This window comes from Harmonia axyridis, chromosome X (genome assembly GCF_914767665.1).
Source record: "Harmonia axyridis chromosome X, icHarAxyr1.1, whole genome shotgun sequence".
NCBI classification, from domain to species: Eukaryota; Metazoa; Arthropoda; class Insecta; order Coleoptera; family Coccinellidae; genus Harmonia; species Harmonia axyridis.
In genome coordinates, this window is record NC_059508.1 from 7,152,985 (window position 1) to 7,225,073 (window position 72,089).

The following is a 72,089-nucleotide window of genomic DNA, read 5'->3' on the forward strand; positions in this document are numbered from 1 at the left end:
ATGACATAATTTACTTTTCTTATGATATTTCAATAACCGGCCCTGATAATCTCGATTTGTTTGAACTGCTTGATAATGCTTCTATGCATGCAACTTTTTGTCCATTTGACCGACCTTCTAACTCTTATGGTTTAAAAGTTACCAATACAATCCCATTGAAAAAGTGGCCACCCTGTATAGATATTAACGATGCATTGATCCCATGTTTATATATATATAGGAAAATACAATTATTTGTTCAAAGTGTTTTATCTTTTAATAAGTTACTCATATTATTTCGATGAAATATGTTACCTGATGAGCAAGTGGTGCACATCTTTCTTGAGATTTGATACCTACATTCTATTATATTCTCTATATCGATGAAAGCAATATCACCTGCTTATATATACAGGGTGGCCATTTGAAAACGAAACAGACGAGATTACAGACGAAATAAAGTTTTTCGATAGAAATGCTCGGACAGGTCGATTTCTGTTTCAAGGGGGACAACTTAAGATGTAGGTTACGGACGCATAGCGCTTCAACCCTTGCTACTACAACCCTCAACCCCAAATTTTGAATAGAGAAGATGGGGTGAGTGATACCTCAATTTGAAGGTATTTTTATACTGATTTCAGCACAGTAATTGTTTTTTCATTTTATGCATTAGTTCTCGAAGAAAATACTGGTAAATAGCAACAAATAGGTATTCTGAAGGATCTACGAAATATCAAATATTTGGTACTTGGGTATTTAAATAAATTTTGTGAAGTTATTGAAAGTAATAAGGCGCTTATTTAGCTCTTACTAGATTGAATTATTTAGGTCCAGTGGTGTCTCAGTGGACACAACAATATTGAGGACAAAGAGTGCGCAACTGACTCGTTTGTGGTTTTTAATAAATTTTCAAAGATTGAACAACTAATAATATAGGTACAACTTTTTCGTCACATGTATTTCCGTCATATCTAGCTTCGTTTTCGAGAAAAAAAAATTGAAGCCGCTCTATTGAATCATAAACACCATGTTCGATATTGAATCGAATTTTCGCGGGTTGTTTTTGAATTGACGGAGTGCGAGGATTTGAGAGGAATTATCTCCATATTGAAATCCTTTCTCAGATCCGGACTTTCCCATCCCCTCCACAATTTTAACACACTTGGTTTTCCGCATCCACAACGGACGTTACGCACTGTTATTTTCAATGGTTTTTCGGTAATCCTGAATAAGAAAAAAATCGCAGTTTCGCACATTAACTCAGTTAGTTTTTAAGTTAGTTAACAGCTTCGTGAGAGGACACATCATAGTTAAGTGAAGAATATTGTTTAGTTCAAGTTTTCAAGGTGGAAAGTCAGATAATCAACGGAGACCAGGTGAGTCCCTTTCCTGTTAGAATTTTCCTTCTTATTGCTGACTGTTCCGGGTTGTATTTCCTCTCAAATCTCATAAATAAAGCGCATTCCATTTCTTTTATATCGGATAATTCACAAACTTGTGTGGCGGAGCAATCCAATTAACAATTACATAAATAATACAGTCCACTAGAATAACTTTTAAATGTAATTTGGATTGATCCGTAACATAATTGATCCATTCGGGCCGGATTTATATTCAGGGGTCTTTAGAAAAGGGTTTAATTGTTTTTTTTTTGTTTTTGTTTTTTTCTTATCTCACGGGCGGCATGAGATAAGTCCGTCAGATTTTATCAATCGGTGGGCGCGCAGGTTCGATATAGCAATCGACGTATTGTATCGATTCACTTGCCTACTTGTAGCGGAGACTGTTTATAAACAAACATAAAGAGGTTAGAGTTTCTTTTAGTTGTTTTCAATAATTTCAACAATGGGAAAAGAAACAGGAGAGAAATCACATTCTAAGGCACCGGCACCAAGCGCGGAGGATATTCTTGTTTTCACGCAGGCAAAAGGGCGTTTGGAATTTTGGATAGAATGTGGGTAAGGGTACAACAAACGTACGATTTAATTGGGGAACTTCCTTCTTCTCTGAATTCGTTTATGATTCGTTCCGAAAAGATCGAACAAACAGCTGAGGAATATGAAAGTTGTCTTTCCGAGTTAGACGCGATCGGTATACGTCATCGAGACTTAAGGTTGTAGACTACTTTGCGCTGAAACTGCAATTCCGCTAGATGGAGAAAATTTTTGGTAGATTTGTACCTGACACACCCATTCAACTTGAAGAACCGCCTGTTTGGTATTTATTGCCCCTAATAAAATCTCAACTCTCGATGAAGCCCAGCAAGGAGTAAATTTGTGTTTCTGTAAACTTTAGAAATTCAGTTCAGTTTAGATACAGTGGCGTATCCTAGGGGGGATAAGGGGGATATATACCCCCAGGAGGAATATCCATTTTATGTAACAACCTTATAAATCACAAGCTTTTGAGTTCTCATTTTATGCGCCTTTGGAGGCCACAACACTGTGTATAGGAATATAAGATATGCGATTTATTAGGTTATTGTTGTCGGTCTCTTTATCTAGATGAGAATTTTTGATATTCTCCTGAAATTCAGAATGATTATTCAAATGATTATTTGACATTTGACACGTATTATAAGTCGTGAAAAAAAATTAGTGAGGGCAATAAGAAAAGAGTAACAGAATAGGAATGAAAAGTTGTATTTTGTTCTATCTATCGGGTGTCACTTTGGGTTTTTACAGATATATTCAGCTCATCTAAGTTCAATATTCAAGCTTTGTTTCATCGAAATCGGATGAAAAGGGTTATTGCCAATGTAGATATTAGATGAGAACATCCATACATAAATTGGACTGTTAGGTGCTGGGTTGTTGAAGTTCGAAGGACCATGAAATTTTCCACACTATTTATTGAAGTAGGTTTATATATACAATTACACAATGTACACTTTACAAGATTCGCTTAACTAGTTATCGAAAACTATGAATCAGTTCCACGCACTTATCCAATAACAATTTACCGACTAGGGTACTAACGATGACCGACTGTAGGATCTTTTTTAACCACGTGGCGACTAGGCCAATATTTAACTAACTTGAAATGTGCAAGCTGAACACTGTGTCTCAAGGGGTGAGAGCAACGACGAACTATACTAAACTGTACTTGACTTGTACTTACTAGACTGTGTGTAGAATATATCGAATTGACTTGAGCTCGAACTAATTGAAGTGACGGTTCGATCTCTTACCCCACCTCGACCTTTTTGTCGAACCATCGAAAAGGGTTAAGAACATAGAAGTGCTACAGATAAAACGGACATAGTTAAAATATCATTATAGCCAGCCGTCATTATAAGGACGACTGCGCACAGCGCACTCATAAAGTGCGCGGAATTATCTATAACCAACTTCAGGGGTGAATCTTTGGACAATGGCGGCGCTGAGTTCTACGAACCTTGATCAAAACTTAACATACTCCCCGGGTTGAACCGTCCAGGTTAAGGATAAAAGTGAAAATGAATAGAAAAAAAAATGATGTGATGATAAAGAAAATAATTTCTTGGAACAAATAAAATAAACAAAAAATAAAATAAAAAATAAAAGAAGTAAAGAAAGAAAGAGTAATATTGATAATAATACTTGATTGTCAATGTTTTTCGTGCTGAATGGAAGTGGACATATCTTAGTGATTGTTCTAGTGAATGTTCCTCCTTCAGTTTTAACACGAACAATGCGAACGCGTGAATGTTTCCCGGGTACTACTTCAGTTACACGGGCTAGAAGCCATCTAAGCGGGGGGGTTAGATCTAGATTTGATTGAAGAAGAAAATCGGGACCCTGCCACCATAAATCTGAGACAAGTAATTGTGATGGCAATGACTCTCTCGAAAATATATTTGCAGGATTCAGGTGCGATCGAATATGTCGCCAAGTAGCATCTTTGGAATTGTCCTGAATTTGCACAATTCGATTTGACACAAATACAGACCAACGTGATGGATGTGATCGAATCCATGCTAATACTATTTCCGAATCAGACCATAGATTTATAGAATGTATATTTCGTAAGTGAATTGGTACTAAAGTTGATATTTTTGAAACAAGGGTAGACAGAAGTAGTGGACTTATTAGTTCGAGCTTGGGTATAGTAAAAATTTTCAAAGGTAACGTACGAAACCGATATAAATCGAAAAAGTCGGGTCGTACTATATAACCTTTGATAGAAAAGACAGATGAAGATTTCATTGAACCGTCGAAAACTACTCGAAGTTGAGTTGTGAGGCTTTGCTCACGCATTATACAATGATGAGGGAAGAAATATTTTGCATGCCCTAGGGATATATAATTCTTTATGAATTCCGAATGCTGATGTTTCAGTTCCTGATTATTTTGTAGTCTTCTTTCGAGATTCAAGAATCTTTTCTTCGCTTGCGAATATGAATCACCTAATTTAAATGGTTCATTTGGAGTTTTGAATGGCAGGTCAACTTGAAACCTACCCGATGGTAACCGAATGGTTTTGTTTTTGAATATCCGTTCAGCATTCTCTTCTGCTGAAGGTAAAATGTGTTTAGATTGATTAGATATCTCTTCAATTTCCCAGAACTTAGTCAGAATATTATTGAGTGTATCTTCTTGATTTACAATTGACTTTGAAGATTCAATTGAATTTTGGGAAGATTGTGCCAATGCTAAGTGAGTAGCGCGAGACATGTGAGCCGACTGTGGGACTTTTCCTGCAATTAGATATCCTAAGTGGGAATTTTGAAGAACAGGTCGACCAGGACCTAATTTGATAATGCCATCCGTAATAATTTCAAAATAGATATCTGCACCTAAGAGAATATCAATATTGGAAGGAATATTGAATTTGATATCCGCTAATTTAATGCCAGTAGGAATGGGGAGAGAACACGAGTTGATATATCACTGCGGTTGTTGGCATGTTATATTTTTGAGGATAGCACAGGAAACCTTAAACTTTCGATGAGGGTATACTAATGAATGAATTGTAAGATCTATCATTCTATTTGACATAGAACAACTTTGTGAGATGCCAGAAATTTGAATTGTTTGATTATAAGGCTCGAGATGAAGTCTGTTGACCAGATTTTCAGTTATGAAAGATGTTTGACTTGCGGAGTCAGTCAAACAACGAACAATAACTTGCTTGTGGTATGAATCATACAATTTTACACAGGCAGTAGCTAAAAGGACTTGATTATTAGAAGATAGAGATGAAAGACTAGACACGTTTCTACCTGGACTAATATTTTCATTACGAGTTGTAATGGTTGGTTGAGCACAAGTGGACAAATGAGAAACTGCTTGAGATTCATTCTGAATTTGTGACAGATTAATTGATCTGGATACTTCTTTGTTGGATCTTTGACTAGGAACTTCATTAGAATAATGGCGAGTTGAAGTACTATTGACATGGAGCAAACTATGATGCCTTTTATGGCAATTGAAACATGTGTGTTGACTAGAACACGATTGTACACTATGACCCAACATAAGACAATTCAGACAAGCATTCTTTTCTTTCACTAGACTGTGACGATCGTTAGGAGACAAATTCATGAATTTCCTACACGAATATATCTTATGTTCATCCGTATTACACATAAGACATTTGAAAAATTTATTTTTGTTCGTTCTGTTCGACGTGTTAGCATGATAAGAATTAGTATGGGCATATTTAGGGGAAGTTTTGAATTTTGAATGACCTGTTTGTTCGGTTGAACCTAAATTTTCGAGTACCTTATATTTCTTTTCTAAGAAACCAATAAATTCTGGGAGCGTTGGAAAATCTGAAGTATTCTTTTCTTCTTCAAATTCTTTTTTCAGAGTGAAATCCAATTTCTGGGTGAAAATTTGTATGAGAATCAAATCCGTTAATTTCTCCGATAAATTATAAGTTTTCAAGGCAGCGATATTTGTCTTGATTTGCGTAATAAAATCTCTTAACGCGTGTTCATTACTTTTCGTCAAGGAGGGAACATTCAATAGTTTACGAATATAAGAGTTGACAATAAGATATGGATTATCATATCTGTCTTTCAAAGTGTTAATAGCTATGTTGAAATTCAAACCTACAACTTCCAAGTTTTCAATAAGTTGTAACGGTTCTTTTGATAATGCTGATTTTAAGTACATCAACCGTTGGATGTCAGACAAATTTTCGTTGTCTGTAATGAGGGCGTTGAATAGTTCGAAGAAACTCGGCCATTGTTTAATATCACCCGAGAAGTTAGGAATCGAAATTTCCGGTAACTTTATGCTAGAATGAGTAGTGGGCTTATTAGGTTTTTCACTTGGCGAGTTTTTGAACTGATTCATAGTTCTCGTTGCCATAGATATAACCTTAAAATACTTAGTTTCTACAATATCTCTGTCCTCTTCATATGAGGCAGAGTCAATTAACTCCAACTGAGTTTGAACATGTTCATAGTCTTTGAAGATTTGCTCTAATTGACATTTTCGAGCACTACATTCTTCTCTATCTTTATTATTATCTTGGCCGAACCAATTGGCCATTCTAGTTAGTTTACTCTTAAGTATGGTTCTTTGTTTAATCAGATTATCGATATTAGACATTTTGAACAAAAGAAATAATTAAGGAAATATATAAAATAAATAAGAATTATATATGAAATGAATAAAAATTCTAAAATTAACTTATCACTCTCCAAAACTGCTTGCACTGGAACCAAAATGGATTTTGGACAGGAACGATACGTCGTAGACAGCGACCTCTTGTTGCGAAAGAATTCACCACACTTTGCGCATGCGTTGATTAAGTTAACCTCTAAGTTAACCAATATGTCTGCTTCAGGCACGTGGGTGATACTTCGATTGTGGAAGTTGATAATTTCTTCAGGGATATCTCCAATTTATATACGGCTCCAAGGATCAAATTTATATCCGGCTCGAAGGACCAAATTATGTAGCTATTAGATGAGAACATCCATACATAAATTGGACTGTTAGGTGCTGGGTTGTTGAAGTTCGAAGGACCATGAAATTTTCCACACTATTTATTGAAGTAGGTTTATATATACAATTACACAATGTACACTTTACAAGATTCGCTTAACTAGTTATCGAAAACTATGAATCAGTTCCACGCACTTATCCAATAACAATTTACCGACTAGGGTACTAACGATGACCGACTGTAGGATCTTTTTTAACCACGTGGCGACTAGGCCAATATTTAACTAACTTGAAATGTGCAAGCTGAACACTGTGTCTCAAGGGGTGAGAGCAACGACGAACTATACTAAACTGTACTTGACTTGTACTTACTAGACTGTGTGTAGAATATATCGAACTGACTTGAGCTCGAACTAATTGAAGTGACGGTTCGATCTCTTACCCCACCTCGACGTTTTTGTCGAACCATCGAAAAGGGTTAAGAACATAGAAGTGCTACAGATAAAACGGACATAGTTAAAATATCATTATAGCCAGCCGCCATTATAAGGACGACTGCGCACAGCGCACTCATAAAGTGCGCGGAATTATCTATAACCAACTTCAGGGGTGAATCTTTGGACAATGGCGGCGCTGAGTTCTACGAACCTTGATCAAAACTTAACAGCCAAATAAAATTCACACAATAATTTGTTTTACTAGGCGACAAAGTAGTGATTGACTACCTTAGCTGAATTCCCAGCCACGCTACGCACAGCCATGTACAGTATAACTTCAGTAGTCCGGGCAGATTTCGTTCCGGTACCTGCCCGGATTATGGAGGCGTCCGGATTACTGGAGTGATTTTAATTTATGAAATGAATCAACTTATAAATTATCAAAATAAGGTTTATTAATCAAGTCACAAAAAAATATTATTTTCTCATAAAATAAAACAAAACTGAACAAAACACTCAAGTACATGTAACACGTTATGTAAATATGTACATGTAGGTATTTATAATATTGTATACATACATATTATGTATGTATGCAAAATGAAATATCTTCTACTTTCTTGAAAAATACATATCAATTTTAGGTTGGATCTTTTTGGATGCATCTATATCAATTGCGTTGTCTTTAAGCCTTTTCAAAAGCTATAAATGTTCAAGGGGAAGGTTATTCTCCTTTGTCCACCTGATAGCTAGACTTTTCTGTGAGTGTAAGTGTCTTATGTGATCGTTTGACTGCAACCATTGCGTTCGGCACGCTCAAAAACAAAGTGCAGAATGAAAGATGCTGCCGCCACGCTGTTTCCAACCGACATGTTACCATTTTTCACATGTATAGACAGGAAAATGCTATTATTTTGCATAATGAATATTTTCGCACCCGGATTTCAGAGGCAAAAATTTCAAAATGCCCAAATCCCAGCAGTGTCCGGAATACTGGAGTGTCCGGGCTAGCGACTATCCGAACTATCGAAGTTGTACTGTATTAGTATTTTTTATAATATGACTCGGCTTTGAACTATCAGCCACGGCATTCTATCTACTACTTTGCTACCTATAGTAAAATAAATAACTATTGAAAGTATTTTTTATTTGACAATAACTATTTTCATCCGATTTCTATGAAACGAAGCTTCATTTATTTTGTAGTGATAAATTAAAATAAAATTTGATACAAATTGCAATTGTTGGTATGGTTGGTTGCTATGGAAATGTATATGTCCATAATAATTATAGTTTGACAACTTTTTGGAATGTTTTATTTCCATTAATCATTTCTGATGATGCCTATTCATGAAACTACTTACTTTGCTGCCTAGGCAGGAAAAATAATACTTTACTGATTGATATGTGTCTGCAAAATTAATATTTGTTGTCAATCGGAGGAAAAATATTTTACAAATTTCAAGAACTTTTTTGGTGTGCAAGGGAAAGCCCTACTCATTATGCAATCTTGATGAATTAGGGCGCTTCGCCATAATTGAGGTACAAAATAATAATAATATAAAAAATATCACAAATAAATGCACTGTTATTCACATATTTTCAGAATAGCTTAAACTAATATTTTTTGTATCATCCATTCGAATATATAGGTACTCATCATATAGAAAATATACTAATTACACAGTTCCTTTTCATAAATGGAATAAGTTATGCCTTCAAAATTGAATTATCTACAAATATCTTTTCTTATATATTCTAAGAAATAACGATTCATAAAGTTCTAGTTTGATTTATAAATTCATTGAAATTGAATATATAGATAGTGAGAAATGGCTGCATATCATATATTTGTCACGTATAGGACGGCCTGACGGACTGACCAGAATCGAATTTGAGGACGGATTCGTCATCGGTGAGTCAAACACTATCGATGGAGACCATTCCCGTCACAAAATTCGAAAAGTACGGCCATTGTGGCGAAGTGATATCTCGGAAACTATCAACATTTAAGAAATCTAAAGGAACGAAAAATGTAATGTGTGAATTTTTTTCAATTCAATATGTTATGATCCTTCCTTCATCAACGAAGGCATCTATTAACTCGAGAAAAGTTAGAATTTCATATTATTGAAATTCAATTACACAAATGGCGGATTTTTTTTGGATTAAAAGATGGCACATCACTTTACATTGCATTACATAATTTTTTCATTTTTTGTTAACGAAAAAAATTATTTATAAAAAAATTTTGCAATTTCTTAAACTTTTATGACATGAAATTTTCAAGGAGGTATGTATACAAGAATGGCTTCACGAAGCGAAAAATGTTTACTATAAATTTTTTCAAGTTAATTAATCAAGTATTAATGAAGGAAGTACGAGAAAATTTTCTTAATCAAGAATTGCCTATTTTTAGGGTTAAATTGAATGACAAATATTGTAGATAGAGTTTCGGGAATAGGGAGTTTTTCAAAAGAAATTTTTTTTTTTTTGAGAATTTTTTTTCAGATTTCTCAAATATTAATAATTTTCCATATTTCGGCAAAAATCCAGATACCTTCTTTTCATCTTAATTTCTTTATGACTTTTGAAATTTTCTTTATGATACTAAGCGCTCAAAATGTACTTCTCCAGACATCATTACGAATAAAATCAGCTAGCATATATATTTTAGGAACAGTATCGTTTGTAATTCTAACAATGATTTCATAACAAGTTTTCTACCTATCCCTATTCTTCAGTGCAATATTGTCATAAACTAGTAATGTACACAATTTTAGCCAATCGGAGAAACCCTACCCTCGGAAATCATAAGAGTGTCATTCATCTCGAGCCATAAAATACAGTCCAAGATTCTATTGGCGTTCATGTTGCAAAAAGGCGTAAACCTTTGGGAGGCGTTCCAAAAAGCATAATTCTATTTGAAAAACATCTACAATCAGAGCAAATCAAGCAATTTTAAAAAAATGCTTGCACCAATTCAAAACTCATAATATCACTGAACATTTGTGGATGAGTTACTTGAAATGAGAAGTCTCTCTAAAGCTGAATAGTCATTTAAAGAAAGTGTTCAATTTCAAAGTTCAATTTTCGGAATACTATCGATTTTTTTTTGAAAATCGAGAGGAGACCTTCAAGTTCACTATCACGTCATTGTTCACTCAAAAAATGAAATGAATCCCACCTGTACTTTGGAATTGGAATGCACAGAAATTAGCACTGAAATAGCAGTGGTATGAACAGGGTATTGAACACCCTTAAGGAAGGATACGAGCGGATTATCAAAGGCATTCGATGACTTATATTACACAATATTAGAGGTTAGAGCTGCTCATCAAATTCAATATTCAACTGCTCAGGGTTCGGATGAAAAACCGGCGTCCAAATCCTTACCAAATTATATGCCGCAAATTCAGTTACCACGATTCAATGGTGAACTCGAAAGTTTTCCGGGTTTTATTGCACTTTGTGATAAAGTGATCCATACCAACAAGGATTTGTCTGACATAGAAAAATTTGCATTTTTACTTTCGTATTTAGATGGAAGAGCCTTAACTCTTGCACAAACGGTAGTTTTTGATCCGAATAACTACGAAACCGTATATGATCTCCTTAAAAACGAGTTTTCAAATGTTAGAGTTGTGGCATCTCACTACTTGAATCAGGTATTTTCATTGCAACCAATCAAATCGGGCAATCAGAATTCCTTGAAAGAGTTTTGTGACACTTTACAAGCTAATGTCAATTGTTTGAGTAAACTCGAAATTCCAGATTTGGGACAGTTTATGCTGTTATTTTGGAGTTTGAAACTTCTTGATCCCCATACACGTCGGGACTTTGAAACAAGGTTTCTGAATACGGATTTTCCAAAATTTACTGATTTGATTAAGTTTCTTAGAGATCGTTGCGCGGTCAATGACTTGAGTTCAGATACACTCAAAGCCAAAATTCAAGCTAACTCTCCGTTTACAATAAAAAATATGAGGGTTCTAGTTACGACACGGGAAAAATCCACTTCTATACCGAATGAACAAAATGATTCATTGTGTCCGTGTTATGAGGGTCGACATAAATTTGCGCAGTGTCCTGAATTTTTGCAATCTTCGCTTGATACACGGAAAAGGCTCATACAACTACATAGAAGATGTTATGCATGTTTGGGTCGGCATTCAATTTCGAATTGTAATTCTAAAAATTGTTGTCGCAAGTGCGGAAGTAGAAAACATAATACGTTGATATGTTTTCAGAAATCGAAGATCGAGGGTGTTTCATTTTCCGGAGTTAGTTCACGAGGGAAGGTGCAAGTTGACCCGGTTCAAAAAATTGATGCACCTTCCACTTCGAAAGGTTTGAAAATTGTAAATACTTGTTCTTATTCGATTATGGATACAACTTGTCTTCATGGAACGGCTCGCGCTAGGGTTCGAGAAATAAACGGAATATGGCAAACCACAAAACCTGTAGGTTGGTCTTAGATCCTGGTAGTCAGATGAATTTCATCACCTCAAATTTTGCATTGAAGATTGGAATTGCGAGAAAAAAGTGTAAACTTCAGATTTCCGGGGTTGGTAATAACCCGCTCTTTTCGGTACGCGGTTTGATTTCTTGTTCACTCACTTCGATGTTCAATGATGATACATTAGTCTGTTTTGAAGCGGCTATTGTGGATAAGATAACTTCGGATCTTCCGACAGGGAATCTCCCACCTACAATGAGAGATCGCTTTTCTAATCTACGACTCGCCGATCCTGAATTTTGTTACCCTGCTCCGGTTGATATCTTATTAGGGGTTCAATCATATTTCGATATTTTGACGGACGAACCGAAGTATATAATCGGTAAACCAAGTGCGATATACACGAGATTAGGCTGGGTTATAATGGGAGGTGTGTCGTCAGCGATTTCCCAAATTGTTCAGTCATTGTTTGTGATATCCGAGGAAGAGTCACTCAATGACTCCTTGAAAATGTTCTGGGAATCGGAAGATATATCAAATCCGGGCGCGAATCTCTCCCCAGAAGATACCTTTTGCAAGGAATATTTCTCTTCTACGGTATCACGAGACTTGACGGGACGGTACATAACTAGACTCCCCTTCAAAAATAATTCTCGTCCTAAGTTAGGCACAAATGGACAGCGATCATTGGCGCGGTTTCATAAGCTGGAGTGTAGGTTCAAACGCGATCCGGAGTATTACAGATTATATAAAGAAAATTTGAGGGAATATGTAGAAAAGGGACATATGGTCCCAGCTCCTCGAAGTTCCGACTATGTGATGACACATCATGTTCTGAAATCGTCGGCGGGTAAATCTAAATTGAGGGTGGTGTTTTCTCCAGCAGAGAAGACTTCATTGGGTGTGAGTCTAAATGAAAAATTGTGTACAGGCCCGAAATTGCAAAGCGACATTGGGCAAATAGTTACCTAATTTCGCCTTTTTCCATTCGCTGTGACTTGTGATATCAAGCAAATGTATCGAGCTATTTGGCTGCATCCGGAAGATTGCGAGTACCAGCACATTTTTTGGCGGTTTTCTTTCGATGATCCTCTCACCGAGTGGGAATTGCGCACGGTAACATTTGGCATTTCAAGTAGTCCGTTTTTGGCACAGCGAACCCTCAAACAACTCATATTGGATGAGGGTGCGAGATTTCCGCGAGCGGCTCAAATACTGGAATCCTACCGGTTTATGGATGATATTCTCTTTGGTGCCTTCAGCACAACCGCGGCTAGCGAATTGTGTCAGGAGTTGGTCGCGCTGCTTCGGCTCGGCGGTTTTGAACTGCGAAAGTGGGCAAGTTCTTGTACTTCAATTCGCGAAGATTGTTCGATCGAATTCAAGGATCTTTCTATTGCCGGCACTTCTTCAATTAAAGTTTTAGGTTTGATATGGGATCCGATAAGAGATGAGTTTCGCTTCAAGGTGGATGATTCTCAGACCATTCTGACAAAACGCGGTATTTTATCACGAGTCGCACGAATTTATGATTATAATGGGTATCTATCTCCGGTTACCTTCGCTATGAAGGTTATTCTTCAAAGGCTTTGGCTGCTGAAGACAGAATGGGATGATCCCTCACCTCCTGAAATTATTGAACTATGGAATCCTCTCGAAAAGGAATTCAAGATGTTGGAGGGCATTTCTATTCCTCGGTGTGTGGTTCCTAGTACTCCGTTGAGGGCACAAATCATTGGGTTTTGCGATGCTAGTATTCTGGGAATGGCAGCGGTGGTATACTTGCGTGTTGAAAATGAGCAGGGAATTTTTTGCAATTTACTTTGTTCAAAAACTAAGGTTGCCCCACTTAAAAGCTAGACTATAAATCGTCTCGAGTTAGGATCCGCTGTCCTAATGAGTAAACTTCTTCGTTCGCTACTGCCACTCCCCCCACCTCTGTCCGAATTAGAAATAATTTGTTTTTCGGATTCCACAACCACTTTGGCTTGGATTCGAACTCCTCCTTATAAGTTGAAGACATTTGTATCAAATCGAGTCATTCAGATTTCCGAAGCATGTCCGAGTGCGATCTGGAGGCATATTCCCGGAGAACACAATGCGGCGGACTCAGCGAGCAGGGGATTAAAACCATCTCAGCTTTTCTCTAACCGGATATGGTGGACCGGTCCATCCTTTCTTGAAACTCCGATTAATACGTGGCCTGAAGGGACCACTATTGTAGATCAGGATCTGCCGGAAACTAAGGTCATACCTCCAGTTTCATACGTGGCTGCGGTCGAAAGAGATTATTTACTGACCTTTTTCGAACGGTTTTCTTCATTATTACGGGCACAAAGAGTGTTTTCGTATGTATACCGATTTTTCAATAGGTTGAAAACCAGGATTTATAAGTCTTCTGTCCCTTCGGAAATGACAGGGAGTATTTCGGCATCAGAATATCGGAATACCTTAAAGCTTTTCATTCGTCTCACGTACTGACGGAATTGAATGAATGAAGTAGTGGAACTCATGAGATCTCGGTGATCTGAGGAGCAAAAAATTTCGGAATAGGGTAATTAATTAGTTTGAATAGAGCCTAAAATTATGCCGTACTAATTTTTTCCAAATTCATATGAGATTTGCATTTTTCACGTACTGACGGAATTGAATGAATGAAGTAGTGGAACTCATGAGATCTCGGTAATCTGAGGAGCAAAAAATTTCGGAATGGGGTAATTAATTAGTTTGAATACAGCCTAAAATTATGCAGTAATAATTGTTTCTATATTCATATGAGATTTGCATTTTTCACGTACTGACGGAATTGGATGAATGCAGTAGAAGTTCTCATGAGTTCTCGGTAATTTGAAGAGCAAAAAATTTCGGAATAGGGTAATTAATTAATTTGAATAGAGCCTAAAACTATTATGATATTCAAATTATTCTGAGGTCTTCATTTACGATTGAGTTCTGCTAGCTTAACCGTAAAGCTAGCAGAACCCAGGGTTTTTTTAAAAAAACGTATATTCAGAAATTTGTTAATGGGTTCAAACGTGAGTCTAAAAAGAGCCTAAAATTATGGTGTTATCTTATTTTCCATAAGATATCGATTAGCTTGGTGGTTCTGCTAGCTTAACGTTAAGCTAGCAGAACCCGCGAATTCTCCGACAATTAAGGAGCAAAAAATTTTTGAATAGGGTAATAAATTAGCCTAAAATGAGCCTAAAATTATGGCCAAAAAAAAAATCGAAAATTCTAAAGTGGTTCTGATAGCTTAACCGGGGTCTCGTAAGGGTATTGTAACAAGACCCACTAACAAGGTTATTCTACCCCCATATTTTTCATTTTTCAATGTAAGAAGATACTTTTTTTATTTTTTGTTCACAAAATAACTATTTTGGGTGGGGGGTAAGTTCGATATTGAATCGAATTTTCGCGGGTTGTTTTTGAATTGACGGAGTGCGAGGATTTGAGAGGAATTATCTCCATATTGAAATCCTTTCTCAGATCCGGACTTTCCCATCCCCTCCACAATTTTAACACACTTGGTTTTCCGCATCCACAACGGACGTTACGCACTGTTATTTTCAATGGTTTTTCGGTAATCCTGAATAAGAAAAAAATCGCAGTTTCGCACATTAACTCAGTTAGTTTTTAAGTTAGTTAACAGCTTCGTGAGAGGACACATCATAGTTAAGTGAAGAATATTGTTTAGTTCAAGTTTTCAAGGTGGAAAGTCAGATAATCAACGGAGACCAGGTGAGTCCCTTTCCTGTTAGAATTTTCCTTCTTATTGCTGACTGTTCCGGGTTGTATTTCCTCTCAAATCTCATAAATAAAGCGCATTCCATTTCTTTTATATCGGATAATTCACAAACTTGTGTGGCGGAGCAATCCAATTAACAATTACATAAATAATACAGTCCACTAGAATAACTTTTAAATGTAATTTGGATTGATCCGTAACACACCATGTGGATCCTAAACACCATGAATAGTTTTCAGAATGAGTTGAGCTAATTTCTTTTCTCGATAACAAAGCTTAATATGAAGATAATACAGGAGACCGAAAAGTTCCATTTTTAGTTATTCAATCTAAAAAATAAAAAACTACAGAAAAATATTTAGGATAATTCATAAATAACTAGGTACCGTTTTTTCGAAACTTCTTCGCTCGTCATATCTCGGAAACGAAGCAACTCCGGTTCGTAGACCATTTTTATGACCAAACGAACCAATATCTGAAGCTTCGTACCAGTGTAACCAGATTTAGTAGAAATCAACTTTTTTAGATTTTTCGCATTTGCATGAAATTTCTAGTAGGAAGAAATCAGTTGGTAGATTTTATAAGATTCAGACATCTCAACGAGATGGTTGGGAATTGGGATACCTAGACTGTTCCGATGAATCAATTCTCTGTTCATCGAGGTTCTATGCGGTTCTAGAAGACCGTTCATAAACATAATAAAATCATAAAACTTCTTTGGTGGCTGTCGATTGAGAATAACTACGAAATGTGATGGAATTTTCGAAGGGTACATCATTTAAAACAGATGGTAAAACGAGTTCGAAAATCTACCTACCATTATCTCACATCAGTTATTCTATTAAGTGGAAAGAAATATGTCTAACTGGAATTTCATTGATAAATTAAAGTGGCTGATTATTTCAGATTTATAGATATTCATGCATATTACAGAATCGTTTTTTATGAACTTTATTTTATAAAGAATTTTTACGTATCTTTGTATTCTCAATCTCAATCAATTTAATCATTCGGTTTTATTTTGTAATAAGAGACTATGGAAGCATATGTTCAATTGTTGAAAGGAAATTAAAAAAAACATCCAAAAATTTGATTATCTTGAATCGAATTGATTTATTCTAATTCTGAAAGTTACGATTGGAATTGAATATAATTATTATAATAATTTTTGTAACTTGAAATCGTACTTATAAACTTCAACCTTATATATCATGTATATCATTCTTTCAGATTCAATTTCGAAACGTAGGTATCTTGTATCTAGTGCCTCGAACACTGATGTTGAAATAATTTTGTATTTGGTTATATTTCATTGGGTATCTTGTACATCATTGTCAGTGATTGCAAGATTTTGGCAATATTTGAAGTTATTTGGGAGAAGAACTCTTATGATAATGAGGAATTTCTGAAAAAGAAACACAAATCGGTAAAATATTTTCTGATCGGACAAAAAATCTTATGTATCCACTTATGTGACAGTTAGTTCTTCATTTTATACTATAGTTGCATTAATGAAGTATTTGTTTGAACATTGGCATAACTGCAAATTTCTATGAAATTTTTAGTAGGAAGAAGTCATTTGCAGATTTTAGTAGTTCTAGAAATCTAACCGAGACGATTGGGATTTGGGATGCCTAGACTGTTTCAATGAATCAATTCATTGTCCATTGAGGTTCTACGTTCTACAGGGTTCTAGAAGAACGTACTCAAACATAATAAAATCATAAAACTTCTTTGGTGACTGTCGGCTGAGAATAACTACAAAGGACAGTGAAAGTTCCGAAGGTTACCTCATTAAGAACATATGGTGAATAAACCTAAGTTGAGGATTTTTACATATCTTTGTATTCCCAATCAATTCAATCATTTAAAATATTTAGATTCATATCATTCGGTAATATGAGACTATGGGAGTATTATGTTCAATTGTTGAAAGCAAATGAAAAAAACCATAAAAAATATTGATAATCGAGAATCAAATTCTGAAAGATACTACTGTGAAATCAAATATAATTATAATAATAATCTTTGTTACTTGAAATCGTACTCTATATCTAAATCTTATTATACACTGTGTCCGTAAAGTATGGAACAAATTCATTTTTAGCTAAACAGATCATTTTAAGAAATAATCCTGAAACACGTCGATTTTTGATTTTAATATTAATAATATATTAATTTAATAATTTGAAGTTTTCATCATGTGATATCCTAATTTTGAATGCAAATCTACAGGGTGAATTTTTTCTGGTAGTTTAGAAAAATTTAAAAAGAAACTCTCATTTTACTTCGTAACTCCAATTCAGGAACACCCAGTATAAGTATAAGATAGAAATAATCCAATTATCAATAAAAAAAAATTATTTCGAGTAATTTGGTTCGAACTTCATCATCAAACCTCTTTTTCCCACATTATAGATATGAGTAAACAATGCCGTTAAAATTTTTTTTCGATTACCCTCCCCCAGGAAAAAAAAAGATCGACGCCCTTGAAAGTAATATATCTGATTTTCACATTCCCAAGACTCAAGAAATATCAACTGCGTTCGATCGCACGCGAAGATTCGAAAACTAAATGGGAAAACATATTTTCCGCCGAAAACATTTGGCATGTAATAGTTACTAGTTTCGAATGCAGAATTGTAGGAGTTTTCAATATGTTGAATGTGTGAACAACTTCCACATAATTCGAAAGCGAAGATAGTGTTGTTTTTCGTCTTTGTGAAATACATTTCATCCCTCTTTCAATTAGGGTAATAGTCAATGCTGCGTATATTGGTTGGGTTGCCATGTGTTATTTATTGAACAGGCGGCTTGATAAAGACGGTCTGGAGATTTTTATTGCAGGGAATGTCGATGAACGCAGCGGAGCGGACCAACCTCATGTTGTTTTTAAGAATCAAGACGATATTTTTTCAGAATAATGAAAGGGCGACCACACTCTGAGCTAAATTGTTTAGTAGTTTTTTCGCATTTCCATGAAATTTCTAGAAGGAAGAAATCAGTTCGTAGATTTTCGTAGTTTTATGAATCTGACCGAGACGGTTAGGAATTGGAATGCTTGACTGTTTCAATGAATCAATTCATTGTTCATTGAGATTCGCCGCGATTCTAGAAGAAAGTACGTAAACATAATAAAATCATAAAACTTCTTTGGTAGCTGTTGGCCGAGAACAACTACCTACAAAGAGTGAATCTACAAAGGGTATCTCATTAAAAACAGATGGTTTATAATATTCAATTGAAAATATACCATTATCTCACATCTCGTATTTTATTCGGCGGAAAAAAAAATGATATATGTAACTGAAATTTCATAGACAAATTGAAGTGGCTGAATATTCTGGTTCGATTCACGGAAAAAACTTCATATAGGTAGAAGAAATCCTCAAAAAATGTGTTCACCCGGGTCTACCCTCGGGTCTACCAGCAACAAAAATGGGTAATTAAATCATCAAACGGGCCGACAGTAACAGTAACAGCGGACAGCCGTAATCACTTCTGAAATTCGGTTGAAATATTCTTACTTATACCTACTGAAGAAACTCTCCCAGATGGAAATTTTTCGAAGTGATAAAATAATAAAACGAAGTAATATCCACAAATCTCTTACTGTCTGTGACACTGTGACATAATCAGGGTACATACATTTCGATTGACAAAACAGAGCTCATATAAGTGACAAAAATATGAGCATTGCCTGAATAATAAATAATAAATAGGTCCTAATAAATTTTGAATTGTGTGAATGTGTGTGAATGGTGAATTGGACGTTCACCACGCCTGGGATTTCCAAACTATTGAAGAAATACTATAATGAACAAACAGATGTAAACTCATTCCCATTATTGAATTTCTTCGAATAGTTTGGAAATTCCAGGCGGCAAATGTCCAATATAAATGTAAAGTTTATTATGTCCAATTTAGTATTTCATTAAGGTTGTTCGAAATATCATGTCAAACACTGTAAAAAATAATTCAGATTATATATTTATTTTTATAGAAACACATCACAGAAATTTTTTGGGACTTCATTTCGTGAAATAACAATATACTAGCAAGAGGTTATTATCTTGCATCCATATACATACAGAGAGGGCCGCTGTTTCGTTTTCAATGACCCACTCTGTATAATCGAATATATCATTTTTGGAATCACAAAATCGGAAGTTTAGAAAAAGTCTCATTTCACGAGATCAAAATAGCTTCATAAAAATATGAAAATATTCATATTGAAAACTAAAAAGCAAGATATGGAAACTAAATTTACTTATAGAATACAACGCAAGCTTGATTAAAAAAAAAATAGAGATATGATTAAGAAAAAGGAATTGTGATTTGATACAATTGTCGACACAAAGCATTCATATTTTCAGAAAATTATTCAATTTTATCGTTTACATTCTGGCTAACTACTATTGATCGAACTTAGTTCCTTCAATCATGCAAATATTGAAATTCATATTGTTGAAAAACTTTGGTCAATTTTTTAGCTTGGCGCCAAACCGATAAATACGGTCGTATCAAGAAAGCGATAATTAGTGGAAAAGTGAGTAAATTTGAAAAGAATTGTGTGGAGAAGTGAGAGAAAGCTGTAATTCTCAGGTGGTGATAAAGGCAGTTGATGAGATACTTCATAGTAAGAATATAAAGAAGGAAAATATAGGCTTAAAAGATTGAGGTTAAAATAAACTGAACAATAACAGAGATTGAAATCATAGGTTTTCTGCAACTGAAGCGCTAGCGAGAGTATCGGGTCGGGCGAGACCTGAATCGAGTAGGGGACCGGCGGCGGCGCAACCGTGCTCTCGACGCACAGAAGTTGCGGAACGAGATTTGGGAATTCTGAAGAGAGTGTTGTAACTCGACATCTCTAATGAACAAGGGCGATTACAAAAGAAGTAGAAGTGAAGAAGAAGAGGAAGATATTTTCGCAAAGTCAAAAAAGATAATTAGGTCACCCAATATCAAAAATAAGGGAAAAGATATGGAAGTCGAGAGTTTGAAGGCAATGTTTGAGAATATGATGGAGCAGAATAAATTGGAGATGCGAAGAAATACGGAGGAAGTGAAATTGGAGATGAATAAATTGAGGAAGGAAATGCAGGTAAGGGAAAGTCAGTGGGAAAATGAAAAGAGAGAACTAGAAAGTAGAATAAGGAATTTGGAGGATAAAGTAGACCGAGAAGGAAGATTGAAAAGGAAGAATAATATAGTTGTGAAAAAATTCAAAACAAGTGATGGAAATGAAAGGGAAATGATCGAAAAATTCATCATGAGGAACTGAAGATAAAGGTAAACATAGCTAAGGCATACAAAATAAATCGAGGAAAGGAAAATGAAATGATAGTTGCTGAAGTTGAAAGCTGGGAACAGAAACAGAATATAATGAGAAAGAAACAAATGTTAAAGGGAAAAGATATCTTTATTGATAACGATCTGACATCTGACAGCGAAGGAGAGGCAGATACGAAATCAGATTGTGGAAATAAGCAAGGTGGAGAAGAAAAGGGGAAAGAACGTGAGGGTTGGATACAGAAAATTGTTCATAGAAGAGAAGGTTTTTGTATGGGATGAAAGATAACAAGGTGTAAAGGAACAAGAAGTTCTGAAGAAATCTGACCTGGGTCAGAATTCAAAAAACCAATAGGGATAGATAAAGGACGGCTGATTATTAAGATGAAGACAAAACGAGGAAAGGAATCTGAGTATAGGAAAACACAAATGGAAGAAATTAGTAAGGAAACTAGAGAAGTAAAAGAGAAAAAAGGGAGAGATAACTGGAAGTTGGCAACCTGGAATGTGAGAGGTATAAAAGGCAGAGAAGACGAGCTGATACAGGAATTGGAGAGGTACGAGATAAAAATATTAACGGTGACAGAAACAAAGAAGAAAGGAATAGGAGAGCAAGTGATGAGGGGTGATCAAATAATGATTTACGGAGGAGTGAAATATGAACAACATGGAGCGGCAGGCGTGGGATGCATAATTGACAAGAATTGGAGAAAATATGTGGAAAACTGGCAGGTATATTCGGAGAGACTATAGAGGGTACGTCTGAGGAGAGAAAAATCCGAGTTGTGGAACATAAAAGTAGCATACGGACCAAATGAAGACGCAAAGGTGGAGGATAAGAACAAATTTTGGGAAGAATTGAACATGGTAACAGAGGAATGCAGGGGAAAAATCGTGGTGTGTGGAGATTTTAATAGCAGGGTTGGTATTGGAGGAGAAAGAAATGGGATCATGGGTAAATATAGAGAAACAAAGAAAACGAACAACGGAGAAAGACTCACAGAGTACTGCAGGATGAATAATATGATAGTTTCGAATACATTCTTTGAGCATAAAGATGTACATAGGTACACAAGGCATGGACATAACGTTGACGATAGATCAATAATAGATTACTTCTTAGAAGAAAGAGATAATAGAAGGGACATCGCAGATGTAAGAGTGCACAGGGGAGCAGAAATAGGAAGTGACCATTATATGCTTGTAGCAAAGATAATGGGTGAAGTAAAAGAGAAGGTCGAACATAGGCAACTTAATGAAGGATATGAAAATATAAAAAGTTATAAACTGAGAGAAATGAGTGTAGCAGAAGAATACAGGAAAGATGTAGAAGAGAATATGACTAGGGTGGAAATAGGAGTTGAGGCGGGAGTGGAGGAAGTATGGGGAAGGTTAAAGAATATACTAATGGAATCAGCAAAAAGAGTGTGTGGTAGTGTTAAAATTGGGAGAAACAGAAGGGGCACAGCCTGGTGGAGTGACAACTTGAAGAGACAAATTAAAATGAAGAAAATATTATATAAGGAATATCTGAAGAATGGAAATGCATGTAATTATCGGAAATATAAGGAACAAAGGAAGAGAGTTAAACAAGTAACATTGGAAGAAAAGGAGAGAAGTTGGAGAGATTTTGGAAAGAGAATGGAGAAAAATTACACGGAAAATAGAAAGCTTTTTTACAGAGTCATGAAAAATATGAAGAAGGGGGAGAAGGTTGACAATACATCGATAAAGTGTAAAAGAAACAGATTGCTTGTGGGAGAGAAGGAAATAATGGAGAGATGGAAGGAACAATTCATTGAATTACTGAACGGAAATGAAGTCAAAAAAGAAGATACACAAAAAAAAGATTAGCGATGGGAGGACGACGGGGAAGACTTGATAAGCATTGAAGAGGTTAAGGTAGCTCTCAGAAGAGTCAAGAATGGAAAAGCTGCAGGATACGATAGAATTACACCGGAAATGATGAAGAACATGGTATAAATAAATAAAAAAGGTATAAATGTATTCAGGGAAATATGTCAGAAAGCATAGAATTCAAAGGAAATACCACAAGATTGGAAAATGGCGATGATAGTACCAGCCTACAAGAATGGGGATAGAAAGAAATGTGGTAACTATAGAGGTATAAACTTGCTAAGTACAGCTCTCAAAGTATACGAAGCGATATTGGAAGCTTGAACTGTGTTATTGTCAGAAATATGAAATCGGAATTATTTGAGACAAAGGAGGGACTGAAGCAGGGTGGAGTGCTGAGTCCGACATTGTTTATAGTGTTTTTGGATGAGATAATCAGGGAGGCAAAGGAGAGAACAGAGAAGCTTACAATTGGTTTTAAGAACTTAAGAAGAGTTGTAATATCAGAATGTGCCTTTGCGGATGACATCGTATTGATGGCGGGAACAAGGAGGAGTATACAGGGAAATTTGGATATATGGAATGGAATACTGAGAAAATATGGGATGAAAATAAATAGAAGAAAGACAAAAGTGATGGAAGTGAACGATGAACGGGAGGATGATTGGAGATTGGAAATTGAGGGAGAGGAAGTTGAAAAGGTGGAATGTTTCAGATATTTAGGAGTGAACACAGAAAATACGGGAAGCCGAGAAAGGGAGATTAACGAGAGAATTGAAAAAGCCGGCAGATTATACCACACAATTAATAAGAAATTCCTAAGAAGAACTGAAGTCGAAGAGAAAACTAAAATGACCGTGTTTAAGTCGATATTAAGACCTGTTCTGTCGTACGGATGTGAAACTTGGAACACAACAAAGAGAATGAGGAGTAAACTACAGGCAGTGGAAATGAATTAAATTTTTGAGAGGAGTGAAGGGGGTTACAAGGATGGACAGAAGGAGAAATGAGGACATAAGAGGTGAATTGGGGATAAAATCATTGGAAAGGTTTGTGGGTGAGAGGCAGTTGGGATGGTGGGGATACTTACATCGTATGGAGGAGGAGAGACCAATCAAACAAATATGGGAGGCAAAAGTCGAGAAAAGGGCAAAAAGGGGAAGACCGCAACAAACATGGGAGGATATGGTAGAAGAGGAAATAAAAAAGAGATGGAAAAGCGTCAGGGAAGCTGAGATGATGACATCAAATAGGACAGAATGGAAGAAATTTATTGAATCAAATTAAAATTATTCTTAAGTTAGAAAATGTAGATAATGAAACCCATACACCGAAAGGTAACAAATGGGATACAGATTATAAATATATATTGTTGAAAAAAGAGGGGATGGTAATTGTAATAACTTTCTCATTTATCTATAAGATTAGTAATGAAATGTACAATTTCAAAATATCATAATAGTACTGTTTATACTTTATTTATAAGAAATATGATGTGATATGATTGAAAATTCAATTTCATATTCTCCTTCTGCCTAACAAATGAATTGATTTTTCATTAAATTAAAATTATCTGATTTATAAATGCACACTGAATTCACACAGAAGAGCCAGACCTTTATTGTGTACCTATTTAATTTCAATACACCATCAAAGACTAATCAGATTATGTAAAACAATCATCAAGGCGTCGGCGCATATTCGTGTTATAACAAAAATTCGGAAGTGCTTAGTGCTTAGTAATCCACAAAAGTAATCGCGAGCACTTCAGTGCTCGGGAGCACTTTCGGGATTACTAAGCACTAAGCCTTTTGTCAAAGTGCTTCGATTACTAAGCACTAAGCACCGATTTTAAAAAGTGCTCGGGAGCACAGTGTTCGGGAGCACAAGAAGGCTTCAAGTGCTTTCGAAAGCACTAAGCACAATGCTTTGGCACAGCTCTGGTTCAAATTAGTCTTATCGACGCTTCAACTGAGGGTAGATGTCATAATTTTAACAGAAACATGAAATATAGTAGATGTCAGTTTGTATAAGGTACAGGGTTATATTGAATATTACAATCATAGTCATTTGAACCAAAATAATGGAATGATAACATATGTTAGGGAAGATCTATAACATGAAATAGAAATTTTGAATTTAGGTGAAATAAAGGTTCAGATTACGAATATACATAAGGCAGATAAACAAATAAGTATTTTAAGTTACTCACTAAACGGCCATAATCCATTTTTTGATATAATGTAATAAAACCTATTTTTGTACTTAATGGACTCTTTATTTAATATCAACTTTACATGTTTCGCCTTGTTGGGGCATCTTAAGGAGCTCTACAAAAAGTAAAGAAGAAATGGACATGTGATCTCCTTGCAACAACAAAATGGGGACTCACTTGTCGAAAAATACAGGTATCAAGTATCATATAGTTCTTGTCTTTTTCACAATATCAAGAGGATTGAATAAAATTTCCCTGGTTTAATTCCAATTCCAACAGAATGAACTCTTTCTCAACTACAATAGTCATAAACTGTATCGACAGCGTCATACATCTGACATAATTGAGAATTCACAGAATATCGAACAATGACATGACATCTGACATATGCAACGGCAACGTTCCGAAAAACAATAGACAAAACGAATAATATTATATCAGACTCTCAAAAATGGGGTGATAGCTGAGGTGGGATTCCACTTGTGTGTTATGGCATTTATAAGGAAATAATTTTAAACTTTTTGCAATGTCATATATTACCATCAAGTCAAGCAGGTTACCTCTATCTAAGCTCTGTAGAAGTTCCACATTTTCATCCTTATCAAATTCATGGTTGTTAACTTTGAGATGTTTTCCAAAGGAACTTTCGTCGTTGTAGTTCCTTATGTATCTCCAATGTAAAATGAATGTTTTTATGTAGTGAGTTGAATAACTCCAACAAAACCCAAATAAGATCTGTGCCACCTGTAAATATGATGATTTTCATCATCCACATATCTGTAATATTTGAAAATGTGACGTATTATGGGAGTTCTCAAATTAAATAATATTTCCTCCAAATGATCCATAAAAATTACAACGACAAAAGTTCCTTTGGAAAACATCTCAAAGTTAACAACTATGAATTTGATAAGGATGAAAATGTGGAACTTCTACACAGCTTAGATAGAGGTTGTCACATCTCTATTATAGGTTAGGGTTGTCATTCATAACACGATTAGTGGAAGACTGCTTTATTGAACATATTCTATTTATCAGTCCATGCGCAGGTACACTCCATATAAGAAACATATAATATAATCAAAGCAATAAGTTATTCTAAGAACAAATACAACTTCATAACATCTCCCTTTTTTTTTAAATTAAAACATAAATCTATCAGGTTTCTCTATAACTCTACCATGCATTGTCGTATTAGGTATACAAAGTATTATCAGAAATCGAATCTTCAAATATATCATCAGGAGAAATATGAGAATCACCATCTCCCCTTTCAACAGGAAAAATATTTTCATTTTCAGAGGAGTTTGGTAATGTTTCAATTAACCTACTATTTCTAGTAATCGTTGAACCATTTGATTTCTGCAAGATATATGATCTGCCATTTAGTTTTAAATTTATCCTGATATCTGACATTTTCATTGACTTCAATAGGTTTTAGAATTTTACACTTTTTATCATAATTTACTTTCTGTTTCTGCTGATCTAGTTTTATTTTATCATCAAATTTTTTGAACTTTACATATTTAGGCTCCAGATAGTTGTCAGTAGTCGGTAATATATCTCGCAAATTGCGCGACATCAATAACTGTGCTAGTGAAAATGCACATTCTAAAAGACTATTTCTATACATAAGCAAAACTAAGTTTGAATCTGGTTTTTCATCTAAAGCTTTGTAAAACAATTTTTTCACCGTTTCTTTTTGTCTCTTTACCATTCCGTTTGATTGAGGGTAGTTAGGACTAGCAGTTATATGTGTGAAATCATATACCTCAGCAAAATTCTTAAATTCCAGACAATCGAACTGAGGTCCATTATCTGATATTAATATTGCCGGAATACCCAATCTACCAAAAATTGATTCTTAATGTTTAACAACTGCTTTTGAATGTGCATTGTTTTCTTACGATACCAATTCAACCCATTTCGTGTAATAATCAGTTACAAGTAAATACATAGTATGACCTAAATATAATATGTCACATCCAATTTTATACCAGGGTATTTTTGGTATATCATGGTATATTAAGGGTTGCCTTTGTTGAGACACCCGGTGTGTTAGACAAATTCGACAATTAAGAATAGTATCTTCTATTTGCTTACACATGCCTGGCCAATGAAAACAATCATTTGCTCGACTCTTACAATTGGTTGTACCACAGCTTATGGGAAAAACCTCTCGAGTTCTGAAGAGTGCTGGGCTACAAATTGCTATTAACAGTTTTCATTTTATCCAGATTATCAAAGTGCTGCATTAATCTTTCGATGAACCAAACTTGATTGGAAGCCTCATTGGTGATCCAATTGTGGGATAAAACTTTTTTTCGGACGGAAATGGATTGACGAATTTTAGATGATATTTGCGTTTACATTGAAAATTATGGTTCTCCAGGAACTAGTTCATCATTTAATCGAAATCCCAATCTGACTTAATATCATAATTCCCGAATCATTGATAAATATGATACAAAGAATAGAAGTGACCCTAGAGGGGATTCCTGTAAAATTCCCGAATCCAAATAAACTCATCTTAGAGAACGGCGCAACATGAAACTCTCAAAATGATACCACTAGTACGATGAAATATCCAATCTAGTAGTGAAGGTTCAACTCCTAGTGCATTTAATTCAGTAATTAGCAACCAGTCATAAGCTTTTTTGAATTCCACATACGCGAAACGAACTCTTGACTATACTTTTACGTATAAACGATTTAAACCGCAAAGTCGAGCTTAAAGGACCTTCCTTTATAACTTCTCAAAAAATGTCATACAGACCAAACACTATTAGAATGAAATCTCAGGCAGAACTGCATCGCAAAAAATGCCTCATAGGTTTAGGAATATAATTGATTAGAATATGATATATTCGAATGCACCTGTTGAAAATGAACTTTTTGTAAAGTTTCTTTTTGACAAGTACGCGAGATCCAAGGTATAGTCCAGACACATCTAAAATCGTTTAGATGTTAACTCAATTAGGTATTATAGATGGAATGTTTTGGGTAGAAACTTTAAATTTATGCTCACAAAGTGGATACTGTAAAATATAGAGAGAGCCCTTGGAACCTAGACTAACGTTATACTATAAAATCTGGTTCTAATTACGTTATAAGTATAAAAGCTGAAATTCAAGTTATTCAGATAAGTGGAAAAAAATCCCAAATGAACAAATATTTTAGGAGTGGAAACTCCTCGTCAGACAGTGAACATTTTCAGGTGTAAGTCTTCACGTCTTGACGCTGAAATATATTCGTTACTATTCAATTACATATGTGTTCAATTTCGGTTCATTTTTGCATTCATGCATTCAAATTACAATCAATGTTTCTAAGTAGGCTTACGCTATTTACTCAAGGTCTTTAGAGTGTATTTTAGAAATTTGTCAGGCTATATGTACTGAGTGGCAATTTTTGATAATATACAATACGTATGAAAATCATCGATAAGAATTGGGTCCGTGAAGTTAGCGAAAAATTGGAAGCACTTATTCTGGAAATATGTCAAATAATTAGTGCCTTATTAGTGCCTATTAGTCAGTGACGGCTCGTGCCCTCGAGATGTGGGTCGGCCACACTCCGGAAAATTACGAACGTATATATCAAATTTATTAAAATTCATTAGTTCCAAAAAATGAAGTGATGAAATGTCTTTAAACCAGAATTTCACAAAAAAGCCGTTTCATTGAGGAATTATCCGTGAGCTGAATTTCGGAATCTATTTTACGTTTTCGACGTCTAGCACTCGGTGGCATTACTTCTGGGAGTTTTTCTACTTCTGAATATAAGCGAATGAAATACTCATCTTCTGTGCGAAATTTTTTCAGAGTCGATAATAAAGAAGTGATTCTGGCGTTGCAATAAGTTATATCTGATAACTTAAATTAAAAGAGTGGAGAATGAACAAAAATTCGAAATCATTCAACATTTTCCTCAGACCGGTAGCTTCACGTATTGTAATATCATCCCATTCATCTAAATTGTCGCTGATATGATCAAAAACTTCAATTAATTCTTCTCTCTTATCGAATATTGTTTTTACAGCGCGAGATTTGAAATTCCAATGAGTTTCCGAGCTAGAGGGTAATCTTTTTTTGCAAATTTCGTCTAGAATATTAGTGCGTTTACTTGATTTAGTGAAAAACGACGAAAATCCTGAAAGATTCGAAAAAAACACGCTACACTCATTGATTTTCTTGGTCGAATCTTGTAACACTAAATTCAATTTATGTGCATAACAGTGCGTGAATAGTGCTTGAGGAGCAATTGTTTTTATTCGCGCTTGTAACCCATTAATTTCCCCCGCCATCACAGCTGCCCCGTCATATGTTTGACCTACTAATTTAGTCGCTAAATTGAAATCTTTAAAATTGTCCAACAAGGTATTGAAAATATCATTCGCGGTTCGACCTTTACTAACATCGAAAAAACCCCAAAATCGTTCGGATATTTTACCTTCTCGAACGAAGCGGAAAATTACTGACATCTGACAAAAACATTTAACATCCGTTGTTTCGTCTATTTCCCAAGAAAAGCACGCAGAATTATTTATTTCCTCGCGAATTTTCTCCCTCAAAATTACAGAACTTTTGAAATCAGGATGTTTTCGAAGTTAGGAATATATTAATTATATTTTCATGATCAGAAAATCAATACCTAACTACTATCGAACGGCATGAATAAGTTCTTTTCTGATTGAGACGTAATGTCCTATAATTAACCATTCATTTGAATATATTAATTATATTTTCATGATCTGAAAATCAATAGCTACTATCGAACGGCATAAATGAGTTCTTTTCTGATTAAGACATAATGTCTCATAATTTAATAAAAATATAAATAAATACATAAATTAACCATTCATTTAATTATCAAATATTTGAAATAAACTGTGGAAAGTTGCTGCTTGACGCTCTGCAATACGATAACCGGCCAGCCGACCCTGTGTATTGGGAAGCGACCTTACATCGAATTGTTGTGCCGTTCTATTGAGTGGTCGTATTCTGGGCGTATGTCGTAGTATCTTTTCCTTTACGTAGCGCTCTCGGTAGCGCTGGTTCCGCCATCGGCTCTTGGCCGACCTAACGTGATGAGATGCTTTCAGTGACATTCCAGGGGTTGCAATTGTATAATTGTAACATTTGTGTTACATTTCAGACCTAATGTTACGGTGTTACGTACAATTCTGGAATAACCTGTTTGGGGTGATGTTACGAAAAGTAACCATTTACGATTGTGGTTTGTTACAATTTATGAAAGGGAATAACAACGCTGGATGCTTTGGAAATCGAATATTAGGTGGGTCCGTAAGAAAATATTAGCCGGTATAAGCTATATTTTCCTGTTCTGAGTGGAAATATTCATTACCGAGGGAATTTGGATATCGAAATCGATAACTCCGATTGAGTTTGAATGAATTGAATATCTAGAATTATTTTCTATTTCCCGATAATTTTTGGGTCGGCCCGGCCGACCCTGCCGACCCTGACGAGCCGTCACTGCTATTAGTGCAGTGTAAAGTTCTACAAACACCATTGTATTTTTTGAGAAATCGGCATTTGAAGTGGTTGGTGCTAACTTCGCACTTAGCACCAACATTTTCGAATTGGGGAAAAATTGCTATGCCACTAATTAGTGCCTAATTAGTGCCTATTAGTGCTTTTAGAATCATTATAAAAAAATAAATCATTTTCAAGATATCGCTGATTATTTCCTTTGGTGCCAACTTCGCACTTAGCACCAACATTTTTTAATTACCCAAAAATTTTTGTGCCTCTGATTAGTGCTTGATTAGTGCCTTTTGGTGCTTTCAGAATCATCATAAATAAATATACTGTTTTCAAGATATTACTGATTATTCCCTTTGGTGCTGACTTCACACTTGGCACCAACATTTTCATAAAACCCAAAGATTCCTATACCACCAATTAGTGCTTAATTAGTGCCTATTGGTGCTTTTGGAATGGTCATAAAAAAATATACCGTTTTTAAGATATTACCAATTATTTCCTTTGGTGCTGACTTCGCACTTGGCACCAATATTTTCAAATCACTCAAAAATTTCTATACCAGCAATAAGTGTTTAATTAGTGCCTATTGGTGCTATTGGAAACATTTTCAAAAAATATTTCGTTTTCAAGATATCGTTCATTATTTATTTTTTTTACCATGTCGCCATCTATGGCGTATTATGGGAGTCATTTTTATTAGTTACCTCTTCATGGCCATCTGACACTGTTGCACTTTCGCCAGTAGGATTGCATTAGATTTATAACAAACTTAGCGAATGGTAAAGACAATAACGAATTCATTATGTAAGTTTTTTATATAGTCAGCTTGTAAGCAAACTTATATAAGTAACAAAATTTGAAAGTTGACAAAAATTTCATATAGACTAAAACGGCCAAATAAAATTTACAGGTAGTTTTGCCGCCTAGGATTGAGAAACTGTCGGAAGATATTAAATGATGGGTATGAGTATACATCTGCTGTTTGTTCATTCAAAATAAATCATCCTCATCGTTTAGTATCTTCCGATAGTTTGGAAATGCTAGCCGGCATACCTGTACATTTCATTGGGTATTTTAAAGTCTTTATAGAATTTCTGTCAATTTCAAATTTTGTTACCTATACAGGTTGTTTCAAAATTCAGTTTCAAGATTTCAGGTTCCTATTTTTCAAGTCAAAATAAGACTTTTTTCATAAACATGCATCTGCAAACGCTTCGTTATCGAACTATAAAGAGTTGAAGTTTCAAGATTTTTCTTCATACTCGTAGCTCTTTCAGTTTTCGAGATATTAAGATCAAATTCGAAATATTGGTAGGCTAGGTTTCAATTTTTTAGGCAATGTTCAAGGAAACTTGTAATTTCACGAACTAAATACGTAAAGTCTTTTGCTTTCTCTGTGATAATATAGGTTCCTACCTTTCAATGAAAATTTCAAATAAATGGTGCAAATTACAGAAAATAGTTTTTTTCTCGATAACATTCGCAGATATGTGAAAATCATAAGGGACAAAAAGATGTATGAACAAAATAAGGAATTCAATACATTTGACAGTATCCACCAGCGGCGTACTACAAAAGAGTTTATGGGGCGAAATAGGGCTAGACCCCTGAAAAATATCTCTTTGTAGTTTGTTACAATCACTCGGCAGATTTGAAGTTTACATTTATAATTGAAACACATTTTTGGAATGATGGATAGTGAATAAATGAGAATACTCACGAAGCAGAGTACGTCTACTTATGTGTAGGAATATATTCAACTTAGGATATAGTGAGATCAAAATTAAAAAACCACAGAAGATATACACGATTGGTTACATCCAAAAATTTGAAAAGTGATTATATTGAAAAAATATAATACTGGATGATGTATCCCAAAAAGTAACCCAAATTCTAAACTTTATCTTGATATGTAAAAACAGAGATCTATGAAGAAAAAAACTAGAAAAATCCTGAAACTTTAACGCTCTTAGTTCGGTAACGAAACGTTTACGGACACATGTTTATGGAAAAAGTCTTATTTTGACCTGAAAAATCCGTCCCTGAAATCTTGATACTAAATTTTATAACAGTTTACAGTACTGACCGCCACTTGACTAGGGACACCTGTTTTTCAACATTCATGATTGTGATAATTATGAATATACAGTATTTGTACATTGATTGAATGAAAATTCTCATATTACTTTGTTGTCTAAGATTTCATCTTGTGGAATCCGATAAGGAATAGAAATAAAATATAAAAGCTGTCATTTTCACTTTCTACTCCAATTAATGTGGACTGCTAATTTGATTCATCAGAGATACTCGATGATATACATATTTTTTTTATGTTGTTGTATCTTAGCTGAAAATTATCAATTGTTTTACTAGATTTTCAAGAAATAAAATATCGGTTGCAATGAGAAGAAACGTAAAACTTATTCAGTGGCCATAGTTAAATTTTTCATTGTAACTGATTATATGTTCAGTCTCTCTTCGGTTGAATAATATCATAATGAAGATCAACAGAAGGGTATATTCATATCAGACGTATTCAAACAACGCTAGTACTTAAGAAATGTTTTAGTATGAAATATGTTCAGAAATGCATTGTTTCATAAGATAATCGAAAAATATATTTCGAAAATAATATAGATATTTCTATCAAAAATAACAAAATAAATATAATATAAACTTCCACTTAAAATAGACATTAGGAAATAAGACTACCAAAAATATTTCATACAAAAAACCTATGAATGAAATAAACCCCCTCTGAAAACAGATATTAGGAAACATACCTATAACAAAAATATTGAATATAAAAAATCTATAAATGAAAGTAACTCCCCCTCAAAACAGACATTACAAAACATACCTACCTAACAAAAATATTTTTACATAAAAAATCTTCAAAGTAAAACTAGTGGCACGAAATATTTTAATAGATGTTCAAATAGTATATAATAATAAATGAGGGTTGACCACAATGTCATTCCTCACGTTGTTATAATCTTTCAACAAGTCGTTCTATTCCTCCCATTGACCATCATTTCGCCTGCAGAATGAATTATAATGACCTATTCCAGTGGCAATACAGGGAGCTTTAAAATCAGCTACCCCTCTGAGGAAGTAACTTTTATCATTAATTTTCAAACTCAAGGCGATTTCACTGAGACTGACAGATTTGGAAATATCAGAATCAATTAGTAAATAATCAGCGTATGTTTTTTGGGAATGCAACGCATTCGAACATTTGGGACATTTTAAATTTGAAGGAGGCGATAAATCAATAGATGTTTGCAACCTTTGGAATCCGGTTCTCTTAAGATGATCAGCAAGTATTGGTATCAAATTCATATTTTTGGTTTTCACAATTTCAGAACAGTTATCACAGACAGAGGTTTCTATTGCACCAGGACAAGTTTTCAACATATGTTAAGCAATAAACGTAATGTTACAATTAATATCTATTATAACAACACCGTTAATCATTTTGCTCCCTTTAAATAATTTACTTTCCTCAAGAACCTCACATCGGAGTTTGTAAGTACTACGCTTTCTGCCGTTTTTTTAAAAAAGGGAAAGAAATTTGAAAAAATTGCAAACGGAATCAGAGCCTTTCACATATAGAGCAAAGTTATTACTATCGCAAAGTGCAGAAGCAAAACCCTTCTTCAAAAGGGGAATTTTTATTTTTTTTCCTTCTCGTATCATATAAATTCTCCGAAATGAAGGAAGATGGAATTAAAAGAAAAACATCGATGATTATTTTTTTCACATATCAAAATCTGACATTCTGGTGGTTTCAATCAATAGCAATGCATTATTCTAGCCAATCATTTGGGATTATACTGATAATTTTTTACAAACTATAGTAACCAATCAAAATACTTAATTTTGAATCATGTGTCAAATTTCATCCAATCACCTATGGATTACAGCGATAATACCCTACATGTGGTGTTTTCAGTGAATAAAAATTAATAATTATTAAACGTCAGATTGACAATAAATTTTTTGAAATCTACAGAGTGAAAAATTATTGTATCGAATACCCCTCAAGCCTTGATAAATCCTCAAAATTTTGTCATAGAGAATCCTTCAAGCGTATTGCTTAAGGATAATAGATAATATTATCAAGCAACCCGTTTTCAGCATTCTCTATGATGAAATTATCTCGGTATTATCAAGGCCCTTGGGGTATTACTACTGATAACACTGCTTCCTCATCGATAATACCTTGTATATATTGAAACGTCAAAATTTTACTTTGAATATGGCGCTATCGACAGCTTCGAGGTTTAATGAAAAATGAACACAAACCGATTCAGTAACATCGTCCAAGAGAATATTGAACATTTAAATTGTTGAAAAAAATAATCTGCCCGAATACAACTCGTTCTTCAAATTTTATCACATAATTTTTTATTTTCATGAGTCAAACTTGTTTATTTGGATCAAAAATATTCAAACAAACCGAATTTAGATTATTAATCGGTTTGTTTTCATGTTTTTGCCAAATAAACAAGTCTTCGTCTTCATCACTAGGGTTCCAAGTTTAAGAAATAAATTTTCCCTGTGAGAAATCAATTTCTCAATGATTGCATTATTATCTAAAGCACTTTTTCTCCCGGCCATATTTACCCAACCGAATTTTATCACTAATAACGAGAATGTGTAATTATTGGAGTATTTGACTAAACATGTTAGCGCTCTGCGCATGATTTTATATGTAGTCACATGAAACGCATTAAATGACAAACAAAAGACCTACAGCTGTTGCTGTTAGTAAAAAATATCATCAAAGGTTACCCATACCTTTCCTAATTATACCTAACTGCAATAAATTCCCTCAATGGTGCATACCGATTTCGAATGCTAACAAATAGGTCATAATTCAATAAATCTGTCGGCATCCCTTTGAAATCGAGTTGCATGCCGTCCACTGGGTATTGAGTCGGAAGAAGGATGCAAAACACTTAAACAGCATTTCTCTCGGCATTTCTTATAATTATTTGTCATATTCATTTCATAACACAAAGAAATATTCTGAAAGTTTTAATGGAAAAGAATCTACTTGCATGATGAATCAGAGAAAACTGGCCAAAAACGTGTACAAAAACCTAATCTAATTAGAATAGGTTATAATGCTTGGTTTTATTCTCTTCATGAAAAGACCAACATAATAGAATAGAATACTTTATGTTTACAGTTGTTAAGGAATCAATTCTTCCTTTTTGAGTGCCACACTCTTGGAGAGAAGATCTGGACGTTATAAGGGCGAATTCGAAGTTAAAAATGAAGATCTTTGAAAACATCAACATTTTTCATATTGTATTATCTTTACTTAATGCAAAATAATTTGTTCAAAAGTCTAGAACTGAACAGTTCCAAAATATCGCAAACGACTAAAGTGAAAGCATCAATCTATCAATCTACTAATCGATTACAATGTTTCAGATCATGTAGTGTGTATGACGCTTTAGGAAATATAATTCCTAATATGAAGAGAGATAAGAATACGTCAGTATTCTTCCAAATCCGGAGATTTTCAATGGCGCGAAATTCAGTTATTTCAATATTTTGCATCTACACAATACCTATACAATAATTAGACGAACTAATTCAATACATTGATAGGAAGTTGTAAATTTCATGCGTTATTCTCGGCAATAAATTGACCTTTCGCTAAATATGATATGAAACTTATTCAATATATTGGATACTGGCGATAATGGCAGATGGCCATAAAGAGGTAACTAATAAAAATGACTTCCATAATACTCCATAGATGGCGACATGGTGAAAATAAATAAATAATCAACGATATCTTGAAAACAGCATATTTTTTAAGAATGGTTCCAAAAGCACCAATAGGCTCTAATTAAGCACTAATTGGTGGTATAGAAATTTTTGAGTGATTTAGAAATGTTGGTGCCAAGTGCGGAGTCAGCACCAAAGGAAATGATTAATAATATCTTGAAAACGGTATATTTTTCATTACCATTCCAAAAGCGCCAATAGGCACTAATTAAGCACTAATTGGTTGTATAGGAATCTTTGGGCTTTGTGAAAATGTTGATGCCAATCGTGAAGTCAGCACCAAAGAGAATAATCAGTAATATCTTGAAAACAGTATATTTTTTATGATGATTCTGAAAGCACCAATAGGCACTAATTAAGCACTAATTAGTGGCACAAAAATTTTTGGGTAAATGAAAAATGTTAGTGCTAAGTGTGAAGTTGGCACCAAAGGAAATAATCAGCGATATATATTTAAAATTGTTTATTTTTTCAAAATGATTCTAAAAGCACTAATAGGCACCAATTAAGCACTGATTAGTGGCATAGCAATTTTTTCTCAATTTGAAAATGTTGGTGCTAGGTGCGAAGTTAGCACCAACCACTTCAAATGACAGTTTCTCAAAAAATACAATGGTGCTTGTTAAACTTTACACTGCACTAATAGGCACTAATTAGGCACTAATTATCTGACATATTTCCAGAATTAGAGCTTCCAACTTTTCGCTAACTTCACGGACCCATAAGAATTCAATTAAAGCTTATTTGTCAATACCTCCCTTCTCTATAGATTGAACACATCTAATCAGAAAATAATATCTTGTTACTATGAGATCATCGACTTCAGCGTTCATATTACGTTTACGCTCGCCGCTCACAAAACATGAATTTCAACATTTTCTGGTGGGAGTTTCCACTATGTAAAGTCTGTTCATTGGGATAGCATCTTTCAAGGGTTGTTCAAGTAACAAGTATGAATGTCAATTCCTATACTCATGACGTAAATAAACCCCTTTGAAGTTGTCACTTTTTGAGGTATCTGGAATTGGGTTTCCACCAGGCAAACTATCTGTCGTTTGAGAAACATCTTTTGGTAGTTCCTTTGAATGAAATATAATAATAACATACCTACTTTGAAGGAAACATGAGTAATTCGAAAAGTACTATTGTTGGGGAGAAAATTCAGTTTATTTTTTGTTTTAAATTATTAGAAGAGGTAGTTTCCACAACACCCAGGAGGTACTACCGTGAAGCGTTACTTTTTAATGGGTAGTTCGCCAGTAGCCCTATTTTCCCAAAAACAATTGGTATTCAACCAGAAATAAAAATTACAAAACATAAACTCTTATCTAGTTGATAAATGAATAAAATGATATATCTCTGTTCATACTATCTGGAGAGTTTGTAATTTTCTTTTTTTAGGGAGGTGTTTAGATGAATCTGAGGGTGAATCGGTCTTTTTGGATTCAATGTTAGAGTTGGTCTTCTCTTTTCTATAATCATTTAATATTATATTCGCGAACACTGACAGCAAATGAAATAAAATTTTCTTATAGTCCTTTCCACATAAACAAGTATTTTGAAATTCTTCAAAAGCGTATTCTGTCTGAATACTCAGAAATGTTAATTTTGAAAGAATATATTTTTGATCAACCGCTCGTAGAAAGTTCGATTCTAAGGAACTATCATTTAAAATCACCTCGAAAATAGCACACATATGGAGAAAAATTATTCTGACATGAATAGTTGGAATTGATAGACCTCCTCTCTGCAAACTATCAAAATATTCACTATCAACGGAACTTCCTTTCTCTTCTACAACCAGGGACAAGCAAATATTACAATCTAATTTTCTGGAAGCACTATGGGATCCATATCCTGCAATATAAATTGAGGCCGATTCATCTACAGAACACTCGATTAAATAATTAGAATTAAATATTTCATTGAATTTATCGATATTTAATGTGTCCTCATCAAAAGTAAAACTACACGACCCATTCATTTCTAAAGAAAAGTTTTTTTTTATATCGTCAAGGGAAAAAGTTGATCTATTGCATTTGAATATTCGCTTTACTCTAATTTTCTTTTCCGCATTCAAAACTGCATCCAATGATACATTATAATTACAACCATTTAAAAGTCTGTAATTGCCAAAACGCTTTTCAAGTTTTTCGGTGGTGAATTTACCCGGTAAAAAATATTCAATGTCATAATTTGTGAAACTATACCTAATTACATCCAAAAGTGTAGCAGTACTCTGAACGAAAGCCTTGTAATTATCATTTGTGAGATGACCGTTGGAATCTAAATCATGCCATTTATTTATCCACACAACAAATTTCTCCAAAAACTTAACTCTATAATCATCATCTTCATTCGAAATCGGTTTAGAAAATTCATTTCTCCTAACGATCCCCTTTATGACACTGGTATTATTAACAATATCCCACCAATTTCTTATCAACTGCAGGAAGTCTGCAGTGTCGTTAAACCCAAAATCTTTCAAAGCAGCTATTGTGGTATCGTGAAATAAATTGTCAACTAGTGAAACTTTTTGCCTTTCGAAGCTATTTGGGAATAAAGTTTTGAAATTCAATTTGTATGCTTTCTTAATTATTGAATTTTTTTCAGCTTCGTAAACTTTTCTGACATCACTTAATTTGGCATATTTGATAAGACCTGTTTCAAAGTCAGGATAAACAAATGTTTTATCTAAATTTTTTAAATTGAACCAGTTGTTTCGAATATTTTTCATAACATGAACAAAATCATAAGACAAGAATATAGTTTTGCCAGTTTTTGAAGGATTGGGAATAAAATTTGAATTGGACAATTTCTTAAACATTGTTTGGTTTATTCTACAATTATCTGTTATTATGCATAAAATTTCAAACCCACATTTCTGAACTTGGTCAATTACACAAGTTGCGAATGGAATAATTTCACTTCCGCTTATACTGTCAACTGAAACTAATTTTACAATTTCATGAAAATTCCCAAAAGCTGAAGATATCATAAATGCCAAAACAGTTTTTGCCAAACTATCTCTGTTGGCAGCGTAGCCAATCAAATTTTTGGAGCGATAGTCCAATCTTGGAGTTATATAAATTTCGTCTATCAAAAGAACAACAACTTTTTCCCTAGGCGTTAAATTTGAGAATATATTTGATATATAATTATTGTTATGGATATCATTATTTGGGGAAACATTAAGGCCAGAAGATATTCTCTGTAAATATCTTTTATTAGGTAACATGAAAAAACCTCTCAGAAGTTCATACGTGGAGTGGGAAGTTGTATGAATCAGAAAAGCCATAATAATGGTCGATGAAGAATATCTATTTTTCTTTAGAGTGATTTGTTTTAACTGATCGATTAAAATTTCGAGATTTTTTGAATGCGGTAAATTCTTTTCACACGATACAGTTAATGCTAGGTCCAAATATTTTAAACTTTTCTCCATGAGATAATTAAATGATTCAAAAAATATGTCGGTATCACTTCTAAAGTTTTCCTTGTATCTTGCCAAAATGTTCTCTAATTGTGACCATCTGCTCAATTTCAAATCGAAAGGAAGAATCCACTTCAAATCATTGAAATTCAACTTGTTTTTACCCAGAAAAACTTGAACAACCATATTCTCATTAATTGAAATTTGAGTTTCAAGCAGAAGCGAATCCTGATTTTCCTGAACTTTCAACTGATAGAAATAAATTTTATTTTCCGCTTTGTGAACTATCCAATTAACAAGTTCTAATTTATTAGAATATTCATTTAACAATTGATCGAAATTTTGAATAATGTCTGCAGTCTCTAATTGGTGAATAATTTCATTATGTGAATCAATATAATTTTGACGCCTTTCATCGGGAGTTTTTCTTGCAGAAACAGAAGGTTTAGAAAGATATCCAGGCAAATTTGGAAAAATTGATGGAACTGCATTTTTATTTAATTTTGGATATCTGAGGAGGTTCTTTCCAATCGTGCCATCTTTACGTTTGAATACATCGTATCTAATTATTTCATTCTCTTGGAAATGAACTGAACAAACAGCTGAATTTTGGGAAGGTGACCAATTTTTACGAGGTATAGCGGAGATCCATTTCATTCTTGAATCAGGTTCCTTAGGAAATTTAAAAATAGAGACATACGTATTTTGTGAGTCGTAATTGGACTTACAACCTGTAACACAACAGCGACGAGGCATTTTCAATGTTTTTCTGGGGAGACAGGAAGAGTCAGAAACTTTGTACCAGATCACTATGTGAATTCAAGCACTAATTCACAGAATTGATACTGAATCACACTTAAAACTGATCAATATCACAATATTTCAAACACTCAGATGAACTTTATAAACAATACACACTCGGTACACAAAACCGGTAACAAGTGCAACTTGTTTGAAGAAATTATCAGAAAACCCCACACAAATCGGTGATCTGTAAGAACTAAGAATAGTTATTCCCCTTTAAGTTTTGACCTGAAAAGTCAAGTGGTACCATTCCTTCTTAAACCCCGACCTTCCCGATGCATTTCGGGTCTATAGGCCACTCAGACATTGTTGCCGCTCTTACTGTGCATGGCTTGAGTTGAAGACGGCTGTGCTAGCATACATAAGATTCTGCACGAAAATTTGTGTGTTCGGTAGCTCTGTGCAAGTTGTATTCCACATTTTTTGAATGATGCTCAAAAAAATGCTCGTGTCGATTGTTGTTAAAATGATTTCGAAATAGCAAAGGCAACGAAAGTTGTTCGTTCTCGAAGCGTTAAGAAGCAAATGGTGGCGTTTTTCTTCACGACAACTGGTCATGTGGCCATTGTGGCTCTTGAAAATCAAAAGACCGTTAATTCAGATTGTTATGAAACAATTTGTTAAGCTGAAGTTTTCGGTGAATTCGGAGAAAAAAAACCCAAAACGATGAATCATCTTGCATCATGACAATACGAGTTCACACAAATCAAATGCAACGAATGAGTATTTGGACACACAAAAATCAAATCAATAGGTCCCTGCCTTACAGCCCCAACTTGGCACCGAATAACTTCTACTTCTTTCCAGATATTGAATAAAAACTTTGTGGACAACGATTTTCATCACCCGAAGATGAGGTATAGGCCTCCAAAACGCATGTTTTTGAAGTACCATCTTCTGATTGGAAAAAATGTTTCGACTGATGGTTCAATCCCATGCAAAAGTGTATACAGGGTGGCCATTTGAAAACGAAACAGACGAGATTACAGACGAAATAAAGTTTTTCGATAGAAATGCTCGGACAGGTCGATTTCTGTTTCGAGGGGGACAACTTAAGATGTAGGTTACGGACGCATAGCGCTTCAACCCTTGCTGCTACAACCCCCACCCCCAATTTTTGAATAGGGAAGATGGGGTGAGTGATACCTCAATTTAAAGGTATTTTTATACTGATTTCAGCACAGTAATTGTTTTTTCATTTTATGCAATTAGTTCTCGAAATATTTATGCGTTAGTTAGTAAGGAAGCCACAGTCATGGTTGTTTTGAAGCTCAAAATGTCGATTTTTCACAAAACACTACAAGTGCCATGAAAACACCACTTCATTTTCGAATACTTAGTTGAGAATATTTCGAGAACTAATGCATAAAATGAAAAAACAATTACTGTGCTGAAATCAGTATGAAAATACCTTTCAAATGAGGTATCACTCACCCAAAAAAACTCACAAAAAGATGCCGTACGAACTGCGATGTGTGGATGACTCCATCATATAATGTATTTACAAAAAATATCTATCTGCCCTGTAGGAAGATAGGGTCCACAAGTATGTGAACCAGAATACTTTCAGCCTTTCTGTACAATGAATAGCCAAAAATAAATTGAGAAAATGAGAAAAAAAATGTAACTATTGTTAGCAAGAAGATATATTCAAAATTAATTCTTTGCCCAGTTTTGTGAGTTTGGCAAGTAACTTTCAAAAGCGAAAAATAGATTTCAATGCTAATATGATAATCACCAAACTGGGGAAGAATTCGCAAAAGTACCAATGACATCATCCATTCCAACTCGAATCTCTATCTTCTTATTTATTTCCTGCATTTAAGTCCTGCAAAAAATATCATCTCTTTATGCCTCAGGTTGCATAATCGTTCACTGCATTCGAAAAGATAAGTGCACAATGCGATGATGTGACTTGTTATCGAAGCAAACTACATCATTGTTTTTCTCTCTCATATTCGAATTTCATTCCCTATCGCGAAGTTTTTTTGCGATATGTACTGTACATTACTATGGGGAATATTTCTCCATATTTCGCGTTGAGTTCCCTTGGGAGTGAATCGAATTAGATCCATCTCATAAGTTGAAAATATCTTGTATTTTGGTAGTTGGAATGTTGGTTCGATTGGGTTATTTTTCTTCGTTATCCGCACGCTCTGTAATTGGCATTCGAAAATTGAATGATGGTTATTCGCTTACTGTTTACCTGTACCTAACTGTATGAATTGTGCAATAGAAAAATAACCTAAAGATATTAAACCAAATTTCCGATATCAAAATGTCTGAGTTTCAGAGAAATGTCTAATTTGTATTCCGAATTTGTACATCCTGTAAAATATAAGGTATTTTTTCAAAAACTATGCAATAGAAGAATAAGCTGAAGCTATCATCTCAATTCTAAGATTTCAGAAGGGAACATTTAATTAGTGTTCCAACCACCAGTTGATCGTTTTATCGAATTTCTTCCGATTTTTTGTCGGATATAATGGAAAATTGAATGAAACAGCGTAGACATGGGTCTGGCAATTATAATGGTAGCTTCTTGGGACACGATATTCGACCTTACCTATGTACTTTGAAAGCCTTCGATGCAATATATCAAGGTCCACAGATTTATGAGAAATGTGAAATTTGTATGAATTTAAGATTTTTGCGTGGAAATGAAGACTCATATCGAAAAATGGGCTCTTACAAATTTCACTTTTCCAAGAATATAAACTTTTTCGTCAAGTTTAAAAACCTGTACGTGGGGTACTAATTATGTATTGATAATTGGCAACACTGATAGTGCCAGGCCAGGTGAAATCTGATAGAGGCACCGTAAAATTTTACATTTTTTGTGTTATAAGTACCCCTAACGTTTTGACGTACGAGCACAATTTTTGTTGTTTACAGTAAATTGAAAATTTCATCTCTGCCAAAATATGGACTAAACTCGTGAAAATTGCCGACCTATGGAAATTACGACTCTCTACGTGGTACCAAATTTGAGAAAAATGCATCTATCAACTAAATTCAACTTTTGCCGAATGAAGCTCCTTTTGAAGCCACTGCATACATATATCGCTGGTACACTGAATTCAAACGTGGACGTAGTTCACTCACGGAAGAAGTTAAATAAGGATGTCCAAAATACGTCGATGTGCCGAAAATATTGATGCTGTGCGAAAACTGATAGGAGAAGATCGTCATGTGTTGTATCACACTGAAAGAAATAGTGTTCGTAATATCAATGAATGCCGTTCATCGACCTTACGTACGTTGATACAATGTACTTTTCATTATGCCAACGAACAAATTCGTTTAAGTTGAAATTCATGGAACGTACAGTTTCGTTGTCCCAATGAACAGGCGTTCGTTGACGGTTTTAGTGCTAACTCGGCTTTTGGATTAACAGTTCATCATAGGAATGTACACAGTACATCAACTCAATGAAAGATATTCATCCCTCCAATGAACTTGTACGTTGGCTCAATGAATCTGTTCAACATAGCCGACCACCTGCTAACAGATCTCGTGACTCACGTTGTTCAGTCGTGAACTACGGTCGTATTTCTTCTCGAACGACCCCGGTAGAATCTGATTTCGTATCGGCTGTCAGCGGAGAATCAGAACAGATTTCAATATCGATCGTACGTGCTAAATAGAAAAGTTTCAAAAGAGACAAATCAATTAATCTTCTGATAAATAATCATAATTAAGTTTGATTTATTTTCATCTATCTTCTGCATCGTCTTCTACTAGTGTTAGTGCACAAAATAATATTGAACAACTATTCGTGAAGTGCCCTGAATTCATCATCAACCAGGTGAAGCCATAGGTACATAAGGGAGGTAAATTCCCCTGAATTCCCTTCCTTGGAACCTCCTTTTTGGAACCAGATTAGCGGTGATTCGCCTAGGTTTCTTCTGCAGCCCGTTGGGGTAAGTTGCATTTCACAATTCTTTGGTTGTTCAATATTAGTAGCAAAATTCATCTGAAATTGACCGCAAACCCCTCTTTGCGGACAATTATTGGTGCCGAAACCCGGGAAAATATCTTAAAACCCCCTAAATTCAGTCTAATTGTCATTTCCGTTCATCTGATTGAATTCGTGATTTGATTGTCATTCATTAATTGGTTAGTTATTGAAAATTCATAACACGGTTATCTTATCGCGCGTCATCTGTTCATTATCTTCAACGATAAATACATTTTATTTTATTTATAAGGACCGAATCCATTAAATAAATACATCGTCTGTTCTTCTTAGATTTTTCGGAATTAATTTATACCGATATACATACCGGGGTCATTCGACAATTTAAAATGCCGTCAATGGATAAATTGAAGGCCTCTTTGGCAACATCTATCATCAAGCGCGAGAATGCATTTTCTGCGGCATCTACTCTTCTTAAATTGATAAAGGATTTGACCACAGAAGTCGATGTGGCCAACATGTGTCTGGCTGAGTTGGTCAAAGTGGAAAAGACTTTCAGGGAGGCTGATGAGTTAGTTGTCCAACCCAATTCTCAGCTAGAGGAGCCTGGTCAGATCGGATCACCATCAAAATTCGAGGCATTTTTTGAAATTTGCCTACATGTACGTGCCGCCCATAGTCGTCTAACCGCATCTACGTCTGTTAAGGCGCCATCATTGTCATCGGCTGAGCTACCTATTCCGCGGGTTGACCTGCCTTGCTTTCAGGGCAAGGTTGAGGAATGGCCCGGATTCATCGCTCTATTCGATGCCTTAGTGCATCAGAACAATTCCCTGGCGCCCGTTCAGAAGTTTCACCTCTTGGCATCTGCCATCTCTGGTGAAGCAGCATCTGTCATTTCTGGCTTTCAATTAAATTCGGTGAATTACCCTCTGGCCTATCAAGCCCTTCACTCCCGGTATCAAAACCCTCGTCGGTTGGCGAATTTTTATGTGAATCAGATCTTGGATTCACGGCCCGCATCTGTGTCTTCCTTACCACAAACGAACGCGAACCACTTACGAAATAAAAAATTATTATTTGGTTGATCGTTGTCATCAATCATACGATTATAAACCACGGCGCAGTAACCCCTCTCAGAGGCGTCACAAAATCCTACGAGTTGGTAAGACTTGGCTTTCGGGGAGAGAAGTTTGCGAGGAATGGTGATCGAGGATAGGATCTGAATTTGGGATTTGAATGCATCCCAGACTCTAGCGATATCTGGAGGAAGTTCATCATCCCAATCAATACCTGACGACCAGACTCTTTGCAAAAGGTGCTTCAGGAGAAAAGTCACTGGAGCTAAAAAACCTATGGGATCATAGATGCGAGCTATTTGGGAAAGTAAGTGTCGCTTTGTAGAAGATTTATTCAAGGGTTCAAAGCTGAAGCGAAAACAATCTCCCTTTGGATCCCATTGCAAACCCAAAATCTTCAAAGAAAAGTGTTCATCTTCCTGGTCAAATGTCAGCTGACATATGTGAAGACGGTATTCCTGCCAAAACGGAAGGGCAATTGGAAGAAAATTTTCTAAGTTCGAAATTACCCCTATTCAAAAGTTCAACTAGTTGCTGGAGCAACAGTTTGGCTCCTTCCAACGACGAATTGCCAGCAACGATATCATCAACATACGTATTTTCGAGTAGTGCTTTTGAAGCCAAAGGAAATTTAGGACCCTCATCATCAGTTAACTGAATGAGGGTGCGCAATGCTAGATATGGGGCACTATTTACACCATACGTTACTGTGAGTAACCTATAGTCTTGAGGTGCCTCATCGACTGAAAACCTCCAAATAATGCGTTGATAATCTGCATGGTCTGGCCTTATACGAATCATGCGATACATCTGTCGGATATCGGCGCATAGTGTATATTCATGCAACCGAAAACGAAGTAAAATCGAAATTATATCCCTTTGAAGTTTCTTCCCGGTAAGAAGATGATCATTTAGTGAACCTTCTTCAGAACAAGGAGATTTTGCGGAAGCATTGAATACTACACGAATTTTACTCTGACTATTCTGAGCTTTTACAACGCAGTGATGAGGAAGATAATATGAGTTTCGATTAATGCAGTCGTAAGGAATAATCTCCATATGATTGGATTCAAGATAATCCCGCATAAACTCAACATATAATTTATACAAATCGGGCGTTTTCAAAAGTCTTCGTTCAAGAGTAAAGAACCTTTGCAGCGCCAGTTCACGCATTCCAGTAAACTGCGGCAAACAACTGCGCAGGGCCCCCGCAACCGCGCGTGCAACGCGTGCACCGCACGCGGGCGCCACTCTAAAGGGGCGCCAAAACCACTTATAGATCGAATGAAGAACCGAAAGAACTAAGGTTTTTGAAAAGATTTTTTTTCCAACTTCTTTCTTGCAATTTATGCAAGTTTCCGAACGTCGCAATCGGTATGAAATAGCCTTTAGCTAGAGGAATTACTGAAATTCACTTTCGACACCATCTGTAGGAAAAATACTACAAGTTACGGAGAATTCCTGAAACTACCAAAATCTGCTTGCTGCGCTATAACAGCGAGAGGCGGCGTAATCCAAATAATAGATATTTTATTTCGCCAAGTTTAAGAGTCAAGAATTTAAATACTTTAATACCTAACTAAAAATTGAAAAAATTTGTATTTTGTGTATAATTGTGTTTTGTTTAACCGTTTTTTGTTGTGATCGAATTGAATTTTATGAAATGGTTAGGAACTTTTCCAAGGTTTTTCTAAAATACTTTTTGAATATGATAATGGGAACTTTCTCAGAACTGTCTGAGATGATTTTGTCTTTTGATCCTGTGATGAGAGAGCACATTAGTCGAGTGCAAAACTCACATTCAAATTCTTTAAGAATGACCCATTATTTAGGCTACCAGATACAAAAAGAAATCAAATTTAGAAATTAAAATCATGAGAGGTCGAGAGTCTGATAATGGGGCAAATATGCGCGAATATATAATAATAACAATAATAAAACAAACATATTGGTTTACAAAAACGCATACTCGATGCTAATCCTAGGGCATTTTTTGCGCCATGTGCAGCACACAGCTTAAATTTAACTGAAAATGATGCTGCTAAGGTTTCAAATGAAACATTGGACTTTTTTAATATTGTACAAGAACTTTATATATTTTTCTCTTCATCCACAAAAAATTTGAATGTTTTAAAAAAGCATGATCCTCAGTTACATCTAAAACCCCTAAGTGATACTAAATGGTCAAGTAGAATTGATGTTAAAGTTTTATTTTATTCAAATATGTGATAGCCTTTTAGAAATAGCAGAAAATGATACTTTCAACATAGAAACTAGACATAAAGCAAGTTCTCTTTTATTAAATATTCAATCTTTTGAATTGATTTGATATTTAATCTTTTAAATTCATTTGTAGTATAATAATTTGGTATGATGCTTCATTCCAGATTAATATTTCAAGCAAAATGATGCAAAGTGTAGCAATTGACATTAAAGTGTGCCAAAACTATTTGAAGAAGTTGATAATTTCAAAAATTATAGAGATGATAATGTTTTCGAGGAAAAACTTACTGAAGCTGGAAAACTAGTGGCTGCTCGTGAGAAAGAGCAATGTTTATGCCTTTATGAATAATTTATAGAAGAATAAATCTTAAGTTTTGAAACATCTATAGTTTCATAACAAAATTAAAACATAATGCGCTTTAAGTCGAATGCTATAATGAAATAATGAAAAATTTAAACAAATGTATTATGTAACAACTGACAGCATAAGGTTCTTAAGGCAATGACAGTTGCTGATAGATTTTTAACCATTCTACACTAAATTCTCAACAAGACCAAAAAAAAAATTTGCCGATTACCCAGCAGCGCTTTTCTCCACCTCCCCCTTTAAGGGGCGCCAAAATATGTTCGGCACGCGGGCGTTGATGACCCTTGCGGGGGCCCTGCAACTGCGAAATGGAAGCGAAACGACGTATCTACCCTCGCTGTCGCGATAGTGTTGATCGGAAAATATCTGATCACATAGTTTGTTATCATTGGATATCGGTTCTACTGAAGGCAAGGAGTCAAGTTCCCAAAATTTTTGCAGAGAAATATCTGTGGAGAAATCTGAACATGAAGTTAAAAATGTTGATATAGATGGTTTTGATTTACAATAGAACTTCCCCATTAAAATATAACCGAAAATGGTGTTCATAGCGTCAATTTGACCAGGTTTTCCAATTATCTGATCAGCCAACATGATTTTCGAAAAAACATCTGCGCCTAATAAAATATCAATCTTACCAGGGGTATGGAAGGATTCGTCGGCTAATTTTATGTGCGCTAAATGGGACCAAGCGGAAACAGGAATCGGATGAGAAGGTATCTCATCACAAATTCTGTCTAAAATTATTGCGTCTGTCAACAAAACAGGACCATTCAATTTACATGGGCGAAACATTAAAACTAAAGAACCATAAGAAGCGTTCATTTTCATGGAATTAAGACCTTTTACCTCAACATCAAGTTTGTGCCGGGGTAAACCTAACAAATTCGCAGCCTTTCGAGTTATGAAAGAAGACATGGATCCACTGTCAATCAAGCAACGAAAACGATGAAACATTCCAAAATTATCTCTGACTTCAATTAACGCGGTGGACAATAGAACTGTAGGTGTTTTATGAGAGACACCAGCGGATGCTGACAAAACTGCCCAATCAGAAGAGGTAGAAGGAGGTTCCTCTGATCCAGCGGAAGTTTCACTGGAGGGCCGTGCAAGGTGCAACAAGGTGTGATGTCGTTGATGACATTTTCGACACGTATTCACAGACTTGCAAGATCGCAAATCATGTATGTTACTCAAACAATTGAAACATAGATGTTTCTGCTTGGCGAATGAATGACGTTCTTGGGGAGTTTTTTCAATAAATTTTGAACATGAGAGAAGCGAATGGTCTTGATTACAAAGCGTACAAGTGGATTTTGAGCGTTGATTCTTATTGTCGTTAGAGAACTAGGTTCCTATGCGTTGTTTTGAATTGGAAGAACTATTTGAATCACCCGTTCTGGTATTATTAGAATTATGGGATGTACCCAGAGTGTCCATTGCAATACAATATTTATTGAGAAATTCAAGTAGAGTCTTGAATTCGGGAATCATAGAGGAACCATTTTCAAGTTCGAAGCGTGCGATAGTTGAATTATCCAAGCGTTTTATCAAGAGCATAAACACGATAAAGTCCCAAGATTCTACAGGAAAATTCATGTTTTTTAGTGCGGCCAAATTTTCAGTGAATGTACTTAGTAAATTGCGAAGTGCGGTTTGATTATTACAATTGATTTTGCCTGTGCTTTCTATTGCGTTCCAATGAGCTTGGGCTCTCAACCTTTCATTGGAAAATCTATTGACCAGCGAGTCATAAGCGATCTGATAATTATCAGAAGTCATCGGCAATGTGCGAACTAAAGATAGAGGCGGTCCTTCTAACGAGGATATCAAATAATTGAACTTTTCAATTTCAGTGAGCGATTGATTGTTATGAACAAGGGCGTCAAATACATCCAAAAATGTAGCAAATTGCGTATAATCTCCTCTGAACTTTTTTATTTCTATTTGCGGAAGTAGAATGTTAGGAGTTAAGGAATGAGGAAAGCAAGAAGCAAGACTCTGCTTGCGTGTCAAAACAGATTGCGTCGATTCATTCAAAGATTTTTCATTTGGATCAAATAATTGAGTATAAATAGTTTTGACAGAAAAATAATCATTTTGAAATTCACGTTTTATTGCTTCTTCTGAATCGAGATCAGTATCTTCACCTTGTAACAAGATTGAAGTTACAGTTTGGTGTTGTTTATTAAACTCTTCGCGAACATCATCTATCTCGGTAAAACGAATTCTAAACGAGGTTCTGAGATTAGAATCTGTTGTTGCTTTATTGGCCAAATCCAATAGTGAAGCTAATTCACCTATACACGATGTTCTCGCGAACTTAGCTCTCTTCAGTTTGAAATCCGTCATGTTTCTGTTCGATATTCACAGTAAGAACCAAAATATAATGAAATGTATAGAAAATTAATTCAAGGTAAGTCCAAAAGCAATCAATAATTTTCAAATGTGTGTGCATAAACGATTTCTAGACGACGGAAAATGAAAGGAATGAACATATGACGTTACTCGTCACCAGATGCGAGATTATAACTATGAACTATGAAATAAAAGGCACAAAAAATGTTTATGACAGCGATAAATGGGAAATGAAAACAAATTAATAAACCAAAATTATGCAAAATTCAATATCCGGCTGCGAAAAAGGACCAATGTTACGTCCGATAGCTCAGTATTGTTTGAGAGAAAAATGGACTGTATATCTGCGTGCGTTTGTAGTTGGATAGTTGGAGCGACAGCGAAATATTTGATAATAATGCAAATAATAATTGCGGTCAACAATGATGACTTACCAAATGGGGCTTCAGGTTGAAGAACAAATGGTCTCTGGTACAAGTCCCAGCTCTTCACAGGGCCCTTGGTGCGGGTTATCAGCTCCAACTTTCTGGGTTTAAAGCGGTGTAGAAAAAACACTAACAAAGGCGTAGGCGAAAAGACAAAGCGATGAATAAAGCGGGTATTTCAAAAGCGTTAAAAAATCAAGAAAAAAATGCGAAAAGTCAATTAATATTTAGAAATGTCAAGCACAATTTTTGGGCGAACTAGCGAAGTCAATCATTCAAACTATATTATTCATATGTCTCTTGCCTTCTGGGCAGAGCCATCAGTGTTGACATCGTTTACGCGCAATCCTATGATACTTCGCGGTCGCTCGAACTTCATAACTGTTTCTTGCACAAACACCAGTGGTCCAAATGTTGTTGGTATCATTAAAAAGTTTACATGGGAAACAAAATAGTGAGTCCAAATCCTTACAATAAATGAGCCCATTTCTAAAAATTCTTTCTCCATTTTTCTTGATGTTTGTGAGCCAATGTTTTTCAAATCGCCTGTTGTTCGTCAACGGATAACATTCGATGTCATCACAACAAATAGGACCATGTTCAACATACATCGTAATAGTATTATTATTTATATTCCAAGTCAATCTCTGTTAGTTTGGAGTTCATGATTTTGTCGTTTTTCTTCGTTTTCGTGATTTTGACTAACTAGATTCAAGTTTTAAATATTTTTTTTGTTCACACTCGCTATCTGTAGAACTTGAATCAGAAATATCAGAATGAGTAAGACTGACAGTTTCACTCACTTCAGTAGTACACGGTTTTTGTGGTAATAAAAACTTTGAAATATCGTAGTGCTTTATTCTGCGCTCCTGATAATTTTTTTGGTGGCATGTCTGCAAAAAAACAATCGTAAACTTAGCATAAGAATAATATTTGGATGGATGATTGATAGTAAAAATCCTTCGTTTCATTTTTTTCATACGAATTTTTTGGTAAGAAAATTATAATTATGTAAACTATAAATGGAACAGGGAACACGAACCATAATGCCAATTTTGCAAGCCCAGGATATTTTTGATTTATATTTGAAAATAATTTTTTTTTCATGTATAATTTTTTCTCAACTTAGCTGAAATACCACAATTTCTTTGGATAGAATTTAAAATATACAGAAACTCGAAAACACAGTAAACACTTAACGTAGTTTGAAATAAGTGTATACTTTTCGCCGGAATAAAAATGTAGTAATATTCAGATGTCCCCACTGTCCCCAGGAGCGTAAAAATACTGGGGGTATTTAACCCCACCCGAGATTCCCAAAATATAAAATTTCAGAAATCGCAAGACGAAGAACGAATATTTTTCCATAAAATGAACGAATAATAATTTTACTCTCTTTTGAAATCGACACGGCAGTAAAAAACCGGACCCTTTTACGGTTTATGAGTTCATTACCGCTTTCAAGATTAGTACTTTTATTGCACTACGAGCTCGTCTATGTCCGGTGTTTATTACTTTCCCTTTATCTATCCTCTTTGTCGGCGTTGCTCCTATCTCCCATCTCACATCTGCGATTTTTGCGTTCGTCATCGGTATACACTCACCCGTTGTTTACGTTTTTTGTATCGCCTGGTGCTCCAATATTTTTTTCTTTTGAAATTTTTGGGCGCCCCTACGAACCTTGCGCCGGTGGCGAGTGCCACCTTCGCCACGACCTAGATACGGTACTGGTTCTCGAAGAGTTAAGAAGCAAATGGTGGCGTCTTTCTTCACGAAAACGGGTCCTGTGACAATTGTGGCCCTTGAAAATCAAAAGATTGTTAGTTCAGAGTGGTATGAAATCATTTTTCGCCTGAAGTTTTCAGTATATTCAAAACAATCATCATGCAACATGACAATGTGAGCTCATTCACATCGAATGCAAGGAATGAGTATTAAGGCACACAAAAATCGAAATAATGAGTGATCCGCCTCACAGCCCAGACTTGGCATCGAATCACTTTTTCTTCTTCCCAGAAATTAAAAAATTAACTTCGTGGACAACGATACTCATCGCCCGACAATGAGGTTGAGGCCTTCAAAACGCAAGTTTTGGTACCACCATCTTCTGATTGGAAATATTGTTTCGAATGATGGTTCAATCGCATACAGAAGTGTATAAATCTTAAGAGAGATTATTTTGAAACGCAATAAAAATATTTTGCATCAAAAGTGCTTCCTTATTTTTTCGTATTCTCAATACATAAATAATAACCCTTGTATATCATAAACTATCTAATTTCTTCACACTTGGGTACTGTATCAAAATTCCGTTCTTCTCTTTTCGAAAAGTATCCTTACATCCTCTTGAATTATCTTGAAAGAAGGGTTGAAAAAGCTTAAGTAAATTACGCTTTTTCCGAAAAAACATTTCTTACACCTCACGGTCCCCACGTGCTGTTTTGTAAAGTGGTATATAAAAATATTAAAAAAAATTAAAATGTTCAACAAAGTCACTTAAAATGATACTGTCGATGGCCAATTGGCCTTTGGTCAATAAATTGCGTTTGTTGTTGTTGTTGTCACTTAGAATCTCTTTGCATCCTGACTTCAGGGCCGTCGCTAGCCAAACTGCCGCTCTAGGCAGAGACCCATTTTGCCGCCCTAACAGAAGTTAACTCTGCAAAATGCTATACATTAATATTCTATACATGGACGCCCGCAGAAATTTTTCTCAGGGGGGGCAAAATGAAAATTATTGAAAAACGACAAGGAGTCTATAATTGTCGTAGGCGACATCAGTATTTCGTTTCTTTCTATTTCTGTATTTATATTCATAAGTGGGGGAGGGCTGTGCAAAATAAAAATTATGAAGTTTTCCACTTCATGAATTTTTTTTATAACGTCAACAACATAAGGTGATGTCAAACAATACGGTAACTCTTTTCGAAACAAATCACATTTAATGAAACAATATTCATAAAAAATAAATAATAGAAAGTACATATAAAGAACGGAATGAAATAATCATTATAATTGATAATAAATAAAGAAAAATCAACGAGTAATAACGAAATGAAAAATATATACATGAACGCTCGATAAAACTATGTTTATAAAAATAATAAATAAATAATAATGAATCTTGAAATATACACTGAATAACACAGAATCGCTCCAGATTGTGAAAACAACAAATAAGTATATAATCAAAATTAACAAATAATAATAACATAATCATAAAACATAACTCAAAAAAACAATATTACTTCTGAAAACAAAATACTTAATCGCAATAATAGGCAAATTTCATTCTTAACTAAAATCCAGTCTTCTGTTACTCCTACAAAATTCGTTTAATATTACATTTGAAAAATCAGGAATATCCAATATTCGATTTCGATGGATACTCAACAATGCTAAACCAACAAGTCGGTCTTGTCCCATTGTAGCTCTTATCCATGTTTTGATTCTGCGCAAAGTGCTGAAACTACGCTCTATAGTACAAGTAGTACATGGAAATGTGAGAAGAAGAATGAGGCATTCTTTGACAGCAGGAAAAAATTTGCATTGTCCGATAAGATCTTCCATTTTTATGTTTTCATCCATTTGCGAGTTGGATAAATACTCATTCCAAATGTTTAATTCACTTTCTAAATTTTCAATGTTATACCTATACATTTTGCTGATGTTAGATGCGAAAGATTTAATATCAAGTAATTTTGAATTCTTTGGCAAAATATTGAATAAAGAAAAAAGCATTACATGTTCTTTCGAGAATCTCGTTTCAAGGGCTGAAATCAAATGATCTAAATATGGAATGAATATAGATTTTTTGAAGTAATCTTCAGCTGAATCTGCTTCATAATTAGATCTGTATATTTGTCTACCGCAAATTCGTGGTTTTCGAATCTCTATATTGAGACTCTGAGCAATAGATGTTGCTTTGGAAAAAATTTCTGTGAAGCATGCATCATCGGATCGATGTTTTCCACATATTTCTTTAATTAAATTTATATGACGGTGAACATCTACAAAATTAATAGAAACACCTTGTAATGTATTTGCTATTGGTTCCAATATATTTGAATATTTACTTGCTACCGTCAAACAAATCACAAAAGTAAATGAGTTTATTGCAGCCCATAACTGAGCAGCTCTTTTTGTTGTTGAAGAATTCATTGAAATTTCTCCAGATTTTATAGCAAAAAGACATTTGAATATAGTTTCAAAGTTTTCAGTGAAAACTCGCAAAGATTTGTATTTAGCTGACCAACGTGTTTCACAAAACAAAGGAATATTTGGAATCAGATTTCTTCTTAATGTACTCTCTCGAAAAAAGACAATAATGTCCTTAACGGTGCCAATGCTATTACGAATTTCAGTAATTTTACTGATGTCATTTATCACTGAATTCAACCAATGGGAGGCACAATGGAAATAAATTGCTTTCTTGTACTTATCTCTTATGATCTTTGAACCCCGTGAATTTCACCAGCCATTGTTGAGCATCCATCATAACCTTGTGCTACAAGTTTGTCCAAATTCAAACCAGATTTTTCTAAAAACTCAAGGATTGAAGCAGCTATACAATCAGCATTCAATTTGTTCAATTGTACGAATCCAAGAAACTCTTCTTTCACTGTAAAATCTTCATTTTGCTCATGTACATATCGTATTCCAATAGATAACTGCTCATGTCCAGATATATCAGCAGACTCATCAGCTATTACACTGAAATACTTCGAAGAATTTGCTTCTTCTACAATATTTGTCATTATTATATGCCCAGCTATCGAAATGACTTCATTTTGAATTCTATGAGAAGTATATTTCGAGTTACCAGCTGCGTTGAATAAATGGTTCTCTAAATCTTTATCACCAGTGTCTACTCTGAATTTCAAAAGATCACTAAAATTGCCAGAATTCTTGTTGCTCTCTCGTATAGGCATATCGTGAGTTCCGCAAAAAACGATTGTTTTTATAATCGGTAAAATTTTTTTTCTATTTTCTGCAACACTTTTTTTCTTACCTTCATCTATTAAAGACAATATGTCAGGTTTTTCATTTGATAGCACATCAATAAAATTTTTGACACGGATAGTTGAATCCTTATGCCAAGCGGAACTAGCATGATTTTTGGCCTGCATGTGTAAATCTTTGTATTTTATGAATGGTCTTTTTATAAATGCGCCTAAAGTACTACCATGAGTCACAGATGGTGGAAATATTACACAGTATTTACACAGTGCACCTTTAAGGACTCTGGAATAAACCATCCATTCATATTGATCAAGCCATTTATAAATAAATGGTCTTTTATTTGGTCCGACATCTTGCCTAAAATTATACGTTGCAGGTGGCTTATATGGCATTCTTAGTAAATCATATTTTTGTTTGTCTTGAATAGATGAGAAAGCTATGAAATTTCCAATATCTGTTGATTGTCCAAAGTCCACCGCCAAAATTTGGGAAAATTCAAGCTCGCATGTTGAAGGATTTGTATCGGAAGTTGTTGCACAATCCACTTCGCTATATTCTTTTTGTATTGCTTCTTTATTAGTGCTGGAGGATTGAGTCGGCATTTGTGTATCAAGCTTAATATTTTTAGGGGGCTTATTGCAATCGTCATCGGCAGTTGATTTCCTTTTGAAAAATTTTCGAATATCCATATTTCCAAGAGTGAATCTATCATAAAAATAGAAACATAAGTAAAAGTGACTCTCAACAACCAAAAAAAAAAGAAACGGAACAGTCTTTGGGCACTGCTGATAGAAGTGAAAATGAAATAACTTGTGAATGGTATCGTCGAGCTATTCGATATTATTTTCGAATTATTTTTGGTTGACGAAGGAGTTTTTATAATCAAGGATGAAAGTTTAAATTGTTCATTAACACTTCTTTAAAAACCGAAAATTATTCGGAAATAATTATGTAATGGCTCGGCACTCGACGAGACAATTCACAAGTTACTTAGTTTCTGTTTTTTTTTACACTTTATGTGAATATTCTACAATGAAAAAGTTGAAACTTCACATTGATAAGCTAAGAGGGGTTTACACCACGTGGCTTTCTGCGTATCAGTCAAACAGTAAATTCCCATTCATTTCCCAAAACTTTGTACGGTGTATGAAGTTGTACATTCACATTATATTCTATCTTTTTTTTATGCATATAAGTAGTGGACAGCACTATACGAGTCTTCATTTAAGGATTGGATTTTCAGTTTTTTGACGAAACTTTTTGTATACTATTTTTATGTGAAACTTCAATAAAAACAAAAAGGTTTTGTGGAAAGTATATATCAAGAATGTTTATTTATTCTTCAATGAAAAAGTCATGGAATTTTCTATCTTCCATTCCAAAAAAAAAGGATTATTAAGTACTTTCCAAAGTGACGAACACTTTAAAATGAATAAAAGTGAAAACCTCGTATAAATCGATAGTCTCTAGCGTGAATTAAACTGTTTCTATTTTTGAACTGACCGCTGAAACAGTATAGACCCCTCGTAAGTTTACGGGCAACATTTGTAGGTTCATTATCTATTTGAACATTTATACTGAAAGTAAAAGGAAGAATATAACAGTCTGTATAAAGCACGTGCTTGTATTTTGTTGAAATATGTTGTATATACTGTCAACTGTTGGTAACACATCACATTATACATATAGCTCATGAAAAGTGTTCGGTGACAATGACGCGAGTTCCATGATTTTTGTTCACCCAAAAAGTGTGAAAAGTTATCAATTCAAAATACGAGAGCGAGAGGCGCCTAACTGAAAAATCAGCTTTGTAATTAATTATAGAACTTACCTATAATAACACAATATAAAGTCACAGACACTAAAAACACTCCCTAAACACACTCTCAACGTGGTTTCGAATTCGAATACTTGTTTCTCTAGAATAGGAATACAAATGAAATGATTCTATATTTCAGCCCTTACTTCCCCCTTTTTCTTGAAAAAACAAATATCTTGATGGAGAATGAACAATTATTATTGCAATATGAGAGAAGCCGCATGAAGAATCCCATATTCCCATATCAAAGAAGCCGCATAAAAATAAGCCGGCCATAAAAGCATAAAACGATCATCTGGTGACGTTCGAAGAGAATGCCGATTGCCGACACGCATGGAGAGTTACAAGATGAATTTATGAACAAATTGACACACATGGAGTGCGTTCGGTTCCATGATTTTTCTTGACCCAACGCGCCTAAAAAGTTTTCAATTCAAAAAATATCTCTGCCGATTATGGATTATTTGTAGGTATAGTAATTCCATTGAAAACCGGAAAATTGTTGTGAATCCATTATTTTCCTTGTTTCCTTGCCCTTTGGATTGAGAACGTAATATTGAGGTGTTGTGCTGAAAAATGAGGCAATCAAAATCTCAGGGGGGGCCATGGCCCCCCCTGCCCCCCCCCTGCGGGCGCCCATGAACGTAAGGCTGAATTTGTCCTTTGATAGGAAAAATATGGCACTTTCATTCCCAATAACACTCACGATTTAATTTCCTCATTCTATTTCTAAAAATATTTGGGCTATTTTTTCAGAAGATAAAATATATAAAATTTTAAAAATTTCATAAATTTTCTGTTGTGTTTTTACTTATCACAAATTTTGAATTTCCTAAAGTTCAGTTACACTTGTAGCTATATTATATGGAATATAAATTTAATTGTCTATAATATTATCGATATACTGAACTATCTAGAAACTCTGGAATAGAAATTAAAAAATATTTTCTTTCAGGTAGCACTCGATAAAATTCACCTTTTTCTGAAAGGAATTTTAGATAACATGAAAATCTGTACCATATAATTCTTAAACGTGTTTCATTCAGCTATTTCAATAATTAACTCATGCGAAAAACTCAATATTTCTTCAAAAAAAAATTTAAAACGCGCCATTCCAATAGCCATATCAAGCTCTTTCAATTCTAATTCCATCCGAATAACTCAATATTTCTCATTGAAAAAATTAAAAACGCTTTATCCCCATAGCCATTTAGCTATTTCAATAATCAACTAATGCGAAAAACTAAATATTTTTCCAAAAAAAATTTAAAACGCGCTATTCCCTTAGTAAATTCGCGTTTTCTGCCTTTCTACTTCCTTCCTTCACAACACCTCTCTCTCTTCGATAGTCCGCAGAGCGCAGCGAGTAGAAGCCACGTGAGGGTTAGTCCATGTTATTATAGGTCTATGTGTCAAACGAAAGTACTTCACGCACAATGTCAACGTCGGATAAGACGGTGTCACAGAACATAGATAAAACAAGTAACCTTAAACAACGAGTACAACAACAACAAATAAATAACAGAAGATTAAGATCATTCAATTCCGCAACAAGTGAAGAGGTATGCGAGGTGAATATAATGGATAAAACGAAAATGGATCAAGACGGTGGTTGGAAAAAGGTAGAATATCGCAGGAAAAAAATATACCACGATTTCAAAGACCGCAACCTATAAAAGGTGTAATAGAAACAACTATTTCATTAGCTCCAAAACAATTGAGCTGCCTATTCATAACTGGTCTGAAACCAAATACCAATCCGGAAGAACTCAAAAAATACATTATGGAAATATTTAAAATTGAAATCAGATGTGAAGCTATGAAAACAAGGAAGGACTCATATAAAAGCTCTTTCAAGTTATATGTACCAATTGAATCGAAAGAAACAATCATGGATCCTAGTAAGTGGGAAAAAGGCATTAGTTTAAACCATTTTCTCCATATAAGACGATATCTCAACGAGAATTGAATGGAAGCATAAATATAATACATCAAAATATACAATGTGTCAGAAATAAAATTCTTGAACTGGAAATATTGATAGAATCACTTGAAGAAACCCCAGACCTTGTGTGTTTGACTGAGCACTGGCTCAGTAAGGAAGAAGAGCATTTTTTAAAAATAGAACATTATCACCTTGTGTCATGTTGCTCGAGGGTGATGTCTGTGCATGGGGGTTCATATATTTTGGTGAGGAATACTCTGCAGGATTTCGAGGATGTACCATTCATAAAAAATATGAGTGTGGAATGTGAGATTGAAATATCATGCATCATGAGTAAAATAAGAAAGCTGGTTGTCATGTCTATCTACCGAACTGACCTGGGAAACTTATCAACCTTTATGACCACATTTGAAGAAGTGCTTGATGCAGTGCATTGTAATTTTGCCAACTATGATGTGGTAGTATGTGGTGACTTCAACATTAACCTTCTGAATGATGACTGCTCAAAGGCGGAATTTCTAGACCTCTTAACATCTTTCAACTACGAACAAACAATTTTCAAGCCAACTAGAATAACAGAAACAACAAAATCTCTAATTGACAATATATTCATAAATACAACCAAATTTAGAAACAATAACAACCTCACATCGGCCTTAACAGATCATATGGGTCAGCACATAACAGTGGAGACCCTAACACCAATAAAACAAAACGTGAAAGAGATCATTGAAAAAAGATTCTTCACAAAATCAAAGCTCCAAGATTTCTTTTTTAGTCTTCAAGAGTGCGCCTGGGACAACGTTATGTTGCAGATGAATGCAAATAGAGCCTATGAATTTCTTTGATACATTGAAGTCATGAATTAACCAAATAATTCCATTGAAAAAATGCAACCTAAAAAAAGGACTCAAAAGGATGTGGATCACTTCGGGAATAAAGAAGTCAAGTAAACATAAAAGAGATCTTTATGAAAAAATATTGGACGGTTTAATATCACAGGAGTTCTACAAGAAATACTCAAATATATTGAAGCAAGTAGTTAGACAATCCAAAAAAATGCAGAAATGACATTCATAGCAAATTCTGAGAATTAGACCAAAGCCACTTGGACATTGATAAATAACACAACCAAAAATGAAAGAGATAAAGACAAATCATTATTCAAGGTGTTTCCAGAAAAATCAGAGGAAGATTTATTAAACGAGATGAACGCTTTCCTTCTGAAGTCTGCTCCAAGACCTGATATGAGCAATAAGACGGACACAGAGACTGTTAGACCAATCGATAGTAGCATTTTTCTGGGGCCAGTATTGGAAAAGGAAATGCTAGGTTATATAAGGCGCTTAAAAAACAAGAAAACAGTCGGATATGATGAGATACCTGTTGACCTATTAAAAACCTGTGCATCAGTACTTGTGAAACCCTTAACTCATATAATCAATCGAATATTGCAAGGAGGTGAATATCCACAGGCACTCGAAGAAGCTCTGGTTAAACCAATTCACAAGAAGGGAAATAAGAACATCTATGATAACTATCGCCCTATATCAATATTATCTAATATCAACAAGATTTTCGAGAGAATAATCTTTGATAAGGTCTTACATTTTTTTGAAATAAATAACATCTTGGTTAAGCAGCAATGTGGTTTCAGGCAGGGAAAATCTACAATAAATGTAATGTATCAGTGACAGCAGCTCTTTGCCTTGATTTGACAAAAGCATTTGACAGTGTGAATCATAACATCCTACTAGAGAAAATGGAAAAATATGGAATAAGAGGAGTTGCACTAGATCTCTTCAGATCATATTTAACAAGAAGAACTCAAAGAACCACAGAGTGAGGAAAAAATGGCAAACAGGTAATATCAGATCCCTTACATATTGAGAGAGGTGTACCACAAGGCTCCTCTACTCTACATAATCTATACCAATGATTTAATTCATGTAACATCCAATGATATGGTTATGTTTGCTGATGATGTGTCAATGATTTTGTCTCGTAAGACTGTGACTGAATGCAAGGATCAGCTTGATTCTGACTTGAAAAATCTTGAAGAATGCTTGTCTTTAGGGAAAGAAATAAAGATGCCATAAGCTTGACATACCATGGTAAAACGATCAAGACAGAGGATGCAGTACCTTTCCTGGGGATATATATATCGATAGGATCTGAGTTGGAAAATACAAATTGAAAATCTGTCTACAGGTATTGCAAGATATTGCTATGCTTTGAGGATATTGACCAATACGTGAAGAGGCGGCCCTGACAGCTTATTATGCCTATGTTCAGTCCAAGCTCAGGTACGGAATAATTTTCTGGGGTAATTCTGTTGAGGCTGAGAGAATATTCATAATGCAGAAGAGATGCTTGAGAACTATCTTCAAAATGAAATACAATGAGAGCTGTAGAAATATATTTATTGGTAATAACTTATTGACATTGTACAGTCTGTTTATTTATGAATGTGTTATGTATGTAAGCAACAACTTCAATGATTTTAAAGAATAACTGTTAAGTCATGAATACAATACCAGAGGAAAAAATTATCTCAGTAGAGAAAAAACAAATTTTAGTTATAAACAAAGGAATGCTGTATATTTTATAATCACAGTATGGAATAAATTTCCTCAAAATTTTAAATGCATGCCTATTGCAATTCAAAGAAAAAGATTAAAAATGTTTTTGGTTAGTAAATGTTATTATAGTGTTTAGGATTTTTTAAGTGAAAGGGATTTTGTTTCATTAAAGTCTTCATATATATATCACGTACAGGCTTTTGCCTCTGCGATTAATGTTTATGTTTAATAAACCCCGACTTTTGCCTATACGCGTAGGATTTCTCCTCGCCGTCGGCTTCTCACTCCTCGCTAAGAGGAACATTCACTCAATCCCAGATATTTAAAATATCAGAAGGGTAGAGCTCGGTCGTGTCCGGTCCTTGTGGTCCCCCTGGTTCTCGTCGAACTTCTGGTCCTCTTACACGTGATCCTTGGACCTGTCCTTCGCTCCCTAGGAATTTTCTCACCGTCCTTGCAGTACCTAAAAAAACAGCTTTTTGCATTATATTACATATATACTCACTAAGTCCCAGTTGCGTGATTTTCCTCTTGAGATTTTTGGGCATTATTCCAGTTGTTGAGATGATAATTGGAATAGTTTTCGTTGATATCATTCCCCACTGGCGCTTTATCTGAAATTCGAGGTCCCTATATTTTGAAATTTTTTTGACCTTTTTTTGACGCAGGTTGTTGTTATTTGGTATTGCTACGTCGATGAGTATTGCTGCCTTTTGATGTTTATCAACTAGCAATATATCTGGCCTGTTGTGAGGTACTGTTTCATCAGTCAAAACTGTACGATCCCAGTACAGTTTATAGCGTTCGTTTTCCAGGATGGTTTCCGATCGGTACTTGTAATATGGCACTTTTTCAGAATTAATTAGTGTTAATTTAGTTGCCATTTCTTGGTGTAGAATCTTTCCTACTGCATCGTGTCTCCCTTTATATTCATTTCCTGCAAACATTTGACATCCTCCCGTGATATGTTGGATTGTCTCATTCGTTGGACACCCATATCGGCATCGATCGTCAGTAATAGTTCGATCCTTTATGATATGCTTGCAGTAATTTCTTGTTGAGATCACTTGACCTTGGATGGCTAAAAGAAATCCTTCCGTTTCTGGATACATCGCACCTGATGTGAGCCAATAGTTCGACGCTTCAATGTCGACATGATCCTGGTTCACCTCGTTGAAATGTCGTCCATGTAGGGGCTCTTCTCTCCATTTTTTTTTGATTGTCTGGTGGTTGTATGACAATTGCTCCTTATGCAGTTGTAAAGGTGTTGATTCGTCTGCTTCACACAGTACTTTGTAGATCTCTGACATGCCTGATTTGTCTTTGAAGTATATTCGTAGGCATTCAATTTGCCCATGGGCAAGTTCCATGATGTCTAGCAGACCTCTGCCTCCTTTATTCCTCGGCAGTGTCGTCCTTTCAATGCTACTTTTCGGATGGTGCTTGTGTGCTTTTGTTATTAAGGTTCTCATTTTGCGTTGCAGGTTTTCTATATCTGTTCTGGTCCATGGAATGATACCGAAAGAGTATGTAAGAATTGAACATGCATATGTATTGATAGCTCTCGTCATGTTCTTGCTGTTGAGGTTTGTTTTTAAAATTTTGTTGATTCTCCTAATGAATGGTTTATTCGTCGGCTTTGTTTCATTCCTAGGTATTTATAGAGATCGTCCGATTTCATTGCTTCTATCTCCTGTTCATTGGAGAGAGCTATCGGTTCATCATGGATTTTTTCACGCACTACGCTAATAGTACGACACTTGTCCAATCCGAATTTCATCCCCACGTCTTCCGAAAAATTTTCCACCAGTTTGACCATAATTTGCAAGTGGTTTTTGTTGCGTGTTATAAGTTTTAGGTCATCCATGTAAAGCAAATGATTGAGTGCAATAGTATTTCTGTTTCCTTTGACATTGAAACCTTTTTCAGTAGCATTCAGTTGTTTAGAAAGGGGGTTCAGCGCCAAGCAAAACCATAAGGGACTCAACGAATCTCCTTGGAAAATTCCTTTTTTTATTGGAATATCTTTAGTAGTTATGTTCGCCGTAGAGAGTTCGATATTCGTTCTCCAGTTGCACATTGCATACTTCAGAAAGTTTATTGTAATTGGATCGATCTTGTATATTTCCAAAATTTTTGTCAGCCACCCATGTGGAATAGAGTCGAAGGCCTTCTTATAGTCAAAATATGTCATAAAAAGATTTCTGTGTTTTTTGAAGGCTTGGTTCCATATGATGGAATTCATTATCAGCAGTTCCTTCGATCCTAGTGCATTCTTGGAACATCCTTTCTGCTGTGCTGTCATTATATTATTTTTCTCGCAATGTTTGTAGATACGAGATGCTATACATGATGTGATGATTTTATATATTGTTGGTAGACATATAATTGGTCTGTATTTTGATGGATCCGCTGTGTGTTGCATATCCTTCGGTAAGAGGTAAGTGGTCCCTGTTGTTAAAAATTTGGGCATTTCCGTTGGATTACTCATAACACCATTTATGGATTCAACTAGCCTGCCGTGTATACAACAAAATTTTTTCAACCAAAAGTTGTGGATTCCATCTGGGCCGGGTGATTTCCAATTGTGTGTGTTTTTCAATATTTCATGGAATTCTTCTAGAGAAACTGTGTTCCGCGGCATTTGTTGTATTGTCTCACAGGATTTCTCTTCACTTCTTATCCAATCAGCCTGGGAGTTGTAGGGGGTTGGTGTAGCCAGTTGATCTGTCCAAAAATTCTCAATATCCTCGACGGTTGGATAACTTCCTGGTGTTGCTGACATATTATTGTTCAACATTCTATAGAATTATCTTTCGGAGTTTTCAAAAATCATATTATCCTGTTTTCTTCTATAGCTCTCATTGTATCTTCTGAGTCTTTCAGAGTACACACTAAGTCTTTGTTTCAGTGTGTCTAAAATTTGTTGAGCATTTTCATTGTTTGGATCATACGTTGTATGTTGCCGGTGACGATCCATTTACCATTTTTTGTAATCTTCTATACGGCGAACCTTTTGCAAATTGGGTGAGCCTCCCAATATCTTGGCGGATGCTATGAACTTTGTCTTCTAGCCTTTTTTGCCAATGTGGTTTATTTTGTTGTTTTTCTATGGTTGGTAGCTGACTTTTAGGTTTTGGCTTCACACCTAGCACTGTTGGTATTGAAAATGCTGCACAGTATATAATGAGGTGTAATGATTCGAGATCATGGTAGTCAGAAAGATACTTGGGTATAATCTCCTTGTTGGTCATGACCAGGAGATGAGATAGTTTCTTGGATGTCCTCAATCTTTGCAGAATCGGTCGTCTCAATGGATCTTTGCCCTCAAAATCTATAACGCATTCATTGTGGCAAATAATCACTCCAGTAGTTCTCTTTGGTCTTCTTCTGGATTTTCGACGGGTGCAGCACATATATTCCGTCGTTGAGCATCACTTATTGCTATCACATCTGCGTTGTTTTGTTCCTCAGAGTTCATTTGTGCATTGATGTTGTGTTGGTTTTCAGCACGATCGTAGTTTTCTTCAATTGTCGTTTCGTTGAGGTTCCTATTCTGTAGCCTCAGTTGGACTTCATTTTTTATGGTGCTAAGTCTCTCATCGGGTACAAGTTTATTTCTCAATATGACCCGGTATTGGTCGGCTACTCTTTGCTCAGAAACTTGAAGTTCGGGATAGTTTCTGTGGAATTCTGCAAATAATTTTTGACGGTAGCCTATTTTATCCTCTTCTTTATTAGTCACTTCATAATATATGCGCATGATCGTTTCATTTATCGAACTTGTCCATTTCATGCGTCTTCTTGGTAGACCAGCTTGGGTGAGTGCTGGTTGGGGATCCTGCGCAGCACTTTCAGCGGTCGGAGAAACTCGTGTTATTCTTCTCCTAGAATGTTGAAATTGTGGAGGCGTAGCATTTTGTTCGACAGACGCCCGTCTCCTTAGCACTCTGTCACCGACGTCCCGCATACTGTCATGTCCAGCGCCGGCTCCAGACAGGCCCTGACGAACCTCAGGCAGCGGCTCTATATTCCTATTCCTTGAATTCACCATAATTCATAAGTTCCTTCGTGTCGTGGGGGAGACGGCCTTTGATCGCTTTTTACGATCCGCAGAGCTACGGTGGGAGAATTCTTGAGCTGCTTTCCACACGGCTTCGTCTATTACCCTGGACAGGGACCCTTCGACAGGTTTCAGCTTCCCGGGTCATGGAGCTCCTGGAATCTGCGGTGGGCAGGAGTCGATTCAAATCTCCTGATAGGTGAATCGCTAGAGATTCACCTACCGCTACTCTTATTATTATTATTATTATTATTGATATGTATTGACGTGATCTACATCTGTTGATGTTTGATCAAATAAAGGATATTATATTATTACCCTACACCATTTTCATAGTAATTGGGTTTTTTTGATAATATATATATATATATATATATATATTTTTTTTTTTTTTTCAATCACCATATAGGGCAGGTAACTCCTAGTGCCGGGCATTTTTTTTTGCCAAAGCGCTTCAGAGTGACGTTAAGAACTTCCTCACAAGCCTCGTGTTTGCGAGGATTACTTCTTTCTGCGCTGTGCTATATATATATATATATATATGCTATATATATATATATATATATATATATATATATATATATATATATATATATATATTACACAGTCTTGCACAAATAAATATCTTGAGTTTAACTTATCAATTAGTCTTAATTTTAAAATAATTATAATTGATGTTGGCAGGAAAATAAAACAAAAAAACCTGCTTTATATTATTAATCTTTCTTCCAAGATTGCCTTCGCATGGAATGTGAAAAACTTTTAATGGGTTCAACTTGAGTTATAAGGTGTAAAGCCTTATTGAATATCGGGAGTATTCTGATGGTTTGAAAATGTAGAACGTTAATGTGGAATCAATTTTGTTCATAAGGTATAATGTTTTTATTTAAAATGAGTCTGAGAATTTTGTTTTGAAATTTTTGTAGAGTGCTCATAGGTCGTGGTTTCAAGTGACACCACGCTGGTGCGGGGCGTATGTCATTAGAGGTCGAATTAGTGTTGTGTATATAAGTTTTTTATTTTGGTAATTTAATTTCTTTGCGTCATATGCTTTTCCCATAATTTTCTTAATATGTTTTTTGAAGTTGAGCCTAGAATCTAGCTCCATTCCTAGGTATTTTACTGTGTGCTTTTGAGTTACTGGTTGACTGTTTATCTTGAGAGGAACCACTAGTTTCGTATCATTTATTTTTCGACTGAAGATAATCATGTCTGTTTTCTTTTCGTTTACACGAATTTTCCAGGTTTCATAGTAATTCATGAGAATGTTGAGGTGGTATTGAATTAGCCAGGTTGCTGCGATGACGCTAAAAGAGTGAGCATATATCGCGGTGTCGTCCGCAATTAGAGCCTTCATACGATATTGCATTCGAAACTAGTTACTGTTGAATTAATGCGGACTGTTTTTAGTGGAATTTACGCTTGTAATTCCAATTAGTTTTTGAAACAATACTGAAACTTTGCATGCCCTAGCGCCGTCTGTATCTTGTGGGGTGATATGTTTACGATAAACTATGTGTATTTCGATATTTTTGACTCATACATATGTAGAGTTTTTATATCTTTGTCTAGGGGTTTATATAAAAAGGCCGCCGGAACTTAACTATTGCTTATTTACACTATGTACAATTCAACGTCAATTGAATGTACAGCCACTGAACTTTCGTCTATTGTCTGATTATTCGAGTAGATCTGTCTATATCTAACGTCGAATTATCTAACTAGCTGCATTTAATATATTTTACGTCGAATCATATGCGTCTATCACGTCGAATTCTTACTATGTCCGTCTCTTCTCTAACGTCGAATACCATCACCCTCGTTCGTCTGTAGCGTACTCCAGTTCAGTCTTAAGTCTCAAGTACCTCTTCCCCTTACGTCTCCCTATATCGATAAAAACTGCATGGTCCACCGTTTTAGGATCGATCGCGTAGTTTTCGTATAGTCAAGTCAGTAGCGTATCATTCAGTTGGGTGTTAAGAATTCGGATCCCACATATATGTATTTGTTCTGTTTGCTGATTTATTTTAATCAATAACCTTGAAAGTACTTGATGTATTTATATGAATATATCCAAAGATCAATACTCCTCATTGCCCTGAATTTTATTTTTTCTAAGCAAGATTTTCAATCGAAAGAAGTTCTGTATTGTAAGTGTAATTGTTGAGACAGGGGGGGTTTGCCACGTTGCCACGTTGAGCACAGTGGCGCCACGTCTAATAATCATGTTTGACCACGGTATAAATTCTATACACCGTGGCTTGACTGTACATAGGCCGCCTACCTTGAAAGAATCGCTTTCAAATATTAAATTTAAAGAAACATTACATTAACTTAATATATACAATTGAAATGACCTAATAATAATTATTGATTACAAGATATGTACAAATGTTTTCGAGAGTTCACACTTCATGAATACAACTAGTCCTCTTTGTCTATCGAGAGCGAACACACCTTGTTCGTGGAACGTTTGAACACACTACCACTGGATAGCCTTACGGACACAACACGGGGCAGCTTATCAGTTCCTGGGTGGATGTCGACTATGCGTCCCATGAGCCAGCGAAGTGGTGGAATGTTGTCCTCCTTCAGAACGACTTAGTCGCCTATCTTGGGTGTAGCATCCGGTGTCCTCCACTTATGCCTCTGTTGCAGCTGTGTCAAATATTGCTTAGACCATCGTGACCAAAAATGCTGCGTAAGCGGCTGAGTACGTTGGTAACGAGACAATTTATTTTAATGTCTCGGACATCTTTCTGTTGAGGAGCGGCTAAAGAGTCTGTAACGATTCAACGGACCGTATATAATTTTGTCCAGCTCATGTTTAAGAAACGCCACTGATCCCCGATGTAATTTATCGAATACTATCGATTCTCATATTTGATACAGAGAGTGCGCGGAGATTGTCGTTCAATGTGGAAATTTTTCAGATTTCAGCTGAAAGAGGATTATGATTTGACGACTGATTGAAAACAGGTGGAGAGTGAGTGTGATATTTTTTGGTGGCTTTACGTATGGTTGAGTACCTTAATATTAGATATTGAATATTACCTATTTATTTCTTTGAATATCAGTAATTCTATCTTACTATTTGATATCTGATAGTTTAATTTGATATTTCATTGTCTCTTTTCTTTTTTTCTCTTAACACACAGTAGTGTGTGAGGATTTTTTTCTCCTTCTTTCTTTTGAGAGCCGCCAGGAAGTACATATTCCCTTTCTTGCTGTAATTAACTATAAATTTCATTCAAATTAAATACATTTCCTTCTTATAATAACTCTCGGATCATATGTACATTTTTTTATTCTTTGTATTTAATTGTTTCTTATAACATAAGTTTTTTTCATTTTCCGGAAAGTATTCAATAATTAACTCATTTTTATATAATAGTTTATAATTTCTGTCAATTCCAAATTTCATACAATACTTTAGATACTATTTTTCTAAATTCAACCAGAACATTTTTATCTCCAACAATTGTACAAATCTAATTTCCTGAATTTTTCTCTCCACGCATGCTCAAGCAACCATTTTGATACGAAGAAGATTCCACAATTCCTGTACAAGTTTTAACCAGGCTGCACTGAATCTGCATCCTGATCAAGGTTGCACAGAAACCTTCATCTAATATTTGGACGAAATACTGCAAGTGCCGTTGAGTTTCACTTCAGGCGAGCATCCACCAAATTGGAACCCGAGATTTGAATTGTTTTTTACCACTTCGATCCAAAAGCAATATTCTGATATCAAGCACCTATCAAAATTGAGAAACAAGATCTACCACGTGAGATATCAAAATTCATCTTTCGATAACCTACTTATTCCAAATTCTGTCTGGAGACCTAATATCCGAATTGTAAGATCAGTGAAATTTTCATCATTTGTAAATGTTCTGAGTTTATTTTTTGTCTCAGCCTTCAGCAATATTTTTTTTGTATATTCTGAATTTATTTTTTTCTCAGCCTTCAGCAATAGTTTTTTTAAATAGTTTTAATATATTTGTAAAATTTAATTCGTTTTATTTCTTACCACTAAGCAAGATCTCTCTTATCTATCTCCTGTTTCTCTTACTTAACTTCATTTTTATTTTATCATCTCTATTAATATTTTTTTTTTGAGGAATTTCATTTTTATGAAATTTGGTTCACTTTAGTAAGTCTGGCGCCCAACAATTAATTAGTCAAGTTAACAAGTCCATTTGGTGCCCACACCCTCACCGTATCAACTGAGCAGCCGACAGGCATACGTGTGATTTCACTTTACAAGTCGCCAATTAAAAAATGCGCTGGGGTTAGAGGTAGGTAGTCGTCTGGGTCGGACGACAGGGGGGAAAGTGGTCTCGAGTTGAGGCACGACTCAATCTGCGTCAAAATTGTGTACATTTTCTCATACGTTATTGAAGCGATGCCTAGAATTCGTTTCAAATGGTACTGTCGATTTAACGGCTGCCTCCCAAATACCTCCCATATGTGGGGATTTCGCAGGTATAAACTACCACTCAATCGAGTGTGGCGTAAGGAATTTTATTAATTTTTTATTGTGGACCTTGTTCGTTAACGAATCATGCAATTCTAGAAAATGATTACGGGTTCCCTTAAAATTGGAGCCGTTATCCGAATACATTTTTGATGGTTTTCCTCTTCTTGCTATATATATATTCAACGCGTTGAGGAAACTTTCGGTGGATAAATCTTTCACGAGTTCGATGTGAATAGAATGTGCGAAGCATACAAAAATGCATATGCCTTCACCAATTTGGTTCTGCGAAGTATTCCTTCTTTAATTATTATTGGGCCTGCATAATCAACTCCGCAGTGCGAGAATGGTCTGCTGGGTGTGATCCTAGCGCTAGGTAATTCACCCATTAGAACTCTCGTGGTTTTTGGATTAGCTCTGAAGCATTCAATACATTCCCTCACTACTCTTTTTACCAAATTCTTTCCATCGATTGGCCAATAATTTAATCCAATCAGCGACAGTAAGTTGTGGACACCTGCTTGTAAATGGTTTATATGCTCGGATTTTACAATTAATTTAGTTAACTGGTGTGCCTTTGGCAAAGTTATCGGGTGCCTTTGTGAGAATGGTATGTCAGAATAACTCAATCTACCTCCGACTCTGAGTATATAATGGGCGTCTAAAAAAGGGTTGAGGCTGATTAGTCTGCTGCTGGAATGCACTGGTCGTGCTAACTTGAGCAAGTGAATTTCTTATTGAAATTGGGGAACTACCTTCGATTTTGATGCGATTTCACTCCTATCGTTTTCAGAAACTGAATAAATACATGCGCCATATGCCTTTTCCGATGCATCGCTGAAACCGTGTAATTCTGCCGATATTGCGTTGTTGCACCGCGCTTGCCTTTCGGTATTGATATCGTTTATTGAGGTAATCCCCTTAAGAAAGGCTGACCATTCTTGGTTCATGTCCGCAGGTAAGGGTTCATCCCACGAGATTTGTCTTTGCCATAATTGTCGCATGAACAATATTGCCTTTATCGTAGCTGGTCCGACTAGTGGGTCAAAAATTCTGGAAATTGTCGCTAGAATTGATCGCTTCGTCATTATTCGATTCTAGGAACTTAGGTCGACCAAATAACCGAAAGAGTCTCTTGTTGGGTTCCATGAAATTCCCAATGTTTTCGACTCCTTGTCATTGTGGAATTGAATTAGTTTATCCGCATTCGTTTTGCCACCCAGTATGAAGTCTAGAATTGTACCTTCATTGGAGCACCATTTTCTCAGCGGAAGTTTGGCGCTATTTAATATGAACGTGATTTCTTCATAAACAGTTGAGGTTCCTCGATTGTATCAAAGCCTGCTAGAAAATCATCCATATAAAAGGAGTTAAGTATGATCTGGCAGGTGCGTGGATACCTGTCCGCGAATTCGGCGGCTAGTTTCTGTAGCACCTTTGT

General features: G+C 35.2%; 4 protein-coding genes across 4 annotated transcripts; 2 read left to right on the top strand and 2 right to left on the bottom strand.

Annotated features, from left to right (window-relative positions):
- Positions 1-12,770: 12,770 nt before the first annotated feature.
- Positions 12,771-13,616, top strand: LOC123686147. Its single transcript, XM_045626147.1, has one exon. It carries the CDS (start codon positions 12,771-12,773, stop codon positions 13,614-13,616), a length of 846 nt encoding a protein of 281 aa, XP_045482103.1.
- Positions 13,617-26,207: 12,591 nt separating this feature from the next.
- LOC123686148 lies at positions 26,208-40,279 on the bottom strand. The gene is made up of 2 exons (XM_045626148.1): positions 38,400-40,279; positions 26,208-26,718 (listed from the first exon to the last, which is right to left on the bottom strand). Exons 1-2 carry the CDS (start codon positions 40,277-40,279, stop codon positions 26,208-26,210), a joined length of 2,391 nt encoding a protein of 796 aa, XP_045482104.1.
- Positions 40,280-43,959: 3,680 nt separating this feature from the next.
- On the top strand, positions 43,960-45,805 carry LOC123686196. The gene is made up of 2 exons (XM_045626206.1): positions 43,960-44,618; positions 44,661-45,805. The coding sequence occupies exon 2, from the start codon at positions 44,735-44,737 to the stop codon at positions 45,431-45,433; it is 699 nt and encodes a 232-aa protein (XP_045482162.1). The 5' UTR covers positions 43,960-44,618; positions 44,661-44,734; the 3' UTR covers positions 45,434-45,805.
- A 9,437-nt stretch (positions 45,806-55,242) lies between these two features.
- On the bottom strand, positions 55,243-56,361 carry LOC123686149 (52 kDa repressor of the inhibitor of the protein kinase-like). The gene has a single exon (XM_045626149.1). It carries the CDS (start codon positions 56,359-56,361, stop codon positions 55,243-55,245), a length of 1,119 nt encoding a protein of 372 aa, XP_045482105.1.
- Between the last annotated feature and the right edge of the window lie 15,728 nt (positions 56,362-72,089).

Excerpts from the sequence above, each read along its gene's own strand:
- LOC123686149 (XM_045626149.1), bottom strand. The coding sequence starts at position 56,361 with ATGCCGACTCAATCCTCCAGCACTAATAAAGAAGCAATACAAAAAGAA.
- LOC123686196 (XM_045626206.1), top strand. The coding sequence starts at position 44,735 with ATGCCGTCAATGGATAAATTGAAGGCCTCTTTGGCAACATCTATCATC.
- LOC123686148 (XM_045626148.1), bottom strand. The coding sequence starts at position 40,279 with ATGAAATGGATCTCCGCTATACCTCGTAAAAATTGGTCACCTTCCCAA. Across the intron at positions 26,719-38,399 it reads ACACTTTTGGATGTAATTAG|ATTGGGTATTCCGGCAATAT; the intron begins GTATAGTTTCAC and ends AATTTTTGGTAG.
- LOC123686147 (XM_045626147.1), top strand. The coding sequence starts at position 12,771 with ATGTATCGAGCTATTTGGCTGCATCCGGAAGATTGCGAGTACCAGCAC.